At 35.4% G+C, this 71,299-nt stretch overlaps 9 protein-coding genes across 9 annotated transcripts; all 9 read left to right on the forward strand.

Moving 5' to 3' along the window:
• The first annotated feature begins 13,751 nt into the window (after positions 1-13,751).
• On the forward strand, positions 13,752-14,846 carry LOC129803255 (chymotrypsin-2-like). The gene is made up of 2 exons (XM_055849705.1): positions 13,752-13,979; positions 14,042-14,846. The coding sequence occupies exons 1-2, from the start codon at positions 13,922-13,924 to the stop codon at positions 14,770-14,772; spliced, it is 789 nt and encodes a 262-aa protein (XP_055705680.1). The 5' UTR covers positions 13,752-13,921; the 3' UTR covers positions 14,773-14,846.
• A 2,730-nt stretch (positions 14,847-17,576) lies between these two features.
• On the forward strand, positions 17,577-18,523 carry LOC129803254 (chymotrypsin-2-like). Its single transcript, XM_055849704.1, has 2 exons — positions 17,577-17,665; positions 17,725-18,523. The coding sequence occupies exons 1-2, from the start codon at positions 17,608-17,610 to the stop codon at positions 18,453-18,455; spliced, it is 789 nt and encodes a 262-aa protein (XP_055705679.1). The 5' UTR covers positions 17,577-17,607; the 3' UTR covers positions 18,456-18,523.
• Positions 18,524-21,428: 2,905 nt separating this feature from the next.
• LOC129803256 (chymotrypsin-2-like) lies at positions 21,429-22,370 on the forward strand. The gene is made up of 2 exons (XM_055849706.1): positions 21,429-21,502; positions 21,565-22,370. The coding sequence occupies exons 1-2, from the start codon at positions 21,445-21,447 to the stop codon at positions 22,293-22,295; spliced, it is 789 nt and encodes a 262-aa protein (XP_055705681.1). The 5' UTR covers positions 21,429-21,444; the 3' UTR covers positions 22,296-22,370.
• Positions 22,371-25,542: 3,172 nt separating this feature from the next.
• On the forward strand, positions 25,543-26,486 carry LOC129803252 (chymotrypsin-2-like). Its single transcript, XM_055849702.1, has 2 exons — positions 25,543-25,630; positions 25,690-26,486. Exons 1-2 carry the CDS (start codon positions 25,573-25,575, stop codon positions 26,427-26,429), a joined length of 798 nt encoding a protein of 265 aa, XP_055705677.1. The 5' UTR covers positions 25,543-25,572; the 3' UTR covers positions 26,430-26,486.
• Positions 26,487-31,915: 5,429 nt separating this feature from the next.
• On the forward strand, positions 31,916-32,813 carry LOC129803257 (chymotrypsin-2-like). The gene is made up of 2 exons (XM_055849707.1): positions 31,916-31,991; positions 32,059-32,813. The coding sequence occupies exons 1-2, from the start codon at positions 31,934-31,936 to the stop codon at positions 32,784-32,786; spliced, it is 786 nt and encodes a 261-aa protein (XP_055705682.1). The 5' UTR covers positions 31,916-31,933; the 3' UTR covers positions 32,787-32,813.
• A 3,253-nt stretch (positions 32,814-36,066) lies between these two features.
• On the forward strand, positions 36,067-36,840 carry LOC129800290 (chymotrypsin-1-like). Its single transcript, XM_055844569.1, has one exon. The coding sequence runs from the start codon at positions 36,067-36,069 to the stop codon at positions 36,838-36,840; it is 774 nt and encodes a 257-aa protein (XP_055700544.1).
• Positions 36,841-37,305: 465 nt separating this feature from the next.
• Positions 37,306-38,657, forward strand: LOC129800291 (chymotrypsin-2-like). Its single transcript, XM_055844570.1, has 3 exons — positions 37,306-37,354; positions 37,412-37,833; positions 38,183-38,657. Exons 1-3 carry the CDS (start codon positions 37,306-37,308, stop codon positions 38,519-38,521), a joined length of 810 nt encoding a protein of 269 aa, XP_055700545.1. The 3' UTR covers positions 38,522-38,657.
• Positions 38,658-39,095: 438 nt separating this feature from the next.
• Positions 39,096-40,141, forward strand: LOC129803253 (chymotrypsin-2-like). The gene is made up of 3 exons (XM_055849703.1): positions 39,096-39,174; positions 39,233-39,862; positions 39,922-40,141. Exons 1-3 carry the CDS (start codon positions 39,099-39,101, stop codon positions 40,005-40,007), a joined length of 792 nt encoding a protein of 263 aa, XP_055705678.1. The 5' UTR covers positions 39,096-39,098; the 3' UTR covers positions 40,008-40,141.
• Positions 40,142-41,356: 1,215 nt separating this feature from the next.
• On the forward strand, positions 41,357-42,485 carry LOC129803260 (chymotrypsin-2-like). The gene has a single exon (XM_055849709.1). The coding sequence runs from the start codon at positions 41,380-41,382 to the stop codon at positions 42,130-42,132; it is 753 nt and encodes a 250-aa protein (XP_055705684.1). The 5' UTR covers positions 41,357-41,379; the 3' UTR covers positions 42,133-42,485.
• The last annotated feature ends 28,814 nt before the right edge of the window (positions 42,486-71,299 follow it).

Genomic DNA, 71,299 nt, shown 5'->3' on the forward strand with positions numbered 1-71,299 from the left:
CTATAGGCCTGCATTTCGTCTATAAGAGAATATCGTTAAATTATTCAATTTGTTTACCTAACGAACATTTTACGAACATTTACAAACAAATGACAAAATTTTACGAATATGTTTTTGTGTGTTTACGAACATATACGAAAAAATGTTTGCAAAAGAACAAAAGATGCTCGTCAAGTGATCATGTTACGAACAATGTTTGTGAAAAAAGTACAAAATTTTACGAACATGTTTGTGGGTTATACGATTCACGAGCATTTCGTAAGTCCCCTATAGGAATTCACAAACATTTACGAACATTTTTACCAAATATTTTTTTCTCTGTAGAATATAAATTTCTTGTAATTCTCCAAACTGCACCTCGTCAGTACAAGATCTTCCTCCATAAGTTCGCTAAAGAACTTTATTCATTTGGAAACTAGTTTTAAGAACTTTATTCTAATTCTAAACCACGATTGGGGAATCGAGAGTCAGTTAAAACTTTTTTTCAAAACATAATTTGATACCTGTACTTAGCGTACACCACTGCCACTCAATCTGGCTATCCCTTGTCCTTAATTTGAAGTTTTCAGTGACTTGTTTTTTCTACGGAGTTCTGTATTGTGCCTTTACCCTTCTGAGAAAATCTACAAGACTTAATTTTTTGGAATGACAAAAGAAAAAGAAACATTGGAAGGAAAAGCTGTGGAAAATGTAGCATGTGCAAAAACAAACGCTTCGCTCAAGAGGCGATTTAAAGGAATAAGAAGATGGTGAAAAAAGCTCCACAAGAGCTTTGAGCACTTCCAAATCCTCTTCTCATTGACGAAGGATTTCATGTGCATAATATTTATTTAAAAAACACAGAACTGGTGATTTAATTAAAAACTTCTCGGGCCGGAGAAATGTGAAAAAAAATGGTATATTTTTTCTTTTACATCCTCAGCATCAGCATAATTTGAGTGGTAGAGCGTCAATATTGGAAAATATTTCGATGGTGGAATGTACACACACTCACCCCATCAAGTTTTCCAGGGGGATTTTCGGATGCGGAGAAAGTGGTGGGAAAATGTAGAGAGTGAATAAATTGGTGATGCCGTTTGTGTGAATATTTATGATTTTACATAAAAGTTAGTGGTGGAAAATTTATGAAAACTGTGGAGCTTTTAAGCTCCCTGCTATTGCGAATGTTGCATATCAATGAGGATTGGGACTAAGAGGAATTTGAGGGTGCAAAGCTCAAAGTGTAGGAGTGAAAATATGAAGGAAGATACCCTCTCTTTCACATTGACAAAGAACACATCTCTCCAGTTAACATTATTGAAAAATTTCATCTATTTGTTAACCCAGAGATCTACAAGTAAATGGGAATGGTTTCAATTTCCATTGCCCAGCTTTTTGAGGGGCACAGCTTCCACTCAACCAACCAGAGAGGATTTGTACAAAATTCCAAATGTGCCTCTTAATTCGTCCGATGGTAATGCATGAGAATTTGCACATCAAAGATCCAACCCCTATTTGTACAGCAATTTAAATTGCGGTCTTCCTCCACTCAACATCTTCATATAAAGCTCACTTTTTCCATGCCATATCCAAAAAACCACTTGTTTTATGCTTGTGTCTCATGAATTCATGGAGAGAGATTTGCTGTTGGTCCACTCAAACTGACTCCAAGGACTCCAAGGATGTACATGAAGAGCTCTTTAGTAAAAATAAAGCTTTTACCCACCTAAGCGATATTTTTCCACACTTAACTATTTATATTTGGCTTTTCTTCTTATTATTCTCTTTTTGCTGATGTACCCAGATAGAATGACAACAAGTTATTCCTCACGAAAAACAACATTGTGAATGTTCAAATTGATATTTTGATGTAAAAAGGCCCGTCTAGACAAGTCCCGTTCTACAGTTTTGAGTGACATTAATAACATAGCTGATAATTTATTTCATAAATTTCAGAGTCAAAAGTTTCTGATGAAAATAAAAGCATGTTATTGAAACTGAAATTTTTACGTTATAACGGAAACTTATTCAAAACTGCATTATAATTTTGAAAATAATAAAAATTATGGACAGGCTTTGAGGCTTCGAACTTGTCATATTTTTCCCATATTCTTTACTGACTCTTTTCATATATAAATACAAATAATATAAATAATACTCCCTCTGTCTAAAAAAAAAGTCGTACATTCTTTCATATAAAATGTACGTGTACAAGCAAACGTACGACTTTTTTTCGGGACGGAGGGTGTAAAGCTTGTGTGCAAGATATGATTGCACCCAAGAATAATGCTTTAAAAATGAACTCTACATAATATTAAAAAAAAAAAATTTGAAACTTTAATTCATTATAGATTTATTAGATATAGGGGAAAGGCTCATAATTTTGTCCAGTTTCTTATTTTGGACACTGAGGATAAAATTGGACACTAAAAATAAATTGATTAAAATTATGGATTTTTATTCCAATGTTTGATGAATAATGAATTCCATCTAAATATTTGTTCTTTTCGGAAGATTTTAACACTAAATACGTTAAATTTTGAATATGATTTGAGTTGAAATTGCTTTTTTGAAAATTCAGTGTGACCAATTGCTTACGAGAAATATAACAGAACTTCGTGTTTACTTCAGTCTTATTTAGCTGTGGTGAAGTACTAACAATGTATCTTCGCTTTTTTGAATGATATTATTGAATATTCATTGAACATTGTGTTGATTCACGTTAGTGGTGATTTGTACATTTGACCTGAAGTGAGATTTGCCTTGTGAATTAGATTTTTCGTGTGAAAAATGGGAAATTATCTAAGACATTCACCAGTGAGGTGGTACTCCTTATTTTAGACAAGTGTTTTTTCTCGAAATTTCGTGAAGTTTTAGCTTTTGTGATGACTAGGTAGTATAAATGCCTGGAGAAACAAAGGAGCATCATCTCTACGAAAGAGATGTAGCGAGAAATGCCCTGAAAGGCTCCCGGAAAGGCCAGGGAATGAGCGAATCCGCACGTACTTGGAGTACCGAAGTCAATTCACTTTAATGAATGATATGGACAGTTTCCGGGCTTCTTGTGACATTCTACGTTTCCCTTACATGAACAAGAAAAGGACTTAGTAAGATCGGTTCATAAAATGAAGAACAATAGGCATCCTGTTGAGGCGGAGTAGCTGTCCAAATTTACAGCCAAGTTGTCCAAATTAATTACCAAGTTGTCCAAAATAAGAGTCAAATTCACCTCTACACGACAATTCATTTTTAAACGTATTAAAACTAATTTTAGTAAAAATAAGACGATAAATAGCTTGACAAGTTTCTAAACTCTTCTGAAAAGAGAGTAACAAAAAAAGTCAATTAGTATTGAAAATATCGCACTTTAAACTTGGAACATCGATGCTTATAAGCAGACTGAACCAAATTATGAGCCCTTACCCTATTAAGAAAAATCCAAAACCAGAAAAGCCAGGGAGAGTCAGCCTAAACTTAGAAATACCCAAACAGAAATTAGAAAGTCGGAGCATATTGTCCAAGTTGTTTAGAAATAAAAATCATTCTTCGTTAATGCACATAATTTTGATAATTTTGGTTAGAGAATGACAAATAAAGAGACGGACAGAAATGCTGAATATATCTTGATTTTCACACTTTTAGTCTCTACATTTTAGGTATCGAATATGACAGAGAAAATCACGTGAATTGTATTGCACTTGGATTTTAATCACGACTTCTGTACTAATGCTCAGTATTCGTCAGATTTTTGCAAAAAGATTATATTTACCAATTTGACATTAGATGAAAAAACGTCTTTTTGGCAAACTTTTAAAAAGATCTAGTTGGCCGTCGATTTGGCAAACCTTTTCCTTATTTTGTATGGAAGAACATCCTTTTGACAAACTTTTTTTTCAGAGTACCTATTTTATGTTTTTTTTATAATCCTTTTGTGTTATGGTTTCAAAATAAAATTTCCGGTTTGTACACTGAGTGAGAGAAATCCGAGAAAGTTTAAATAACATTCCGGAAATATTAATTTTACCCTGCATTATTGATCCGAAATCGGTGTTAATATTATGCTTTTTAGGTATATTAGGTTTTAGGGGTTAAAGTTATCCTTTTTCATGTTAATTTTACACTTACAAAAGGTGTAAAATTAACATTAAAAAATGTTGATATATTTTTACATCTAAAAAGTATTAAAGTTACGAGGAAAAGAAGTTAATCGCACCCGTTTCTTTTTTTACACTGAGAAAAAAAAGAGGACGCGATTAACTTTTTTTCCTCATAACTTTAACACTTTTTAGGTGTAAAAATATATCAACATTTTTTAATGTTAATTTTACACCTTTTTAATGGTAAAATTAACATGAAAAAAGTAACTTTAGCCTCCAATAAACCTAAAAAGGGTAATATTTACACCGATTTTGGATCAATACTGCAGGGTAAAATTAACATTTCCGGAATGTTATTTTAACTTTTTCGGATTTCTCTCAGTGTAGTGTATAGATCTAAGAATCTAAGAATCTTTACTTATTTCTGTGGGGAAATGGAGTAGAATAAATTTATTAACAAACTTACCTGATAATTTTTATTTCCGTGGCGAAGAAACATTATAATTTGGTAAAATTATTGAAATTCCTACGCTTAATCTAGAAAAAGAATCTTGAAAGACATATTAAAGAGAAACTATATAAGTAATTTTGAAGTGCTGAAAACATCAAACAGGCACTGTAAATGCAGAAACGTCTAGCTTGCAAACCTTTGGCAAAGTGGCAACTAAAATATCATCAAAGTCCCCACATAAATGTCCAAGAGCAAACAAAAAACTTTTATTTCTTTGGGCTAAAAAGCTTTTTGGGTGCAGAGAGGATTGCAGTGTAATTTGGTAACAGCCCACATTGGGTATCCATCTCAGCAGAAGGTACCCTAACCTACACACACTCTTTAATTATAAATGCTGCCAGTGACACTCGTGCAAATGTGCTTTAATTTGTGACTGACTGCTGTCCATTCTACATAGAATGCCCATCCCCAAAAGTCCATCCCAATGAGACGCTATGCAAATTCCCTGAAAGGCCAGCAATGAGAAATTGGCATGGAAATAGCTAGAATTCAGGAATTTGTCGTTTTAGATGTAACTGAGTGAGAGCTAATGAGAGAGCTGGATTAGAGGTTGGAGTATCTTAGTTTAGAAAAGTTTACGATCCACCTCTGTAATGCATTCTATCTGCAGACTCTTTTGAAATTCGCAACTTTGCAATCGAAAAGGACTGTATAATTTCTTCAATTTTCGATCTTCAGCAAAGCCATATAAGAAATATGTTTATATTGATCATGTTTGGGCTGGTGGGAAAGACCTTGGCTTCCTGACAAGTCTAAAGCGATTCCGCAATACCGGATCATTACCGATAATGAACCAGTTAATAACCGATTACAAATTTTTATGCGAAATTCAATTTTATTACACTGAGTGAGACAAATCCGAAAAAGTTAAAATAACGTTCCGGAAATGTTAATTTTGCCCTGCAGTATTGATCCGAAATCGGTGTAAATATTACCCTTTTTAGGTGTATTAGGAGTTAAATTAACCCTTTTTCATGTTAATTTTACCCTTAAAAAGGTGTTAAATTAACATTAAAAAATATTGATATATTTTTACACCTAAAAAGTATTAAAGTTACGAGGAAAAAAAGTTAATCGCAGCCTGTTCTTTTTCCCAGTGTACTCTTAAGGTGTATTTTGGGTAATATTTTGAGTGATTTATAAATTGTTTCAAATCAGTTGTAAACCGGTTATGAACTGATTAGTAATTTTTGTCCGACAATCAATTTTATTACTCTTATAACTATTTTGTGGGATCTTTTGAATGATTTATTGGTTCAAATCGATTGATAACCGGCAAACAGTAAATGATACGATAGTGCTTTTGAAGTATAGCATCTAAATTACGAGTTCGAGGTGAAAAAAAAACATTTGAAGAATCTTCAAGAATCTTTTGCTTTTCTAAACAGCTTTTTTGTTAGCTTCAAATAATAATATTGCCTAAGTTTGACTTTTATGTCAAGCTGACACAGAGATTTCATCCTTTACATTAAGAGAGGTAATCCCGATGTTTTACATTGAGTGCGACTTTAACGCTTGTTTTAAACTAAGGAAATATTTTTTCTCCATTTCAAATCAATAGAATTATTCTTTGTTTCATTTAAAATTATGATAGAAAAAGAATTTTAGCAATAATATTGAAGAAAATAATAAAATTACGATAATATTAATATATGTGCAAGAACCTTACTGCGATACTTTTTTCTAACTCCGTTGAATTCGATCAAACTCGGATGCTCATTTTAAGGAAAAGTTTAATGCATAAAAAAGAGAAGATATTATTTCAAAAACATTTTTTAAGTTTTATTCCATCAATTCACATTGCTGACTGACACTCTTCTGCCGACGTTTTGGAATTTCTCCTGGCCAGAAATAGCACTGTTTTTGTGTGTCAAAAATCGGTTAAGTTTCAGGAGGATCGAGAGTCTCAGAAGTTGCAGAGAGTTGATTTCCAGGGGTGACTGAATCATTTGAAGGATCATTGCCAGGGGCCCGATCGTATTGGTTGTTGATAATGGATTCCTCTTCCGAATGTTGGAAAACAATTTCCGGGAAATAAAAACAGGTTCAATGACAATATTGTCCTGCAGTGAAATGTCAGTGTATGCCAAGGTATTTGGACCTTATCATTTCACACAACAAATCATAATATTGCTCTATCAGGTACGACTACGACGCATCGGGAATCGGGAGGGGAAGTGATTTTGTGACGTGGAATGGAACAATTGCTACACTGTAAATTCTCGATTCGCTCGGTTCACACTGACGTCACAAAATCACTTCCCCTCCCGATGCGTCGTACCTGATAGAGCAATGTTATGATTTGTTGTGTGAAATGATAAGGTCCAAATACCTTGAGTGTGTGTGGCATTTTCGTCGCAATTAAAAACACGGTCTGGTAAAATGGTCAGAAGATTGTGTTCTGTAAAATATCCAAGACAATTCTGACACCATTCCGTGAGGTCTTCAGCAGTAACAGTAGCTCTTTCCAATGAGAATGATTTTGGTTTGAGCTTGCTGAGCTCTGGATGACGCTGAAGAACATTCCTGAACCAAACGTTTCCGGGTCTTCCATCTGTAAAATGGTTTGAAATTTAGTAGATCTCACAGATGAGTTTGACGCTGTTCAGAACTTGTTCCTTCCCGATGGGATGCCAGCCATCTGCACATCCCAGGATCTATTTGATAAGTTCTTTTTCATGTTCTTTTGATAGCGTTGTTGGCCTGCCATCGGGGTACTCCTCTGGGTAATTGCCGGTCAATTTGTTGTGCAGTGTTTTTCTTGAGGCATTAAATGTTTTGGATGCATTTGCTATGGTAGAACCATCTCGTACACGCTGCAAGACATTCCTAAGACCTTCTTTAGAGTAGGGCTTGTCCTTATGGGTCTTTTCTTTTGTTCCCTTCGGCATCTGAAATAGATAAAGAGTCCTGAATAATGCAATTTCTGAACCATAACATTGATATTCACAGCATCCGACTTGGGTCGAAATGTAAACATTCACAAATTCACTTATTTCTGTATAAATTATTAATTATATCAATAATATACTCTTACTCACCTTGTAGATCAATAACTAAGCTTCACTTTTATTAATAATTTTGATTGAAAGTAATATTTCATAATAAAGAAAAACCACTAAACGTTTCCCAGCAACGAGCTGTTAACTGCAAAAATTTCTCGGAAATGAAGTTTTTAGTACACAACAAAGTTGACACGAGTTGAAAAATATTTGTTTCACCCACTTATTAAACCGATAAAAATATAATTTTTGGTTTTTCTTAAACTAGAATAGTTATATTATGTTACTGCAGTGATTAATTATGGAAATAAAAATATAAATTTTATTTTAAGTGGATTTATCGGAGTTGAATCGGTTGCGGCATCCGAGTTTTGCAATTGTCGCTGTTACATTGTCTGACTATAATTGTTTGAATTTGAATTAGTTAGGTAAAACAACTGTATTTGAAATTCTTATTAATTAAAATACTATCGAAATACGTCTAACAAAAAATTTTGCCAACAGAGTTTTTAACAAATAAAATTGAATATATTTTCATTTTGCATCCACTCTAAAAAGCAATCCTATTACGCCCAATAGTTGGTCATTTACCAGTATTTCTGCTCACTGACGATATTGTGGATTGTGGGAGTGTTGGGCGAAAAAGTTGAGAGTTTTCGTACTCGTGAGTTATTTTAAATGAATAGAAGAACACTCGTGAGTGATAATAGCCCAACAATGGTTTGTTGCACACATTGTATAGATACACAATGGTAAGCAGTGGCGAAAGCCCTGAAAATGCCAAGTTAAGAAAAAAAAAGGGTGACAATAATCCAATGGCAGAAAGAAAGTTTCTGGTATGAGATGAAATTTAAAAGCTTAACTTAAAGGCAACAGTACGAGAGAGTTTTACAACCAGTTCAAAATGAAACTTTTCTATTTTGTGGCACTTTATACAATGAATTTCAACCCCTTTTTTTCAACATCAATTCCATCCCTTTACACTCCCGCACGCCCCAATTCGTCTTGTATTCACAACATACCCACATTCATTTAATGGCAAATAAGAGGGAGAAACACTTTAAATTCCACTTGCACCTTCCTCGCGAGAATGTACTGAAATAATTGAAAGAAAGTTTCTTAGTATGGTGCTATGTCTCAAGCTTTTCAATTCATCCGTCGACACAAATGGCTAATAATTCTACTATGCGACAATTCACAACAATCCTTGGCACTCAACAAAACTTAATTGTACTTTATACCATAGAAATTCCAACAACACCCCATTCACAAGAAAATTGATGAATTGCGATATTCTAGTGTAGTGCATAAGATTCTAGACTGCAATAAAAATTCTGTTCTAAGAAATAGTCTATCGTAGATTTAAGAATTGCAGCTTGAAATTTTGGAAATTATTGATTCATTCTGACACGTTTTAAGACGTGTGCACGTTAAGATTGCACCCGAGAATAATGCTTTAAAAATGAACTCTTCATAATATTAAAAAAAAAATTGAAACTTTAATTCATTGTAGATTTATTAGATATATTATTAGTTTTTTAAATCAAGTATTTGATTGGCGAAATCTCGAATCTTCTTCTTGAGTCCTCCCATCAAGGTCTGTACAAGATCACAATCGCGGTTCCTGGTTGTTTCATTCCATTTTTTCTTGAAGTCCTCGATGTTCTCAACGCGTTTAGCCTTCTTCTTTAGATCGTATTTGATAACAGCCCAATAAGTTTAAACTGGACGGAGATTTGGAGTGTTTGGCGGATTCATCTCCTTGGGTACATAACGAATGTCGTCCTCGAGAGAATTTGATGAGAGTTTCACCAAAAGAAAAGTAAAAACACGTGTTACAATGTTTTTAATAATTTGATTCACTGATAAATATATGAAAATAGACCAGCTATTGTATATTCCACTAATATCTGGCTATATGAATTGACAAATATTCATATTTTTGATCAAATTCAACATGTTATGTCATTAAAATTAAATTAATTTTGTTAAGATTGTGGTCAAAATACGCACAGATGAAGTATAAAACGGTTAAAATTGTGCTAAAAACACGCATAGATTAAGGATAAAACAGTCAAGAGTGTGCATAAAAACACGCACAGCTCAAACTAAAAAACGGAGAGAATTACGATTAAAAACATGCACAGTTCAAACAAAAAGCGGATAAAATTGCGCTTACGCCCAGCTTAGTCATAAAACTGTTAAGATTGCGCTTAAAAACACGTACAACTTAACCATAAAACGGTTAACGGAATTAATGAGAAATGCACTCTCCCTATATTTAGGAAAATAACTTAGAATATTTTATCAATTGATTTTTTTGTTAAATAGGTGGAATTTGTTGAGGAAATTAATATAGTACGACAATATTGAGGAAACACCAGAGAAAAATAGGTCTAATTCAGAATTAATGCAAAATTTCTTTTACATAACATCATATTTTAGATTTTGAATGCAACCGTCGTTCAAATTAGAGAAACTCGACTGTATTATTTTAACGATTTTAACACAATATTCTTCTTTAAAATGTTTTACGGTTTTATTGTATTTAATTGGTTATAATGCCCAACGCACAATAATTTTTATTTGGTAAACATGTTTTTGACATTTCAATGAGAGTTAGTGAGATCTAGATTTAATCATTTTACTCATTCGTCAAATATCAAATTCAAAAACACTTGAAAATATTAAGTTTAGGACAAAGTGCCCATACTATTTACGATCCCAAGCTTTATAATGAATACATTTTTCCTATGATTCCGCATGAATCGTTTCCCGTCAAATAATATCTGCAGATATCTTTAAGATTTCTGTAGAGAAAATCTACACCTCTACAGAATATCTGCAGATAATTCTGTAGATATTCTTACGAATTTTATTTGGGCTTGGGACAAAATTCGTCAGAATATTTCGGCAGATTTTCTGACGAATCTCTGACGAATTTCTGTAGATATTCTGCCGATTTTCTGTAGATTTTTTCTACATTCCAGACTTTCCAGACAAGATGTGTCAGAAGAGATGGAAAAATTTTTCACTGAAGTTTGCAAAATTCAATAGAGTTATTTTTTGTGATATCACGGTGTTTATATAAAATAAAGAATTCTGCGACGCCGTGTTACAAGTAGAGAAAAGTGAAGTGAAAACTTTAAGCAGAGTATCGACCTAAATTTCGTGATTTTGTATCATTCCATGGGCGATTTTTAAAAAATTAGTATTTTTGCTCGCATCTTTTTACTTATTTAAAATGTCTAATCGGTAATGCTTGTTAAGCAGAGCATACCATTTTCTTTATAACTCCTACAGTTTCTACATAAATCAACAATATTTCTGCGAAGTAATGGACACTATGCCGATTTCCTCGGCAGAAATTCTACCGAAAATCTGTAGATTTTCTGCAGAAATTCTGCCGAAAATCTACAGATTTTCTAGCAGAAATTCAGCAGAAAATCTACAGATTTTCTCTGAATACACTGGAATATACCGTTAAAATTAAAAAAACCTCAGAGTAAAATCGGCAGGTAGAATAATGATTTGACGGGTTTCATCCCGCTTAACAGGAATGTTTTTAAACTTGTTTTTGAAGTTAAGTTGCTGTACCAAGTAAATAAGGTAAATGTAAGCTAAAAATTATTTATCAATCTTACAGAATTTAGTTCAAGCTTGTAAAATAAAATATATTATAAAAATAATAATTTCGAGATGATAAATTGCAAATGTACCGTTCTAAAATTAGTGTATGTCTGCTACTGTAAGATTAAAAAACAAACTTGGCAGATCAACCGCCGAAAAAACGAAAATTATATTCAAGAAGTTATCACACAACGAAACTTGTAATCAAATTATTAATAGTTCTTGATCACTTTAATTCAATTATACATTAATTCAAATGGCGTGCGAGGATTTTGATTGGGTTAATAATTTTCGGGTTACTATTGTTCGAGACGGGTAAATTTATACAATTCTTGCGGGTCGGGTCGGGTACGGGTCAAATCCATTGCGGATGCGGGTTGAAAAAAATCCAAAAACCCGACCCGTGCAGGGCTCTAGTTTAGAAACAGCATAGTATAGTCGCTGGGAGCCAAATCTGGAGAATACGGTGGATGAAAAAGCAATTCATACTTCAAATCCTTGAATTTTGACATGGTTAACACACTTGGTTAACTCTTTATGAAAACTAATTTTCTTTTTCATTCATTCGTTCATTCATTTTCAACCGCTTCCCTATTGGAGTCGCGGGCCCATGACATCCAAATTAGTAGCCCACGCTTGTCGATCCTGCGCCACTTCAGAAATATGTTCGACTTCGATTCCAAGGCGCTCCAAGGTAAGATTCTGAATTTGATTCAGCCACCTTGTCCTAGCTCTGCCCAGAGGTCGACGCCTCCTCACAATGACGTGTATAGCCTTCCTGGGGAATCTTTTTTATACATGCGCTAAACATGTCCATACCGTCGAAGTTGTGATCTCTCAACCCGAAGATGCAGATCTTCAACTCTTAGTTCCTCACGAACGGCTACATTCTTCACTCGATCTCTTCAACCCATATTTTTTTGTGAATTTTTGTATCCAATTTATCCAAAAGCGTACAATAATATTCCGAATTAATTGTTTTACCCTTTTTAAAACGGTTTGCGCAAACTTCGTATTTTACATTTCGTATTTTACATCTTCGTATTGCACATTTCGTATAGCGGAAACTTCGTATTCTAGATTTCTAGAACATTTCGTATTTTACCATTTCGTATTTCACATTTCGTCTGCCATACATTTCACTCAAGCATATTAATCAATAAAATAATAGAATTACAGTTTTATGGGGTCAAGGGCATTATGCGTTTCTGATCTGACTGAGTTTAAAGTCGTACTTCAAGCTCTAATTCAGTATTGCCTGTTTGGGGCTAATGGAAATTTTCTGTGCTTTGGAAAGTTTTAAGTAGCGCCTGTTCAATTTTTGTACAAAATTTATGAAAGACGAAATGTGAAATACGAAATGGTAAAATACGAAATGTACTAGAATACGAAGTTTCCGCAATACGAAATGTGTAATACGAACATGTAAAATACGAAGTTCCCATATCCCTTTTTAAAACAGTCAATGAAAAAAATTCCCTAAGCATCCCAAAAAACTGATGCTAAAACCTTTTTTGCAGATTTTCCATGTTTTACTTGCATTGGATCCGAACATCCTTCTTCAGTCTATTGGAATTGTTCTTCTTTCATCTTAACAACAAATCAATGCATAAAATTAATTTTGTTCTTCTTAAGACGTTCTAAATGACGCTGAGGAATTTCGTCAGTTAGATCAGCAATTGTCGTAACTTTCTAATCACCTCATCAGCAGTTCTTGTATAGTGTGTGTTTCCATGATGTTAGAAGAAGTGCTGATGAGGCGATGAGGAAGTTACGACAAATGCTGATCAACTGACGATTTGCTGACGAGCACACTTTTGTTGCATTGTCAGTATGTACGCCACCACTATTCATAGTCACACTTGGATCTGCATATAGAGGCCATAAGTCTTAGAAAGCTTGAAAAACAGCCATCAGAACGGACGAACAGCCTGAAAAATTGTTTATCCAACTATACCTTCGTGATTAAAAAACGGAGAAATGCATTTTGGTAAAGTTTGAGCGCGATCAGTGGACATGAGATTTTGTTAAGATAAGAGTAGGAATAGGGTTAGATTGTTAAAAATCTCACTAATGATATCAAAACACTAAATGTTATTAGTTTTTATATATATATTATAAAGTATTTTGTATTTATGTACATATTTAAATGAATATTCCCTTATTACTTTTCTAAACTTTAGCCACGTATACTTGATATTTTTGTATAAACCAATAAGAATTCCTTTGGGAAAGTCTTAATTTTCTAAAATTGTAAATGTAAACACGCACAGTTAGTGACAGACTGTCGGGCATCATTGCTGAATTCTGTTATTTTTCACAATATCAGAAGGCAATTAATCACCATAAACAATTCAAGATTCATTACCAAAAATTTTTGCAATTGGAAAACCCCAGTTAGTTGATAATAACAAGAAAATAGATGATATCATATTCAAAAACACTTGTGATCTGGTTAAACCCCCCATGTTTAATCTTTAATTGTTATTTATGGCCCAGGAAAAGTGATTTTAAATTAGAAAACTCCTCAATGGCGCACAAACATGGCGTATTCCGCACTAGAGATACTTTCATCCTTATCGATTCTGGTGAGATATGAGAACAAAGGGCACATGATAAGATATATTTTTGAAAGTGAAACTGGAATATAAAAGATGCGAAGTTGCTTCTAGCACTTAGTCAGTTTCACTAGGAACCCAAAGATGATTCGTCAGGTCTGCCTTGTTGTGTTGCTTTGCACCGTTGGTGTCTTCTCCAGGAGTAAGTTAAGCAAAGTGTGAAAATACGAAACATCAAGTGATTAAATTTTTCTTATACCTTAGCTCTTGAGTCCCCCGAGACAGACCCCGACTGGTATGCCAATTGGGAGGGCTTCATTGTTGGTGGTCAGAATGCTGCTGCTGGACAATTCCCTCACACTGTTTCTCTGAGATCCGTTGCTAACAGCCACTTCTGCGGTGCTTTCATCGTGAACAACAGATGGGTTGTCTCAGCTGCTCATTGCACCATCAACCGTACTCCTGGAAATACCAGGATTATCGTTGGTGCTCTTCAGCTCAGCTCAGGTGGAACCAATATGGCCACAGCCCGTATTGAGAATCATCCTAATTACAATGGAAATACTCTCGCCAACGACATCTGTGCTCTTCAGACCTCAGCCAACATTGGCTTCTCCAATACCGTACAACCTATGGCTATGGGATCTAATCATGTCGGCGGAGGAGTCGGAGCTACCGCTGCCGGTTGGGGACGCATTGGAACCAATCTGCCCCTTGCTAACACCCTTCAGTGGCTCAATGTCCAGACCCTTACCAATGCGGACTGCCGTGCTCGCCACAACATCATCAACCGTCAATTCGTCCACGACAACACCATCTGTACCTTCACACGCCAAGGTGAGGGTATGTGCAACGGAGACTCTGGATCTGCTCTCTTTGTTGGAAACACTGCCATTGGTGTCGTTTCCTGGGGTATTCCATGTGCTCAGGGCTTCCCTGATAACTTCGCTCGTGTGTCTTCTCACCGCAACTGGCTTATCGGCCATACCGGATAAACCTCTGGCTTGAATGTCTCACGCTTGTGAAAAGAACGTCTCAACAATAAATTAAAATGCATTCTACAAAGAAATATTTATTTATTGATGTTTTTCTGGACCTGGAAGCTTATTTTGCCTTCCTTTTGGTCGTGAGTCATTTGAGGGTAATTGCGAGGGAATGGCAGCTTCTACTCCACCTCCAACATATTATTGAATTTTATCTTTTCTTTTTGAAGGTAATGTCTGAATTTGTAAGAAAAAATCATTTAATATCTCTGAGTTCAGTTCTAAATAATGCAAAACCCAGATAATCTTGTGGTAGCTGAGATTCTATAGAGGCGAACACGAAATGTGTGCAACACTTAAAAATTGCGTCGATCAAACTGTTCTTGGAGGCAGAAACGAACAACATGGTGTCGACGTGATTCTTTACCCCCAAAATTCATCTCACAATCGAATTTTCACACATTCCGAGTTGCAAGCACCTAGAGTTGCACGCATTTTGAGGTCATCTGTAAAAAGACTCAGCTACCATAAGCTTTTTTGGGTTTCTCACTGGTCATTTTCCATTTTAAATAGTTTAAGTATAGAGGGCTAATAAAAGAGAAAAAGTTCATTAAAATCAATTAATAAAAACATTACAGATAGGATATGGTCAATTTCGTTATAGTAAATGTCGGGATACAGTTGCGTGGAGTGGGGGCGGATGCGACTCACCATTGGGATAGTCTTGATATCAGATAGAAGACACTTAAATTTCATCGAAATCGTCTCAGAAACACTGAAATCGCAGTCCGGTCAAGACATTTTTGATCGTAGCTCAGGTCAGAGAACATCGAGGGAGGAGTGCGATCCACCGTTGGAAAGGTCTTGACCTCAGCTGCAAACATACTAAGATTTGAAGAAAAAACATTGTCTGGTTTTCGAAATATTCAAATATTCGAGATGGAATTTCCGAAAATCGATTTTTCGATTAATCAGGCATTCGATTAAATTGGATGCAATTGGAATGTCAAAAAAGGTGGTAGCATTTCATGAGAGCTTCCAAAACAACAAATTTTTGAAATTCTGACTACTAGAATAGGAGATATGGCCATTGTAAATTTAATTTTTGACCCCTTAGAAAAGTTTAGACATCATCACTAATGAAAATTAGTTGGTCGGATGATTATTATTATCAAATCTATTTAAAATTGTTCTCATAATCTTATAAAACATTTTTCTTTTAATAATTTTATTAGTAGTGGCAACATAGGGCAATATTTACGTGGATAAGTTGCGGCAATTATTTCATAATGGTTTCATAAAATTATATTTGCTTGTGTTAATTAAATGAAACTTATATCCCGACTAATATTGGTCACTAATTGTTTTTAGTTCTCACAACTCATGCAAATAAATACGCCTATATTTTCATAAAGTTCTGACAACTCTTCAATAGTAAAGAGTGTTTTTTTTACTTATGTGTTGAAGCTTTTTCGTGCTATATAGTAGCCACAACAAATATGATATAAATATTACAGCCAATAAGATGGGTATCAACCACATTTATTTAGTTATTGGAACGAATATGTTATAGTACCCATTACTAATCTAATTTAGTTATGATAATTAAATGAAAAGATATTGTAACTAATATTGGTCAACTATTTCATTTTGTTAGTCTAGCTAAATATATGGATGGGTCTATGTTTACTATATTTTATAGCTTCCATAACTGTATATGAGGTAGTTGGGACTAAATTTTTCTAAGAGTGTAGCTCGAATCAGGAGTGTTGAAAGGTATAAGTTTTTTTAGTCGAGTGATATTAGGCTCAGGTATAACATTAAAATTTGAGATCGATAGATACCATAGGGGCTATGTTAAGAAAACAAAATATAAGAGTGTTCCAAATTGTGGAAGAAGGGTGGGGGTAGATCTGACATCACCTACTTTTAGCCAACCATCAATTTTTAACCTATGACGAAAACCTTTTCTCGATGTCTTTCTTCGTTCTCTCTGTAGAAGCGATTATATGACGAACGGGACGGCCACGATAATCGATTTTTCGCGCATGCGATATTCGTGATCTATGAGTGCCAAAAAGTGTAAATCCCAAATTTGCGTCCGATCTGATGAGGTTGGATTTCACCTCGGACCACAAAAGCAGAGATTTTTAATGAATCTCAGATAATAAAGTATTCAAAACAGCCCTACCCTTTCCTATGAATGTGAAATAAAATTTAACAGGGTGTCTTCGATTGTTCTCCCTGAAAGAAAGCATTCACTAAGAGAAATCCGAAAAAGTTAAAATAGCATTCCGGAAATGTTTATTTTATCCTGCAGTATTTATATGAAGTTGGTGTAAATATTACCCTTTTTATGTGTATTAGGGGTTAAATTAACCCTTTTCATGTTAATTTTACCCTTAAAAAGGTGTAAAAATAACACTAAAAAATGTTGATATATTTTCACACCTTAAAAGTGTTAAAGATATGAGGAAAAAAAGTTAATAGCACCCTCGTTTTCTCCTCAGTGTTTAAACGAGAACTCCAATAATCGTATATTTGTTTAAACAATTACCTACGTCTATTTTTAGATACCTATCAATTATAAATATAAGGGTAATAGTTTCTTCATATTGTTATCAAATTTTTGCTTCATAGAAAACACAGCCATTCATACATTAGAAAAACTCAAAGTTGATACACTGACTGATTTACAAACGCTATCAGTAAAAGGATTATTTTCTGGGAAAGTCTCAAAATATTGGAAAATACACAATGAAGTAGATAGTATTTCTTACATTTAAGTCCGGTATAAAAGCCGAGCGACCATACAAAAGAGTTTCAGTTCTCTTGAGACTTTTCAAAATGATCCGTCAAGTTTGCCTTATCGCACTTCTTTGTGTTGCTGGAGTCTTCTCCAGGAGTAAGTATTTTGACCGCGGTTTCTAAACTTCCTGAAACTAACATAAAATCTTTTTATAGCCATCGAAGACAATGTTGATGATTCTGACTGGTATGCCAATTGGGAAGGCTTCATTGTTGGTGGTCAGAATGCTGCAGCTGGACAGTTCCCCCACTCAGTTTCTTTGAGATCCACTGCCAACAGCCACTTCTGTGGAGCTTTCGTCGTGAATAACAGATGGGTTGTCTCAGCTGCTCACTGCACCATCAACCGTAGTCCTGGAAATACCAGGATTATCGTTGGTGCTCTTCAGCTCAGTTCTGGTGGAACCAATATGGCCACAGCCCGTATTGAGAACCATCCTAACTACCATGGACCTAGTCTGGCCAATGATGTCTGTGCCCTTCAGACTTCTGCTAACATCGCATTCTCCAATACTGTACAACCTCTTAGCATGGGATCTACGCACATTGGTGGAGGAGCCCAAGCTACCGCTGCCGGTTGGGGACGCATTGGACACAATCTGCCCCTTGCTAACACCCTTCAGTGGCTCAATGTCCAGACTCTTACCAATGCGGACTGCCGCAACCGTCATAGCGCTGGAAATGCTGCCCGTGTCCATGACAATACCATCTGTACATTCACTCGCCAAGGTGAAGGTATGTGCAACGGAGACTCTGGATCTGCTCTCTTCATTGGAAGCAGCGCTATTGGTATCGTTTCCTGGGGTATTCCATGTGCTCAAGGCTTCCCCGATAACTTCGCTCGTGTGTCTTCTCACCGCAACTGGCTTATCAGCCATACCGGATAAGCTGCTGGCTTGAATGGCTCATTTTTGTTAAACATCGTCTCTACAATAAATACTATATCTTCATTAAATTTGTAATCAATCATTTTACCGCTGCGGTGGCTCTACTTTATGATGGCAGATTTTATTATAAATTCCCCATAAAGTCTGCGGTAAAAAGGATCATGATACCAAATGTGATAGATTGTACTAAATTCGATAAGAATTTCGTGCCAATGAGTGACAGAATTCTCGATAAGTTTGTGTTAAAGCTATTGGAATGTCTTGGCAAATCTATGATGAATTCACCTAAACTGAGAGATAAGAAGCCGGGTTTGATCTTGAACTACGAAAGCTTTTTTTATGCAAAGAATCTGAACTTGAAAATATTTATGAACATACTACTCAATGAAAACAGAATAAAATGATTGTAAATAATTGGGAAAATATTTATTTTTATTAAACCAAATATTGATACGTCCATGTCAGTATATAAATTTAGTTTTCCTAAAATTGTGTGTATGCCTTAGACTATCCCCTAATATCTGATATATTGTAGATTCAGGAATGTCCTAATCTTTCAACTGCACCCTACCATGTCGCTTTGTGGGAGGATCCTAGTTTCTCCACTAGATTTTATATTAAGATAAACCGGGAAAATAATACCACAAAAGCATCATCATGTTCACATAAAATTTAAGTCTTCAAACGCTTCAAACCACCAATCATCATCGAGTGCACATTTTACTATCAGCGACTTTTGTGCCTGAATGTCTGAAAGCACCTGAAAGTAGATTATTTAAGGTGAGACACGAAAGCTTTCCTCGTGGCGAAAAAGCTCTCTGTTAGAATACATTTACAGAAATTCTTAATGCGTAAGCTTATGCCTCGACAATGTGAGTGAACTGCGTTTTCAGATTTATTTTCATCTCGAGATTTAGTTAAAAGAAAACATATTTATTGTCTATACAAATCAACGAAAAAATGTTCTCACTTGGCGCAATTATTTTAATCCTAAATGCTAAACATTAGGATCTAAAAGTGCGACTCATGAGCTCACGAGTTCTAACACTTAGCAAAGATTTTTATACTCTTATTGTCTTTTTATGTAAGATCTACAATTAATTGAAATCGTTTTATAGATCACTTCAAAATTGTCAAAATTTATCAGAAGTAGCGATGAATAACAAATAAATAGAAAAAAAAGTTCGGAATGATTCTACTAGGGAGTTTAAAATCAACTGAAACTTCTTCGGATTGTCAGGACTTAAAGTCGAGGAAGTTCAAAACAGGGAGGAGCATTCTCATACATTTTTCGTACAAAAATATAGTAACTATATTTTTTCTTAAGTGATTTTTTTTAGTTTTGGTATAAAACCAAATGCAATAATTTTAAAACTTTCACCAAATGAAAAAGTATCTAATGTTATGTTATTGACACAAATAACATACAATTTTTTGAATTTTTCTCACAAATTTTCTATCTGTAACATTAGTAAAATTTTAAATTAAAAAAAATATAGGTATTCTCTGAACATGTGGCTACCATTTCGTGTTATATTTATTTTTGTGGGATCTAAGTCTAATAAAATTATAAAGAATTTAAGAAGAATATATCATTTGTAAATTAAAATACTCCATCCGTTAGTTAATCACCCTAGGGTCAAAATGGTTCTAATCTCCTGAATAATACATCCTCTACGTAATTTTTCAACTTTTAAAACTTATTTTAAACGTATAAAATTTTTGAGTGTTTTACGGCCCTAATAGTCAAAAGCAGTTCAGTTGGCCTTTATGTAAAGTTATAGCAGCAAAATAATGAATTAAATGAATGAGTTTTTTGGTAATGACCGAAAGTGTAAGATCGTAAGTTAAAGCTTTAGAGATAAGGTACTTTTGGACGTTTAAGGGAATCAATTTACTAGATAAAATCAAATGAGGAACGATGTCGTTCATGAGGAATTAAAGGTATTTCCTCATGTTAAAAGATCACATCATCGTTAGTATTGTCATGTTCAGTGCATGAATGAAGAAAGGTTCCTTAGAAATTAATTGCAATCCATTGTGGAGGAAACTGGACCAGAACAGACATAGGACAAGATGGTTGAAGCAAATACAGAATATTGCCTTAGAGCACATTGGGATCGACCGCGATCTCGAACATTTTTTTGAAGTGGTAAAGGATCGGCAGGAGTGGATTGTTAACCTGGGGATGTCCTAGACCTGCGGCCCCGATAGGGATAAGCGGTTCAAAATAAATAAATTAAAAAAAAAGGTTTTTGATTTCCTCGCCTCTTTCTTTCTTTTATAAAGTGCCCTTAAAGTTCCGATTAAAGCAAAAAACATTCCATATTAGGTTTAAAAATAAAATATTTAATATTCTATTACCACTTTCGGAAATATCATTATAACATTTTCTAAACCTGCAACAGACCTGTAGGGGAATTCTGTAACGATATGACAATGTCATATGACAAATTTTCCTGGTAAATTCGAGAGCAGGACCATATTAAAGCCTATTGAGCATGGAATAACCATTTCAAGGGGCTCTATAAAGCTTTTAGTAACTGATATGATTCTGATTTAAGTTTAGTTTTTCCTAATTTACCATCCATTTTAAAATTTGTCATATGACATTGTCATATCGTTACAGAATTCCCCTACTGAATCCAATATTTCGATGTATTAAAATAAAACATGTCTAACTTTTGCGACAACCGATTGTATTTTGCTACTTGATAACTAGGGCTTGTCTCTGAAATGACCGTAGGATCCAAGTTTGTCGTCAATACGATAAGACCATTCGATGAATGGAAACACCCACCATTCATGGAGCGATTAATTTGATATTGATTTATGACGATCTTAGTGTTTCACTGGTCTTTTCAGTAAAATAAAAGTACTTGTGATGAAAAAGGCCCAAAACTATAGATAAATTTGTTTGCGCGTAACATTGAGTATAAAAGACATTCTCCTATCAACCCACACCTCAGTTCTCTCTAAGGTGCACAAAATGATCCGTGAAGTTTGTCTCATTGCTCTCCTCTGTGTTGCTGGAGTCTTCTCCAGGAGTAAGTTAAGCAAAGTGTGAAAATACGAAACATCAAATGATTAAATTTTTCTTATACATTAGCTCTTGAGTCCCCCGAGACAGACCCCGCCTGGGCAGCCAATTGGGAAGGCTTCATTGTTGGTGGTCAGAACGCTGTAGCTGGACAGTTTCCCCATGTGGTTTCCCTAAGATCCACTGCCAACAGCCACTTCTGCGGTGCTTTCATCGTGAACAACAGATGGGTTGTTTCAGCTGCTCACTGCACCATCAGTCGCAACCCTGGCAACACTTGGATCGTCGTTGGTGCTCTTCAGCTCAGTTCTGGTGGAACTAATGTCGGAACTTCCCGTATTGAAAACCACCCTGACTATTCTGGAATAACTTTAGCCAATGATGTCTGTGCCCTTCAGACACAGAACACGATCACCTTCTCCAATACTGTACAACCTCTTAGTATGGGATCCACGCACATTGGTGGAGGAGCCCAAGCTACCGCTGCCGGTTGGGGACGCATTGGACACAATCTGCCCCTTGCTAACACCCTTCAGTGGCTCAATGTCCAGACCATTACCAACGAAGATTGTCGCAACCGTCATAGCGCTATCAATGCTCTCCGTGTCCATGACAACACCATCTGTACCTTCACACGCCAAGGTGAGGGTATGTGCAACGGAGACTCTGGATCTGCTCTCTTCATTGGAAACAGCGCCATTGGTATCGTTTCCTGGGGTATTCCATGTGCTCAGGGCTTCCCTGATAACTTCGCTCGTGTGTCTTCTCACCGCAACTGGCTTATCGGCCATACCGGATAAACTGCTGGCTTGAATGTCTCACGCTTGTGAAAAAAACGTCTCAACAATAAATTAAAATGCATTCTGCAAAAAAAATTATTTATTGATGTTTTTCTTTACCTGGAAGCACATCTTGGCTTGGTCGTGAGTCATTTGAGGGTGATTGCGTGGGAATGGAAGCTTCTACTACATCCCCAGAATCGTTAATATTATTAAAACATTTCGTTGGACAACCAAATTGATAAATTTTACATGAAAAACATTACTATATTTCTAAAGAAAAGATAAAATTCTCAAGGAAGGTAATGTCTGAATTCTCTGATTAGAGATAGAGTCCGGTTCATATATAGTAAGGGTCAGGGTACAGTGGGTCGCTGTAGAGACGAATGGGACCTATCGTTAGAAAGATCTCGATCTCATAAACAGTATATACTAAAATTTCCTCAAAGTCGCTTCATAAACACTGAACAAATGGTCCGTTCAAGACATTTTTGATTATAGCTCGGGTCAGGGAACATCGAGAGGGGAGTGCGATCCACCGTTGGAAAGGTCTCGATCTCAGCTACAACGTATTAAAATTTAAATGAAAAGCATCATCTAGTTTTCGAAATATTCGAGATTGATTAATCGAAAATCGATTTTTCGATTAAACGGACCCTCCATTAAATCCTATGAAATTGGAATGTCATAAAGGTTATAGTACTTCATGACAGCTTTCCAAAACACTAAATTTTTTCAAGTTCTGACAATTAGAACCGGAGATAAGGGAAGAGTACCCCGGATCGGAATGTTAAGAGACATGCTCCATATTTAGTTGAAAATATAATGCACAAAACATTATTTGATATTTTTATGTTTGCTAATTGATACATTAGTGATCCCTTTAACTATATCTGTGCTTTTGAATTTTTAATTTTTACATTAAATTAATAAAAAATATGTGTAATTGCAAACTTGCGCTCTGTACCTCGGATCGTCAGAAATTTAATCAAGTGTCTCAGGGAAAATTGGTTTTGTAAATTAAATTTAAGTTAATGTACTGTATTCTTGTGAGAGTTAAATGGTAAAAAGTAGCTAATAATTTTTAAAAAATCATTTAATTTGGAGCAACAATGTGGTATTAACTTGACGATCCGAGGAACACTGCCGATCGCTGGTACACTTCCCTTATGTCCACTTGAAAATTGAATTTTTGACCTCAACTAGCTCGAGTCAGGGGGGTCGGGAGTCGGGATACCTTAAGTTTGGTATTGATCGAAAGCTCTTAGGCCCAGATATACTAAAATTCGAGATCTATTGATGCCATAGGGGCTAAGTTATTGAGAAAACAAATTTTGGGGGTGTTCCAAAATGGAGGAAGGAGGGGGGGTCTGACATCATCATCATCATCAACTTCTAGCCGCCTGTCGACATTTAACCTTTGCCGAAAACTGCTTGTCGATATCTCTCTCTTTGTTCTCTCTCCAGAAGTGGTTATACGACGGACGGACGGACGGACGAACGGACGGGACGTCCACGAAAATCGAATTTTAGCGCATATGATATTCATGATCTATGAGTGTCAAAACGTTTAAATCCGAAATTTGGGCCCGATCTGACGAGGTCAGATTTCACCTATGACCACAAAAGCTGAGATTGTAAAGAATCTCAGCTAAAAATGTACTATTTGTGTTTGTACTGTTTTTACAAACTGGCAAATGTAAAAATGGTCGACTCCTTCCTCGATTAACTTTAACCGAAATTTGTAGCCAGTTGTTTTAATTTACCTCACATCAAGTTGAAGACTGGCATTCTGCAATTAAAGACACTTTGAAAATCGGGCAGGAAATTACATCACCCACCTAGCGGAATTATCAATAAGTCAAGATTTCAAAATAAGAAACTTAAAAAATAATATGCGCCGTAGAATTTCGCTATATTATTACTTTTATGTTTGGGCTACTTCCTATAATTCGGGTGGCTGTTGCATTTCCAAAGAGTTTATTGACTTTTACTTTTGGTTCGAATTTGTGTATTGAAGCAAATACCTTCAACTTTTGGGCACTCAAATGTATCAAATGGTATAGTACAGTGTATAGTACAGATCTGTATAGTACAGATGACAGTGTCCCGGGTTCGATTCCCTTTAGGTCACCAGGAATTTTTCTGGCGTTAAAGGTGTTCGGATTGCATCCAATGAATAGAAAGATTTTGGAATTAAATATAATACTCTACCTTTTAAATTCAAGCAATAAAATCAATCACTTGGGGTTCTTATCAGTTTTTGAACTTCGAACTCTACATATATTAACTTTTTTGTAGTTTATCAGACATGAATCATTTGTTTTTTTCATTTTCGGATATGCTTTAAAAATTATTCACATTAATATTTCAGTCCTAATATGATTATGGCATTCTATATTTATTACATCTTCAAATGGTTTCTCATGAAGATATTCGTCTGAGATTTTTTATAGTGACAATATCGTACTCTAATTGTCAACAATATGTTTGATTCCTAAATGAACTCCATCGGCTAAGCAACTATCCTCTCCATTTAATAATTTTTGATCTATCTCAGGGATTGTACAAATAATGCTAGGACGGCGATGGAAGCAAAAATGTGAAACTATTAATATTTAAGGTGCTTGAGAGGTTTGAGGCCTGATCTTACTCAAACGACAGTTACTGTTGATAATCCATACTACTTGAGCACTGTGAATTTGTTCATTCAATCGATCATTTTTGCTGTTTATCATAATTGTTATCTTTGTTAAGTTATCAAGAAGACTTAACGTCTAAGCCTAACAAAAGATTTATTAGCTTTTTTTATTTCTTGCACCATTAGCTACCCCCAAACCAAGGTCTTACGACTTAAGGCTTATTTTCACCAATATACTATGTTGATAATTCTTTAAAAAATAATCAAATAATATATCCATAAAAACATAGAAATCTAAATCATCAATCTATCATTTTATTCAAATAGTGAGGAAAAACAATAAATAACAAAAAAATGGGACCTTACATATTAAAGATTTTTGTAAGTAAATTGTTCCTTTTTTGTTTTAAGAATTATTAAATTTTAATTTTATTGGAAGTCTTTCTTTTCTCCATAATATTATCGCCTTATTGATTTATTACTAAGTAATGTTCTAACAGAGATCTCTCGGCGCCTATTTCATGAAATTTTTATAAATGATTGTATCCCAAGACGCTTTGATAAGATAATATTCACAGTAGGGGGCTTGATTTTAGGTATAAAAACACGCTGATTGTCCTCCTAGACGATAGTCAGTGCTACTGAAATTGTGGGAAAATGATTCGCGAATCTTGTTTGATTGCTCTTCTCTGTGTTGCAGGAACTTTTTCCAGAAGTAATATCGAAAATTTTCAAAAGAAGTCTCAAAAATTAATAAATTTCATTTTATTGCAGCACTTGAAGATGCAAATGAACCACAGAAAGATTCTCTGCCATGGTCAGTAGGTTGGGAAGGTTTCATTGTTGGCGGTCAGAATGCTGCAGCTGGACAGTTCCCACATATGGCTTCCCTGAGGTCTACTGCCAACAACCACTTTTGCGGAGGTTTTATCGTAAACAACAGATGGGTTGTCTCAGCTGCTCACTGCACCATCAACCGTAGCGCTGGAAACACTTGGATCGTCGTTGGTGCTCTTCAGCTCAATTCTGGTGGAAGAAACGTCTTCACCAACAGTATTGTTAATCACCCTAACTACAATGGCAATAATTTCAACAATGATGTCTCCGTACTCCAGTCCCGTGACTCTATTGGAACTAGTAACACAGTTCGTCCAATGACTGTTGGTTCCAGTTTCGTCGGAGGTGGTCTACAGGCTACAGTTGCTGGATGGGGACGTACAGCGGCTAATGCTCCTTTGGCCAACACTCTTCAGTGGCTCAACACACAGACTCTTTCTATAGCTGAATGCCGCAGCAGGATACCCAACCATATTCAGGTCTTTGACACCACCATCTGCGGCTTCACTCGCTCCGGCCAAGGTACCTGTAACGGTGACTCTGGATCTGCTGTCTTCATCGGAAACACGGCTATCGGTATTGTATCTTGGGGTATTGTGCCATGCGCTTCAGGATGGCCAGACAATTTCGCCCGTGTGTCTTCTCACCGCAACTGGATCGTGTCTCACACTGGATAAGTTTGTTACATTTGACGAATACAATGCAGAAGATTGGAAAATAAAGCACTTCATACAAATTCACAGAACATTTTCCTTAACCTTGTTAGTAATGTTAGTTAACAGATGGACAGATGGATGTAACAGACAAAACTTGTTATGTTATGACATAATTAACGTAAGACCGTCTTCAGACTAGAGGCTTAGCTCAATTCCCGAGGGTTTCAAAACCTTAAACAGCAACCGATTTTATTGATTTTTCAACATGTAATAGGTCATTTGTCCTTAATAATCCAATTCTAAGTCAAAATTTTCCAAAAATCGACTGATAAGATATTAGAGAAGTTAAGCCATATGGCTAAGCCTTAGGTCTGAAGCCCGTATAAGATGGCTATGTCTTTCATAGTCGAGCCACACCCACTACAAAACCACACCCACTCGCTAAATTCATTGTCTAAGTCTAAACGCCAAACGTGACTTTTAAATGGTATCTTGAATGATCTCAGTTACATATCTGATATATATTGTTAAATGATGAACAATAGTGGTACGGGACCAGGCTTCCCAACCAGTATTGTATGTAAGCCATGAGATGAATAAATTAGTTTAGTCTACCCCGAAACCTCGTCTTGTATATTACAATATCAAAATTTGATAATGCCACGCCTTGCTGTTGCATGCCTTTTTTCTATTGCGGCCTTATGGGCCTATTTCAATTACAATTTTTTTGACGTAGAAGACCCATGGGAGTTTACAAAAAACTATGTGGAAAGGACTCCATCTCCATATATTTAAATTTGACCGTTTTTTTTATTAAGTATTTTATTTTTATTAAGATACTGCATAGTCTCCCCATATGTTAGGGGGAGTCCCCAACAAAAAATTATACACGTTCAAGGCAAGCTTAAAGGGGTAGTTATATTCGTGCCGGGGTCAAGACCTCAGTGGATCTGTGGATAGCGCAGTGGCTCTATGACTGTGAGGTCTCGGGTTCAAGACTGGGCAGCTGCAAACTTTTCACCTGTTGTATTGGTCTCGAATTCATCCAGTGAATGAATGGAAAAGTAATGCCAATGCATTGACAATGAACCGCCTAAAAAAGAGAGGTTGGTATTTGGTATAGGAAATAAGTTTTCGACATGCAGAGTTCAATCAAATACAAATACACATTCACTGCCCAGATCCACAAACCAAGGCTGGTCTACCGTGATATAAAAGCTGTACTAAGTGTATCAGAACGCACACAGAGCACTGTGATATAGAGCAGGTTTACCCGCCTTGGGAGTAAGATAGAACAGGAGAATGGGGAGTGCATTAGGGGCCCAAATAGGATCGGAGGAACGTCTGTTCGACAGGGAACCCCTATTGACACTTTTGCCAAAATGTTGAAAATTATTTAATGTATCTAGTAAAATATAAGTAATATAACATTTTTCTGTAATATACCTTTTACTATAAACAGAGATGTTCAAATTTCGTATCCCAAGTGGTACAGAGTAGGGTGTCAATAGGTGCTGACACGAATTCTTAAAGTGTCAATAGACGTTCTTTTCACCCTAAGTGACCTGGGTGCAGCGGTTCCGAAAGGAATATAACCGATCCACAGACAAATCTTAATCTTCCTGCCGGGGTCAGTTCTTCATCACCTATCGATAACATAACTTACTTTTTACCTCTTTTGTTTTATAAGGTAGGGGATATCTGAAGTCAAAGTTAAAGGTCAAAGGTCAATCATTTTGGTGAGCTTATTTTTTTTAATCGATTTGGTTGAATTTGATTTTTTTTGAAAGGTATTAAAATTTTGAATCCGGCTGCATAGGTTTTCATCGGTCTTTGTTTGTCTATGTCGAATATTTTTTGACACTGAGATTACTCTACCATCAGATTGATTTACAGCTTGCAAACTTAGCGTATCAGAATTAATTCTTGAAAATATCGCAATTGTTTTTTGAAAATTTCTTCGTGATAAGTATGAATTCCTACTGCTTTAATTTATAAATTTATGAAGTATATTTTCCAAGAAAAATGTCATTGATAAAATATTCTGGAATATAAGATTGTAATCCAAAATTCTTGTCAAATGGTGTAAAAGAACACTCTCGATGATATTGCAGTCATTGAGTAACAGGATAGCACCAAGTTGAAATGTTTCGTCAAAGTTTTCTTCTCCTGGTGTTTCTAGCAGTATGCTATTCGAAGTGTAAGATTTTTTTAGTAAATATACTATTTTGGAAAGATTAATATTACATTTTTAATATTCTTTTTGCAGTTTTGACGTATTCTCATGAAAAGACTCCGTCAGTTGGATGAGTAATTGTCGTAACTTTCTGATCGCTTAATCATCATTTCTTCTAACAACATGGAAATATACAGAGTGTACAAGAACTGCTGATGAGGTGATGAGAAAGTTACGACAATTTCTGATCCAACTGACGACTTTTGGTTTAGCAGTCGCTCCTATGAGCATGAGCAATTTCCCTTCGTACCTTCCATTCGGTCAGTGAGTAATGCTCACATTTGTTCTGGATTTATCGTTTCTGATCACTGGATTGCTACAGTGGTGTTCCATTGCACAATTGGTCGAACTCCTGAAAATACCAGAATTTTCGTAGGAGTCGATCAAAATGGCGGGATTAATGTTTTCAATTCTCAGATCATCAATCATCCTGACTACAGTACAAGAACACTGATAAATGATGTTTCCCTAATGAGGACCAGAGACACAATTATCTATAATGATTACGTGAGATCTGTTTCACTTTTCAAGTGATCTGGTTCCAGAAAATGTTCCTGCAGTATCAGCTCGATCGAGATCGGTCTCAGTTTCTTGTTTTTATTCAATAACTATTTCGAATGATTGTTATACAGTGGCGGCCATAAAAATAGAATCACTCCTGAAAACTTAAGTTTTTTTTACTTTTGTTACCTTCTTTCTAGTATGAATAAAAAATTTAACTTTTGAAATCTTAAAGTAATTGCCTTACGTCGAAAAAGCACAGTACTGGCCGCAAAAAGTCTATATTTTTACTCAGAATGCGTCAATAATGATGTTCTGCTTTGACAAAAAATAGAATCACTTTCATTTATAGTCAAAAACTGAAATTCATTTCCAGTATTTCAAAATAATAAAATTTCAGTGTAATATCACTAATTATTTAATGTCTTGACAATTAATTTTTCGAGTTTTGATAAAGAAAACTATGAGAAATTGGAGAAAATGTAGGACTTTCTTTTTAGAGGCTCTATTAGATTTTTGAGGCTACGAAAGCATGGAATGATAGCTGACCAGAGTAAATTTCGAAAATCAGTAATCCATAACACAATAAACTTTGGATAGTATGAATGATTATTTGATAGGTTTTGACTCTGAAATATTGGGTAAGAAAAATACCTGTTGTGAAAAAATTATCACAGATCATTAATTTATTTATGACATAGATTTCTAAACAATATAGGTATTGGCACAACTCACAACTGTTCAGTATCATATTTACTATATAGGGGAAGGTGGGGTAGTTTAACGACGGGGCAGTTTCAATTTTTGCATATTCTTCTTATACCTTTGAAAGAAATGAGATAAAACCTTTATGTTATTGAAGAGATAACCGAGACCCATGTTCATAAAAATAATTAATTTCGTGACGCTTCGCGTTTGAATTCTGTAATTGATTTTATAAAACTGCATCAAAATGAAACTTTTTGTAATGTTTTATTTTCAACAATTTCTCAACTATTGCACTTATCTATCGAAGTAACTTTATTGTATTAATTTACTAGTGGTTTTATGATTATTATAAGGCATTTAGCATTGAATGAAATCTAAGGCGCTTCTGACAATTTTCATTTGAGTTCCGAAAGTTCGCGAGGGGCAGTTTCATGCAAGCACACGGAGAAGTTTCCAGAGTCTAACAATTTACTTTTTTAATCAAAATTAACTTAAAATGATCATTGAAAACGTTTTGTAGCTGATTTTGTATATAAATTTCGAAATTATGGAAAATAGTATTTACTAAAAGTTCATAAATTTTTTTTTAAATAATCTTTTAGTGTTTTTTAAGTGCTTAAAAATGATGAATTTAATTGTTTTAATATATTTTCTGAATGTTTTCACCAAGATATTGTAATTTTTTTTAGTATTATAAAAATTCAAGTCTTTAAAATACTATTATAATACTGTTATACTAAAAAGGGCATGTTCTAAGGCGTTATAATGATCCAACAATGTACAGAATTGGCTTAGCATTACAAAAGACATTTCTTTCGTATAAAAATTCAAAGAAAATTGCTTAATTAATGAGAAATACACTTAGAAATCTTTGGCAATATTTTATTTTCTCTGTATGATAAATTAGTGCTCAAATTCTGTTATAAAGTTCTTGTTTGATTATATTTTTAGGTTTTAGAGTATTAGAAGACTTCAAAATAGTAATTTCAATCAATTCTAGTATCGCAAGTTTCCTATAAACACGTTTTATCTTTCTCAAAAATTGCCTCATATTTATCTTGAAATTACCCCGCAATGGGGGACTTTCACACATTCTGCCTCTCAAGTAAAATGAATTTCCCCACAATAGACTAATGAAATTAAGGGATTATTGTTATTATTTTTATTAACCCTAAACCCAATTGTAATTCACAGAATATACAAAGTTTTACTTCTGTTTATTATCTTTTTGCAAAATGGTCCCAAAATCCATTTTGCAATTTAGGGGTGAAACTGCCCCACCCTCCCCTACCAATAGCAAAAACCACTGTACATCAAGTAATTTCATTAACAACGAAATCATTTTCAATTCTACTCACAATCAAAGTTTTTGAGAAAAGGATGTACTTTATCAATTTACAAAATAACTACTACAGCATGATCTTATCCCTTAGATCGAGAAACGATGAGTTATAAAATTTTAGTTAGGGGAAATGGGGCACATTTGAATTAAGATATCTTAAAAATTGAGTTTTTCATATATTTTTAAATAAAACTGAGGCTTATCATAATGTAATCTAGCTTCACAAGTGGTTTGTAGAGATTCACGGTATTAGTTCGATTAAAAATTAGAGACAAAGCCCTATTTTACAGGTATCCCAATTCCCCCTAAATGAAAATTATGTTTGAACAATTTAAGAAAAGAAATGATTTTGGCAAAACAATTCTAAACTTCGCCACAAAATGCCCAAAAATCAAATTAGTTCATTATTTGTTTTATTCACTATGATTTTGAATCAGACAAACCCGCTGACATTCATTCTTCAATCGAATTTTTGGGACAAGACAACTTGGACATATTGTGCACTTTCAGAAAGTTTAAAAGCACAACAACAATCATTAATATCAAAATACTTCTTAACGCATTGACGTAATTTATCGCTTATCTTAAAACTGGCCAGTCATATTGGCATATATTGGGAAGCCCTGTTACTTGATAAGAAAATATCCCCTGCTTCCGATAAGATTTCGTCTCTAGGGACCCATAACATATAAGTTGTACAATCTAGTGCTCAGTACCATTTGTTTTTCGACAACCACAATGCTGCGTAAATTATTTGTATTCTTCGTGTTTGGAGTTATAGGGACTTTCTGCATGGGTAAACAGTATCCAATAAATATTTTCCAAAACATAAATATCAGCAATTAATATTATGTTTCTTACAGTTCCACAGAATCATCAAAAAGTAACGAGACATTCTGAAAATTTTATTGTTGGTGGTCAAAATGCTGTTCCTGGACAATTTCCTCATGCGGTTTCTTTGAGAAATACAAGCAATGCCCATTTTTGTGGTGGATCTATTATAACAGATCGATGGATTTTATCAGCTGCTCATTGCACAATGACGCGGACACCAGAAAACACATGGATAATTGTTGGAGCCCTACAACTTAGTACTGGTGGCACTAATGTTTATACAAATCGTATTATCAACCATCCGGATTTCTATCCCCTGGACGAAGCGGGAGATATATCACTCCTCGAGACCAGGGATACCCTTATCTTCTCATCCACGGTTTATCCTATTAACTTAAATCCACAATACATCGGACCTGGAGTTGTTACAACTGTTTCTGGATGGGGAAGAACCGGCACAAATGATCCCTTTCCTGACACTCTTCAATGGCTGAATAAAAACACAATTACTAACGAAGAGTGTTACGAGAGATTACCTGTGAATGATGCTCATATTCTTCAAGATAATATGATATGTGGATTAACACCACCAGGACAAGGCGTGTGCAGTGGGGATTCAGGGGGGGCTTTATTTATTGGAAATACGGCTATAGGTATAGCTTCCTGGGCAATATTTCCCTGTGGACAAGAATATCCTGATGTCTACACAAGAATTTCTACCTACTACAACTGGCTTCTTGTCCAAATGGAATCATAAGTAGAATAAATATATTTAAATCAAAAATATTTACAATTATTTTCTATCAGAATTTTCACTGAATTCTCTATAACCTAACGGTCTTCTTCACTGCACACTATACCAAAGAGAAAATCATTATTAGGGGAAACTGGGGCACCACCAAACACGGGGTACCACCAAACACTAATTTTTATTTCTAAACTACTTCGACTATCTCGACCATTCCTTCAGTATACAAGCATTCCTATAGTGCCTATAAATTCCTATCGGTCTTATCCTCTGAAGTCGAATATCCGATTAAAAAATCGCAGTGTTTGGGGGTACCCCGTGTTTGGTGGTGCCCCAGTTTCCCCTATTGTATTTGTCTTCAGTCAACAGCATGATTCAATCCTTGATTCGGAAACTGAGTCCTCATAAGTGCCTCGAGTTTGTTGAAAATAAAAAATTTATATATTCACAGCGAACAGACTGGGCTTTTCTACATGGTCATTGCTATTTTACGCCTTCATTGCTTTTTTGCACGTGGAAAAAATATTCAAAAAATTGCAGCACCAAAACAATTTTTCCACTAATTTGATGTTTCTTATGTTTTATAAGATAATATTCTTTGAAAAGAAAATGATATATTAGTAAAATTTCCCGATTACAAGTACCTTGAGAAAAGAGCAATTGACCGGTCAATTGCTTTTCGCTCTTGATTCGAGGTGTTTAGATTTGGAAAATTTTACTAATAAATAATTTTCTTTTCAAAGAATATTGTCTTATAAAACATAAGAAACATCACATTAGTGGAAATATTGTTTTGGTGCTGCAATTTTTTGAATATTTTTTCCACGTGTAAAAAAGCAATGAAGGCGTAAAAAAGCAATGGACATGTAGAAAAGCCCAGTCTGTTCGCTGTGATTATATCCAAATCCTAATTATGTCATCGCGGATTCTTAATTTACTGCAAAAAAATGAGAACTTTACTCATATGCTTATCGTTATTTAATTAATTTTATTTTATCAACGCAATTTTTAAAACTCTAATGCGATGACCTTATAAAAGGGTTAAAACAAAAATGGACCATAGTCAGTGGTTATTCACTTTTTGAGAATAAGGCACATTTACTCATGCTAATGTAAGACTTCAACTCTTGTCGCGATTACAACGATAGTCCTTTCCAATTTTAAAAATTGATTGGCTTTCCTCTAGTGGGGTATCGCAACCACAATTCATTACAATGTAAGGGTGAGACACGAGTAGGTTCACTTTTAGTGCTAAGGTGTTCAAGCACTGGTAGGGACATCTTATTGCCTTAGACATAGGCATTGATAGACGACTCCTTCAAAAAAGTTTAAGAAGAAGGTATCCAGAAATTTGTCGAAAAGGAAACATGATTAAGACTACATAAACTACATCACATGGAAATCTTGTAGAGACTTCCGGCGACTATGCTTCGTCAGAAACAACATGCAGAGTTTGGTTTGAACGCTTCAAAAATAATAACTTTGACGTCAATGACAAATCTCGTTCTGGATCAAACTGGAAGACTTTCTCGATGACGATGCGTGCCAGACGCAATAGGAACTTGAAAAATCATTGGGAGTGACTCAGCAAGCTATTTCAAAACGCCTAAAGGTCCTAGGAATGATTCAAAAGCAAGGAAGTAGGGTGACTTTCGAATTGAATCCAAGGGACGTCAAGTTCCGTTTTTTCACGTGTCGAGAACTGCTTTAACGACTCAAAAAGAAAGGTTTTTTTGTGTTGCATTGTAACTGGCGATGAAAAGTGGATACATTACGACAATCCGAAGCGCAAAAAAAAATCATGGAGCAAGCCCGGGCACAAAGCAGTATCGGTGGTAAAGCCGAATATTCACAATTCACGGTTCCAAGCACATGCTTTGTATTTGGTGGGATCGGGAGGGAGTAGTGTATCATGAGCTCCTAAAACCCAATGAAACCATTACAAGACAAGTCTATCGAAAAGAATTGGTGCATTTGAACCGAGCTCTGAAGCAGAAACGGCCCCAATATTATCAAGACATGAGAAAGTTATTCTGCAACATGATAACGCTCGGCCTCATGTTGCAGTCCCGGTGAAAAACTATTTGAAAACATTGAATTGGGAAATCCTACCCCACCCGCCATATTCACCGGACATTCCTCCATCTGGTTACTACTTATTCCGAACGATGACTTATGACCTGGCTGGTGTGCACTTCAAGTCCTACGAAGACACCCAGAAATGAGTTGACTCTGGGATAAAGGGAAAAGATACCTCATTCTTTCGATGAGGTAGGGTAAGTGTACCAAATTCCGGCCAGCTTGCAATTCCGGCCACATTTTTATTCCTCAAATTTCCATGAATTTTTAGTTTTTTCATATTATAGAGCTTATACTATGCAATAAAATAACAAAAATGTAACTTCGATAAACGAGAAGATGTTAAAAAGACTTTGGAAGGATTCCGGAAGGGAAAGGAACTATAAGAATGAAGGTGGCCGAAATAGGCCACCAAAGCTATATCTACATTTTTATTCATTTTAAAATGCATTAAGAATGATTTTAGAGTAAATAAAGACGGTAAACTCTTTACAAGGTTCCAAGCAACACTCTTTCAGAAGAAAGAATAAAAAAAATCAATTTGTATTTAAAATATTAACATTTCAAACTTAAGACTTTGACGCATGCATGCAACTGTGCCGAAATTTGGCACACTTACCCTATCTGTATTCTGCCTGAAAGATGGGAGAAAAGTAGCAAGCAAGGGACCATATTTTGAATGAAATAATATTTTCTAATTTACTTTAATAAAACTTGGATTTTTACAAAAAAAAAACAGCGGGAACTTTTTTGTGCCCCGAATATTTTTTTAAAGGTGTCACTATACAAGACAGTCATTGAAATAAATTTTGTATTCTGAATGATTATTCCCAATTTTGTTAAACCTATTTTTTTATACAATTTCATTTATATATAATTTTTAATTCTCTTTCAGATTTGAAAAAAAAGTCTTACTCCCCTGAAATTTTGACGCAAACTTTGCTTATCTTATAGTATTTGAATGAATTGGACAGTCATATTAATGAAATGCTTTGAAAGGCCCTGTTGCTTGATAAGAAAATGTCCCCTGCTTTCGATAAGATTTGGTGTCCAGAAACTCCTTCCATATAAATTGTAGAATCAAATTCTCAATGGTAGCATTTCTTTTTGAGTCATCACCATGTTCATTGGAATTTTTATATTCTCTGTGTTTAGCGTTTTAGGGAACTTCTGCACGGGTAAGCAATGTCTAACAAGTATAAATATTAGAATGGTACAGGTTGTAATTAATTTTGTCTTACTATCTTCTTCAGAAGCTCCAGATAATCACCAAAATATAAATAAAAATTCTGAAAATTTTATTGTTGGTGGTCAAAATGCTGCTCCTGGACAATTTCCTCATGCGGTTTCTTTGAGAAATACAAGCAATGTCCATTTCTGTGGTGGATCTATTATTACAGATCGATGGATTTTATCAGCTGCTCATTGCACAATGACGCGGACACCAGAAAACACATGGATAATTGTTGGAGCCCTACAACTTAGTACTGGTGGCACTAATGTTTATACAAATCGTATTATCAACCATCCGGATTTCTATCCCCTGGACGAAGCGGGAGATATATCACTCCTCCAGACCAGGGATACCCTTATCTTCTCATCCACGGTTTATCCGTTGGACTTAAGTCCTCAGTATATTGGACCTGACGTTGTTGCAACGGTTTGTGGATGGGGAAGAACCGGCCCAAATGATCCCTTTCCTGATACTCTTCAATGGCTCAGCAAGAGCACAATTACTAACGAAGAGTGTTACGAGAGATTACCTGGGATTGATGCAGAGATCCTTCAAGATAATATGATTTGCACATTGACACCACCAGGGCAAGGAATGTGCAGTGGAGATTCAGGAGGGGTTTTATTTATTGGAAATACGGCTATAGGAATAACTTCCTGGGGTATATGGCCCTGTGGACAGGAACACCCTGATGTCTTTACAAGAATTTCTACCTACTACAACTGGCTTCTTGTCCAAATGGAAACTTGAGTTCAATAAAAGCGCGCTTAATCTAAAAGTCTTTATACTTCACCGAGCTCCTGAAGTAGCTGCTAAGAAACAATTGAAGCTAAGTACTAATCTCTTACGATAAAGCGCGGTGTTATCGAATGAATAAGCGCTATTATTGTAAGATATAGCTTCACTTAATCTTTTATGTGAATACGAACTATTCCTTACAAAGCATAATAAGAGTTATTTTATCCTGAACACTCTTATACTGCATGGTTATAGAACTAGCAGAAGTATCATTCATTCTTTTTTCGGGAAGTTATAAGAAATTCTAGTGATTCAATAAATTTTTGCTATCTGAGGAAGTAGCCAATCTAAAGTTATAGATCTCTTAAGCAATTGACAAAAGAGATTAGATAGGCCAAAGTTCTCCTCTTATGCCTAGCACAGTAGGAATACCCATTCATTATTCGTTGTTCCCTTGTTAAGTTAATCACTAAAAGAATGTCTGTTCCCAAGTTTTTCCTGGTTTTTCTGCTTCCACTTATTGCAGGTAAGAAAAAATATATATTTTTATTTGCTAGACCTATGTATTGATTTGTAATTCCAGAATGCGCAGTTGTTCCTGAAGTTGATCCCGAGGGAAGAATCGTTGGGGGATACAGTGCAGCCCCTGGTCAATTTCCCTATCAAGTGTCTATTCAGACAGTCGATGAGATTCATAATTGTGGAGGTTCTATTGTTAGTTCTTCCTGGATTCTATCTTCGGCTTACTGTGCTCATGACAAGGAACCAGGAGTAACAACAGCTGTTGTTGGTAGTCACCTTGTAAGCCTTGGTGGCGTTCGCTATGGCCTACAAAATATTGTAGTCCATCCTGACTACAATTCTAGGCAGTTTCAGCATGATATTGGAATGATGAAAACTGATACCTTAATCATATTCACTGACTTTATCAAACCCATCAAGATTGCAACAACTGAGATTGTAACTGAAATCCCAGCAATTGCTTCTGGTTGGGGTACCTTAGCGGTCAGTACAGAGGAATAATTTTAGTCACGCGTCTGGCAAGTTGCCCTTTTCACATGGAGTTATTTGAAGCCAATTCCTAAATTGATCTCGGAATCAACTCACAGTGCTCCGAGGAAAAAATGTATTTAAACAAAAATTTAGTATATTTATCCCTTCATACGGTAAGGTATTTTTTAATACGGAAGAACTTCTCATCTTTTGGATATTTAGCGTAACGGTCGCGAGTGCAAAAAAATTCCCATATAAATTTAAATCTAAATATGAGAAAGTGGCTTCAAATTTCAGGCAACTTGCCAGGGGGTTGATTTTAGTGTTTTGAGAGTTATGCTAAATATTTATTGAATTTTAGTATCCAGGAGCTTACGCCAACAATCTTCAATACCTTCCCGTAACCATTATCGGAAATGAACTCTGCACAACTCTACACACAACTACTAACGCCGCTAAACTTCATCCTGGAGCCATGTGTGCCCAACCAATTAAGGGTACAGGAATGTGCGTAGGAGACACAGGTTCTCCACTTGTGGCTAATCTGGATAATGTGAGATATGTGCAAATTGGAGTGGTGTCTTGGGGAGTTCCCTGTGGCGCAAACTATCCCGATGTCTATACTCGTCTTTCAAGCTACATTCCATGGATTTCTGAAGTTTCTGATGCCTTTTTCATTGAAAGGGATGAACAAGTTTAGGCGTTCTGTCATCTCTTTCACAATTCTTCAAAATGTGACTTGTAAATGGCGATTGACTTTGAAAGGAAATCAGAAGAAAGCACCTTAAGAGCTTTTGTATTTAAACATTGAGCCTCTTAGAAGACAATAAAAAAATGTTGTACAAAGCATAAGCTGATTAGTCAAGGTAGAGTAATTCTTCTGTGTTCTTCTTGCTATGTGTTCTTCGAAATAAGATTCTCTGATATTATTAACTTTATGCTACATTTAAAATTGTGCAGTGAGTAAATTATATAAATTATCACTTTATTTGGATTGTACATGTACTTTTTAGTCATTGTACCTTGATAGACAAATCGACTATAATTTAGCCACCCAGAATCCGCTTCTGTTTAAGAAAAAAAACCCAGAAGAATGAAATTTATAGCCTCCCAACACATTGTTTTCGTGTCTTATCGTGCGATTCAAATGTGTTGAATTCGATTAGGTTTAAACGGCTAGATAAGCATGGAGTTTATCGTCTCAGCAAATTTATATCATTTGATTGGCCACATGTATATAAAAGCACTCTGGCTGTGGCGCGCTTTTCAGTGCTTTCATGAGAGTGATGAGAATGCGATATACGGGCTTTCTTGTGCTTTTCTTTGGCCTCTTGGCAACGTCTGTGGCACGAAGTATGAGTCGGAAGTTTTTACCAAAATAGAAATTAAAGTTCGGTTTTGTTTCTTATAGATGTACCCATAAACAAGTTGAACTACAAGGATGAATACATTGTAGGTGGTAGCAATGCATCCAGGGGACAGTTTCCCTATCAAGTGTCCCTAAGAACTCTTTCCAGTATACATTTCTGCGGAGGTGCCATTGTGGGTGATTTTTGGATACTTACAGCCGCCCATTGCATCTCAGGCCGAAGTGCAACATCTGTGAATGCTTTTGTGGGTTCTCACCTGCTTACAGACTCAATCAGATACGCCCTTGATGACCTGGTGCTCCATCCCCAATTCAATGATAATACCATGTTAAATGATGTTGGCCTTGCAAAAACTCGCGATCAAATTGTCTATTCGGCTCTGATACAGCCCATTTCTGTGGGTTCTGGCTACATCGGAGGAGCGGTTATTGCTATTGCATCGGGTTGGGGTCGTACTTCAGAAAACGGACCTACTCCTAATACACTGCAATGGGTTAATTTGGGTACATTGACCAACGATGAGTGCAAAGCCCGACTTCCACCGGCCAATGCTGATCTAATCTTTGATAGTACCATCTGCACCTTTACCCGTACTGATGAGGGTATCTGCTACGGAGATGCCGGTGGACCTCTAAACTTGGCAAATTCTGTTATTGGAATAGTTTCTTGGGGTAAATCTTACAATACTGAAAAATTATTTGAGCAATTTACAATGTCTCCTACATTTTAGGAGTCCGGTGTGCCATGTCCTACCCGGATGTCTACACTAGAGTCTCCTCCCATCGATCCTGGATCCTCCAGACCATGAGTAACTGAAAAAGGACTAGGCAGCAGAGCGTTTGATTTCAAAGTGACCTTAAAAATTTCTAAATTCGTTTAAATTTATAAATAATATTGAGTGAATAATTTTGTATTTTTCTACTGTATAAATAAATTGATTTGATACTCGATCGTAATGCGTTATTCATCTATCTCTGAGGGTATACCCATCTTCCAATGAAAAAAACTTTCATGCATAAGATTGAGGCATAGCCTGTCCGTGTGTAGACATGGCTAAAGTTAATTGTTTAAGAGGTATTTAAAGACATCATTTAACTTTGCTCGAAAAATAATATTAGGACGAATCGATTAGGATGATAACTATCTTAGATTTGTTGGCGATCCTCAGAATAAAACTGTGTAAAGGTTCTTCCGCGTCGTCAGTTCTATTTTTCGTGACCGTATAGGGTTGGAGCATTACTTATGGCCTGGTTCATACTTACGGTCTTCTCAATCAAGTTTTGTCGCCAGAAGTCCCTACTTATGGCTTCCTCGCGGAAATCATTTTGCAACAAAACTTGATTGGGAAGACCGTAAGTATGAACCAGGCCATAAGTAATGCCCCAACCCTATACGGTCACGAAAAATTGAACTGACGACACGGAAAAACCTTTACACAGTCTTATTCTGGAGATCGCCAAAAAAAACCAAGGATAGCTATCCTAATCGATTCGTCCTAATATTATTTTTCGAGCAAAGTTAATGATGTCTTTAAATACCTCTTGAACAATTAATTTTGGCCAGATTCTTCGACCTTTAAAGATTAAATTCCAATAAATATCTTTTAAGCACTTTTTCTGTGAAAGCATTTCAAATGGTTTAATTTTAGAAAATCATCACTCAAACCATAGGACATTCCCAGGGAAAACCAGAACAATGCGCAATTGACTGTAAAATTAAATATCAGATGAGAAAAGCTTGATAGAGTTGCATCACACGGACCATTGATGTTCACAGCCCCACTGGGTGTTAAATTTGTGGTATTATCAGATAAAATGCTGATAAAATTGTGGGAATTTGAGTTTGGATTTTCCTTGGGTCTTGTGCCACCATCGCACCGTTTTATTGCTGGGAATAATTTGATTTGAATAAATCTCAAAATTGATACCATGATACCTTATCGCAAAGGCCGTTATTGCTTTTCTGATTTTCTATTTCTGAATGGATGAATATTGTGGTTTCGCCAGGCTTTTTGGCGTCAGACAAATTAAATTTTCATGTTAGCAATTAATTGCAAAATCACGTTAGACATCTTTACTTCTTGTACAACTTTCTTGAAAGCCCCAGCTGATAAGGTTCCCACGCCAATGATAAAAGTGCTTTGGAATCACGCAATAAGCAGCAAAAGGGTTCTTTTTGTGCGTGAAAGATGTTCAAAGTAGCATTATTGTTGGCTGTTGTAGTTGCAGGAGTGTCGGCTCGAAACCTACAGAGAATTGTTGGTGGTCAGGATGCTAAAGCTGATGAGGGAAGATATCAGGTATCCCTGAGAACTCTAATGAATCAGCATTTCTGCGGAGGAGCAATTCTCACGGGAACTTGGATTGTCACTGCTGGACATTGCACACTTGGCAAGAAGCCCAAAGAATTTCAAGCCGCGGTGGGATCTCTCTCAGTCAATGGAGGACTTAGTCATCGGGTGGGCTATGTCTTTAGACATCCCAATTTTGATGCTCATACCTTGACAGATGACATAGCATTGCTGAAGACTGATACATCCATCATCTTCAATGACTTTGTCCAGCCAGCTCTACTCAGTGAGAGATTTATTCCAGAAGGTGTTGAGGCATTGCTGACTGGTTGGGGTCAGCAGGTGTACCCAGGCAGCGTGTCTCGTACACTCCAGGCACTCCCAATGGTCACAATGTCTAATGAGGAATGCATCGAGAGGCACAGCGAGGATATCTATTCTCCTCCCATCCGACAGGGCAATATCTGCGCTATCCGGGAGAATGCTGGAGCCTGCATGGGTGATTCTGGATCTCCGTTGATTCTGGGCAATGAACTCGTGGGCATTGTTAGCTGGGGAGTTCCATGTGCCAAAAACTTCGGAGATGTCTTCACAAGGATATCATCCTATCGAAGTTGGATAATTGAATCAATTAATGGAAGAGACGAATGAACAGTGAAAATATTAAATTTGAGTTTTCCATCGATATATACAATTAAATTTGTATCTCAATGATTCTATCGCCGACTTCCTTCCTGGCGGAATTCTTTGAAGTAAAGTGCGTCGTTCACTCAATATAAAACTAAGATTTTTATCACTATCCGCTGTATTACAGTAGATTTAATTAAAATGCAAGCAACTTAAAAGGGACAATATAAAAAATTCTCAAGAAGTTTTATCAACTTGAAGGTTTAAACATTTATTTTACTTTATAAAAGTGGTGTGAAGAGTGAAAGTGAAAATGATTAAGTGTTAGAATTTGTGTCAAATTACATAGTAAAAATTAAATTGAATTATTGCACAAATTTCAATCTCGTTCACTGTTTCTGTGGTCTATTAGTCAAACGGTAGGAAATGTGGACTTTGGGTTTTCAAATTCTTTCCATAAATCGATGTGAATTAAGCTGTCTATACTCTAGGAAAAATTTTCATCAATATTCGCAATCAATATCTAACATGGATGAAAATCGTCTACACATTAACAAAATATATGGACATAACTTTGGAATATTGAAGAAAATATTGAAGAAGAAGTGTGTAGGCAATTTCTTCAATATTCGTTTCAATATAGATGGTTTTTCATCCATATTGTATTTCAATATTGTTTACCCCTACACACTGAGACAAATTACTTCAATATAATTCTTCTATAATATTATTGAAGCGGAATATGGAAGAAAAGGAAGAAATATTGAAGAAAATCTTCCTTATCATAATTCCATAACTTCAGTTTTCACGTAAATTCGATAATTTTCTGCTGCAGAACATTTGATAATTATTTAGTGAAGTACATTGGGATGTATTCAGTGAATTTTGATGAAAGTTAAAAAAATAGGAGAAAAGGTATCCGATCCAGTTTTGAAGAAAGACACATCCCACTAAGGTTTTCACTCTTCTGGATTACAGGATTCTTCTGCTCCTGAACACTTTTCTAAAAACTATTTTTTTTGCACAAACATCAAAAATTGTTTATCAAAACAAAGTTTGAGGTTATGTTTCAATGTTTCGAAGTTCTGAAAAACTTCATTGTCGCCCGGATATGTGTCGGATCATTTTGAAAATTGGAATATGATATCACAGTATTAAACAACTCTTCAGTGATGCACAGGAGGGATTACTACCAATAATTTAAAAAAAAAATGAGAGAAAACTTCTAGTAAAATTTGGTTGAATATCACTATGAACAACGCGAACAACATCTCTAGAAAACACTCCTCCTTCGTACTTTTAGAATATTTTCCACTAATATTCACTAAACACTATCCCAATGAACTTCAATAAACACTTTCTATGCTTTTCCAACAGCTAAACTACTACAACTAGGATACTCGAGAAATGAAACAAAATGTCAACATTGAAATAAATTGGTTCCTGTATGTAGGCATTTTCTTCAATAATTCTCTTCAATAATTGAAGTTTTTTATCAATTATTATTGAAGGCCCACCTATCCATATTTTCCCTAGTGTATAAACAAAGCAGTATTTTTCTTTCCATTTCTCTGTAACTCCTCCAGAGATAACTTATTTCGGGGAATTCGAGCCAATCTGGACAGGAAAACCACGAGGAACTCAGTCAGAGAGCCCATACTTTTTTCAGGAAACTCTCGAGGAACCCTTACATTTTTAGGGAAACCTCCGGGAACTCGGGGAACCCTTACAATTTTCAGGAAGCTCACGAGAAACCCCTATAGATTTTCAGGAAGCCCGGGAAACCCATACAATTTTCACGGAACACATGAAGAACCCATATATTTTTTTCAGGGAACCCGAGGAATCCATTTTTTTTTTTTGGAAAACCAGAAACTCGCGCCATTCTAATATCTGCTTCATACCTAAGGCTCAGCCATATAGCTTAACTTCTCTAATTTCTTATCATTCAAATTTTTCATAAACTTTTGACTTCGAATTGCATAGTTAAAGGAAAATAATTTAATAGATTCTAAAGAACCAAGTCAATTTTTTGTTCTTTAACATTTTGAGACCTTTCGGAACTAGGCTAAACCTCTAGTCTGAAGACAGTCTAATTGCTTATGAATAACCCCCCAATCCTCAAAAATTACTCTTACTCAAATATGACTGGTTTTTGGTGTACAAGAAATGGTCAAAAAGATTACTCCTATTTGGAATCTTAAAAATTAGACGTATTCGCGTCGTATTTTGGTCACAGCATTACTCAAGATTGAATTAGTAGTATTATCGTTATTTTACGGTTCTAAAGTTTACTCTGCCATGCGGTAACAAAAGCGACTCCAAACGACGGTCTTTTTCCGTAGAAAAAATGACGCGCCAAAAATAATGCTTTTGGCGTCCTTCCCTACCGCATAGATACGAAATCGACGTACGCACTTTGAAAGAAGACATTAAGGATACTTCACAACTTTGTATTGCACTACCACCATAGACACTATTTTCTCAACAATTCAGCACATTTTCTGTCGTTTTCTATTACGTTCTACGTAAATTTTTCTATTTTTCCCCTAATTCACTACTCGCATTTGCGAAGATTTTTGACATTCGACTATTGCTGAATGAGGCATCCGACATGTTGAAAATTTTCCAACTGAATAGCAACAACACAAAAATTTTTTTTTTTAATTTTCACTAAATAGGTCTTTTCGACACTAAATTTTAATCGCAGGACACTACAGAAACTGGAGCAAACTTCTGAACCACAAAATTTCATTTTACAGAAAAATGTTTGTGTATTTATCATGAAAAAAATTGCCTAATTTTTACTTAATTCCTGTCGGCACTGTACTTTTTCGAATCACAACACACATCTCTACCGGGGGAGCTTTTCCTCCCAATGCACACTATAATATTGTTGAGAAAACACACGAAAATATCAATTACTTTGCGAATTTACAGAACTGAATAGTTCTATTTGCCATTTGATAAGTTAAATTACCCCTCAGATATACCCAGTGAGGGAAAGATTTTTTATAGGAACACTGGAAGTTACTGGAAATCGGCGTCATATTTTAGTCGTAGGCGGGTAATTTCAGAGTTATTCTAACGCCAAATGACTTCCGTAATTACCGTCATATTATTCCCCACTTACTGTTATTCGACTCTCTGACGACCGTTATAGAAACCGATTTTGGAATCCAGAATACATACATCCAACGGTAATCTTACTCCAAATTGCTATTTGGGCCATTGAACCTATCTATTTTTTTCTAATTTATAAGAGGGGCTTCAACAATATCTTGTAGCGTTTTCTTAGGGTTAAAAGTTAAAACCCTCTAAAATAATTATTTTCTCAACAAATAGTTTATAAAAGTGGTTTTATGTGAGAGGTCTCAGAGTTCTGAAGTGTAAATGGTTTTCAGTTGATAATAAATTTTTTAAATAAATGTAAAATTTAATTTTTAATTTGTAATTAAAAATCTGTTATGTAAAATTATTATAATAATAATAATGGCATAATGTTCCATAGAGGAGCTTAGGATTTGTCGCAAGGGGAGTTTGAAACATTCATTATTAAATTCTGTTCTCTGTCTCTTTAGGTAATTAATTTAATAGGTAATTCAGGTAAAAAAACGGTCTATTACAGTGTTTTTTTGACATTCATTATAATTATTGTCTTATACAGGGATAGGGTTGGCGGTTCCATGCCTCGTGGAATCAAGTGCAGTGAACCTCTCTGGGTGCAATTCGAACACATTTATCGGAAAAAATCCTGGTGATCTAAAGGGGATTCGAACCCGGGATACTTGCACCATAGACCTAGTGCTCTACCACCTGACCCATTAAGCCAAATGGTAGCCGATAAATACAATACAGTACAATACATTGAGTGCGCTGTTATATAAAATTGCTCCATTAAATATAATATATTGACGAAAAAAAATTGTGAAATGCTCGATTTTTTGAGTTTAATTTCACTGCGATTTATTTTATATTAGTAGTATAAGCTAGTAGATTATAAGCTAGTAGGGGAGACTGGGGAAAAATTAGTCAGTAATGGTATTACGTATTGGGGTTTTATAGTTTATCTTAGAAGAATATTGAGGAAACTATAATTTTATCAGAGTAAACAAATCACTTTCTATGCTTTCAAATATTTATTAACCTGATACAAACATTTTTTGTGAATTATACGTAACGAAAAATTTCATGTGCTAACTATTTTTTCCCCAATCTGCCTTAATAAAAAAAAAAGATTTGTAAGAATGTACTAGATTTTTCATTTGACCTTAAGAATTTTTTGAACCTCAATGGCCTGGGTCTGGAAAAATCAAATACATTTTAACACTAGTTTCAAACTGTATATTTAGATTAGTTCTCTAATATTCCTGAATCCTAAATTACAAAAAATAGAGCATCTTAAAATCCAATGGATCATTTGCTCTTAATGCTTGATGCCTAAATAAGCAAATAGAGAAATTTAGTAATATAACTATAAATCTAAGGTCAACTCTGAACAAGATTTAGCGACCTTCTAAATTAAAGGTATGGGTTGGACTGACCTTACCTTCACCAAAAAATACTATGATTGTGAAGAATCTCACATGTTAGCTGACTATTGAAATCAATTAAACAAAGGATCAAAGCTCTTCTTTATTTACAACAAATTCAATCGAATCATATCTAGGGTGGAAACTGCTCTATCATTTGCCACAAGAACACGATAAGTGTAGGCTTTGGCATCCATATTATGCTGTGCAATAATTAGACCAGCACCCCTTTGACCTTTTATGAAGACTGCCATGGATATCTCAGATACCCCCATGGAGGTCATAGGATTCCTGGAAATCAATAGACAAATCATATTATCCAGTGAGACAACAAAATCCCGAGTTCGATTCAAAAATAATATGGAAGAGAACTCCGAAAAAATTAATCGTTTTACCTTGAGTCGAAGAATTCAGGAAAAGTTCAGGGATTGGGATAGGACAGGTCAAGTGGACAAAGCTGTTGATGCTGTTAAAAATTCTCGAAGCCACCTCCCAAGGTACGGTGAATGCTGGAATGTCCTCGTAAATGGTCTGTATCAGCAAGGAAAATTTCCAGAAGCTGCCATTGAAGCAGCTACAGGGAATTTCAGAGATGCAACTTCCTGGACACGAACTATTGACCAAACTCTTCAGCAAAATGTAGGTAGGGAAGCCCACGAAAAAATCTCCAAAGCTTCAAGATATTTGCTTGAAGAGAATAAGACCAGTGGAAAAGTAAATGAAGGACCCTGTGAGACTTTCAACAAGCTCCATGATCCGAACAAAGAAGAGGAAGTGCTTAATCCTTTGGAGAGGAAAAGAATGCTTATTCTCAAGAGAGCTACTGACCAGAAATACTTGCAGCAAATTTCTCAAGATGTGGAGTTCATTGAGTACCTTCTGAAGGACAAAAAGCTGGATATTAAAGACAGGAGAAGTCCTCAACACACGAAAGAAGCCAATAAAAAGGTCCATTTAGTGCTAAAGGACACCCTCAAAAAGTGTGATTCGTGGAAATGGCAGATGCATCAAAGAACACCTCTCTATTATCACCAAGCACAGAGATTCCTCACAACCAATGCCAAAATGAGAGCCATTGACATTCTCCAGAAGCAATTGCAGGTGATAAATCGTGTAAAAGCAAAAAGAATAGCAGCAAAGATGGTAACAAAAGTGAATGAGACACCAAGGAAATTGCAGAAGTACATAGAAGATGTCGTTTATCCATTTTATTCGGGAATACCGGAGAAATCATTTCCGGGCATGGGAGAGTTTGTTGAGAATGTGCTAGAGGCAGCTGGTCAGGCATACATACGGAATTTGATTGAAGAGGAAATTGCAGGTGGGAAGAATGCAGACATGTACCATCTACTAAAAATCCCTACAAAGCCCTCAAAGGTGACAAACTTGCTGGATTTCACGTACAAAAGGAGAATCAAAAAGCTCGAGAATCTATTGCTCTTTGCACGACATCCTCTTGAGACAGCCATCATCACCTATCACATCTATAAAATTATGATCATGAGGCTTCCGGAATATCTTCCCCAAGCCAAAAAGCAAATTCATAATCTCACAGACGCCTCAAAGGAAGCGGGAAGTCCATCTTGGTGCTTTCTCAGCAGCATGGCTTCCGCTAATTTAGAGTACGTCCAGTTAAATTTTCAAGAAACGGAAGTTCAACTTCTCGAGGCATTGGAAATTATTGAAATGTTTCCAAAAAATTTCACAGAAAAATCCAAAAAAATTCTGAGACAATGCCACAGAAATCTTCTCAGAGAAATGATCTCCAAGTGTTCTGGAGTGTAGAGAGCATTCTAAACATCCTTAATTTATCGCTCCATAGAGAATGGGGATACAAGCATACAGAAGTTTGAGATTAAAATGCAGGGATCTAGAATTCTAATTAAGTGAGTACAATCATCTCACACCCAATTTTACACAGAAGACTAATAGGGATGCATGTTCTTGCAGATTGCTCTTGCGCTGCAACTCCTGACAACTTTCCATCGTGTCTCCAATAAATATTCGCAAATTACTTGTTCTAGGGAATTCACTTGATTGAGAAATTTTCCTTTTGATGTAAATTGAGAGAGAATGTATGACAAATTGTTGAAAATGCAATATATTTTTTAAATAGGAAATATGCTCACGTTTCCCAATTTCAAAAGAGTTCCCTTCATCTACCATTTTCTGTTATAACCAGAAATAATTAGTTTACAAAATAATTTTAATATTTACTTAAATTAATCATATTGATGCATTAATTTATTATCGATTTAACCTGTTTAAATTTCGCTTTTTTAAATTTACAGAAATCCAAATCACTTTAACCACTTATTCAGGAAACGGTCTATTGTCCAGTACAGTAATACTGACAAACACGATTAAAAAATATCAATACCAATTTTAAAAAATAAAAAACAGTGCTAATACATTTCGTTGCAATTTCATATTGCATACTTTGAGAAGGGAAGTGTCAAAATGCTCTATTCAAAATATCCTCTCTTCTCTATTCCTGTTTATAGTTTGGAGTTTGGATCGATTGGATCACTTGTACACAGCTTTCTCCGATATCCGGCACTTCGATATCCGGCTGACAGCTGCTAATCACTGACGGTTGATGAATTCAAACTTTTTTACGAAACATGCAGCTTTTTCAGTATAAATTAAAATGTTATTTTCACTTTATTAAAACCTTTGATACTTAATTGTGGTACAAAACGAAACATAAGTGCACCACAAAGAAAATTCTGTTGTTTTCCGACAGAAAATAAATTCACACAGCGTAAAATAAAAAAAAATACGTTGACCAGATTCAAAAAATCCAAATGTCATTTTGTCCCCACGTCAGCCGAATATCGGAGAGAGCTGTGTAGTAATAATTGCTATACAGGCCAACACTAAATATGCTGGAACACGCTGCTTCGCTAGCCCCCGGAACGGAGCCCCAATTACCATTCCATGCTGCCGCTCTTAAAGACTGACTAGGGAACCGGGGGAACCGATCGGAATCATCGGAATTCAAACCTTCCCTCTAGTGAGCATTTCAAGGTTATCGTGACTTCAAGGTTAGTCATCGCTATAACACCCTCAAAGCTCACCACCCGATACCGACCGATACCACAATATCTAAACCGTTATTGGTATAGTTTTCTTAAAAAATGCTTTCGTTAGGAGTGAAGACAGGCTAGCTCCCTGCAAATCTTCTAGCCCCAACGATCCTTAGGATCTGACTAGACCCAGCCTAATTCTCGAGAATATTTGGTTATTAAAATTTTGCCGTAATATATTAGAAAAGGAAATTTATGCAAATAACCACTAATCGTTGTTGCTAAGCCTTCAGTGTACGACTGTTTGGACTTCACTAAGAAATTTTACAGGCTAAATATTCTGAGGATCGGTTAAAGTCTATTTGGATCCTTATGCACTAGACTGGGATCTCAGTGGCGCAATAGGCAAGACCGTTGGGTTTTGGGCGGACGAGATCTTTGACTCGACTCTCAAAGTTGTGAGTTCGAGTCCCGCCCGGTGCAAACAACTGAATGTCAAAAAAGACATTTTCATTGTGATAAAACGTAACATAATGCACCGCTTCTGTCCACAAATAAGAAAACTCTGGGAGCATGGAAGAAGCATCCACACTACGGGGAAGCCCAAGAAGCAAAATAGCTGCCTTATAGAACCAAGTATTAAACAAGTCTTTTAGTGCACTTTTAAAAGACTTAAAGTGAGAATTTTCTGTTGAAATTCCTATAGAAGCTCTTAAGATGTTTAATAGTGCGCCACTTTACTTGTAGTAATCTCAGTGATGGGACCAGGAGCGTTATAAACAAATAAAAGGATTTTTGGTTCTATAATGCCTTACATGGGGAATTCTACAAGACTATATTGAGAAAATATTGCTTCTTGGGAGGCGCTCCTATGGGCGATCTACACATGGACTTAGTGGATTCTTCCACCACGGAATACAACAGAAATATAACATGATTATATTGTAACAAAGTATTCCGATACGATTAATAATAATACACTAGGCACCTAACCGCCACCTGGGACGTACTCGATAGCTATCTGAACCATCTCAATCACACAGGCTCATGGTCGATCCCAAATATCTTCGCTATTTCAAGGGAATATTTGCATTTGGATCTACCGCGAATATTTTTCTGGAGTGGCGGAAGATCGACAGGCGCAAAATTTGGCGGCCTTCTAAATTAAAGGTATGGGTTGGAGCCTAGACAATGAAATTATAAGCAATGTCTAGTCAGAAAATCAGTTTTTAGTAAATACTCACTATCTACAAATCCTAAAACGAATTCATAAAAAACTATAAGCCGATTGAGCGAGAATGACCTATACCTTCTCCAAAAAATACTTATTGTTATAAAGGGTCTCACATGTTAGATGACTCCTGCAAACAAGAGACTACTCTATCATTTGCCTCAAGAACACGTTAAGTGTAGGCCTTAGCTTTCACTATGTTGTAGAATAACATCCCCAGAATATCACCCCCACCTAGGACATACTCGACAGGCACCCCAACCACTCGGGTACATGGTAGATACTAAACATCATTCGCAACTTTAGGAAAATCTTTGGGATCTACAGCTAACATCTTCCTGAAACGTCAGAGCATCGGCAGGTGTTGACTGCCAACTTAGGTGTCATAGACAGACCCGAAAACTCAAAAGGGATAAACAGTAGAATGAACTTTCAAATATCTAGGCTCTCTTTATACGTTGGTATTAGGTCTTATAGCCTCTACTAGGAGCAATTTTTTTTATAAAATGCCGTTTTAAAGAAATTCTCCCCTATCCTTGTAAGCCGAAACATAAGATTTTTTTTAAAAAAGGCAATTTTTGACGAAAATTGCTTCTAGTGTGTAGACACCATTAGAGCCAAACGGTTAAACATGCTGCCTTAGGATTTTCGGATTGTAATGTCCTGGACAGACCTATGTCTTAATCCGAGAGACGGCTTAGTGGGAAACTGTTAAGAATGTGATTAAGCACAGCACATTACACTTCAAAAACCCTGAAACAACACATTTAACCGTTTGAATCCCAAAGCTCAAATAGACGGACAAACAACGCCTAAATAATTGGAAGTTCTTTCAACTTCTTATCCCTGTCGGAATCGCGAGCCTAGGACACCTAGGTTGGCAACCAACGCCGCGAATGATGTTTGGAATCGACCATATTCCGCTGTGGTTGGGGTACCTATCGAGTGCGTCCTAGATGGGGGTTAGGCAATGGCTGTAGTTGGTCCTAGAAGCTACTACAAATTATTTGGAAACAGTTACATGCACGTATCGGCGCCTAGCCCTCGGTGAAGTGTCTTTTTTATATGGAGCTGTTTGATCAATTTGACTCACAAATTGATGAGAAACTCAGCTTACACTTCTCACCTTCTTATACACAAGGCTCAACTCAATTTTGGCATATATCGTGTAACGGTCACGAGTGCAGAAAAATTCCCATACGCATTTGTATGTGAGAGTAAAAACTTGGCTTCAACTTTGAAGGCCACTCGCCTGGGACTAGATCGGCACCTTTGAGTCTACCAGAAGTTCTTATTATATACTAAACCGCGGACCATCCAAACCCCCATCTTTCCTGGGTAAGGAGGCCTTTGACTTTAGGTTTGCACCCTCTTTCACAGTATTCCATTCGCAAGAAAATACAACAGAAAGCCTCGGATGATAAGTGGAAGTTATTCTTGGTAAACCCTTAGAACTAAACAATTTTGGCGATCTCCACAAAGTTTTTCAAGAACAGCAGTCGAGAATGTTTCATTCACAGTCTTTACTTTATTAACTAAAATAAATTCATTTGCAAAAATATTACATTTGCTGTATTTGTACATAGATATCAGGTAGTTCTTCTGGGAGGCTCCTGATAGGGGGATATCGATGGGTTGTAACGTATATGATCCTTCCGTTGACTTCGAAGGGTTTGCAGTAAGACCGCTCGATCAAGATATACCTAGCTGGAACTCCTTGAGTTGCACTTGGTGGGGCATAGTGGTACAGAAATCTCGGGGTGTGGTTGACAAAAGGCACTGTGGGTGTTAGTAGAACTACCCCTCTTAAGGATCCACTTTCGTGATATGTCGTTAAGGCATGGGCTGTATTGCGCTCTATCTTATGAACATTGGGATGCCGAGTTGAGAGAGAAAGTGGGCCGATTCTAGGGCATCCAGCAGGAAGGGGCCCAAACTGCCTGACATATTCCTCATGAGTGATGGGGTACATTGTCCGGGGTGGTGGATCAGTAGGAAGTTGTCTTGTCCTAGCCCTCTGGGAGATTGGCCTATTCATACGACCTCGTAAATTGTTAACAGGAGGACGATCAGGATCCACAGGGTACTCATTACAAACAGGTTCAAAGTCCGGATGGCTGAACATCAGTTCCATTTTCCAACTCAGGAGGTCCTCGTAGTTATCAAAAGACTTTGCCATGGTCAACCAACTATTCAACTCAATGTACAGGAAAAAACTGATTGAATTTTCAATCTCCTTGGGTTTTTATACCAGGGCGACCTTCAGTATTCGAACCCTCATTAAATACTCCTAATGAGTTTCTTTAGAGGTTATTTAAAATTCATTTAGGACTTTAAACTTACGGATTTCATTTCGTTGAATCCATAACCGGTTCTAAATGAGTTTTTTCCATTAAAAGACTTTTTTTTTACTAATTTTTTTTATACGGAAAATTGTATTAAACATTTTAGAGAGTCATAAGTCCACAAAAAAGCCACAAAGTTGCTCTAAAACCTATGGATGCAAAAACTTTCACATTAACTTTTATACAAATAATACAGATGTCTTATGTTAGCTCAATTTCGAATTTTCATTTGAAAGCCATCAAATGCACTTCAACCCACATAACGTTTTCCCATCGCAATCTCAGGAAATCCACATTTGACCATTTAGCAGTCACCCCTTCACTTTCTTCTTGATGCAGCATTTCATTCAAAGATTTCCCATAGCAATTGGAAAGTTTTCAGACAAATACAAAAGTCAAACTAAGGATTGAAGAGATGAGAAATTTGCTGAAGGAACACACTTCAAAATTAAATTGATAGTTTAATTCTAAATTATTCTAATACATTCAGTCCCTATAGATCGATCTGGAAAGTAGTTTATATTGAAAATTTATCAGAAATGTGCCTTAAACATTACTACTGACTTTTGAAGCAATGAGCAATATGACCAAAAACATATTTATTTAAATTTTCTTCTTTTCATATCACACTTTTATTATTCAATTGAATAAATTTAATACATTTAAATTACAAATGTTATACATATTAATTAATTTAATGAAATAATTTTATTGAATTCAGTGAAAAATAATTTTAAACGCATACATTTTAATTTTTGCACGAATCACACCTAATGTTGAATTTAATTTAAATGATTTTTCTTTCTAAAAGTACGTAAATATGTTATATTAAAAATAAATACATGGATGTTGTTGTTGTGATTCTCTCCATGAATTTAAAATTAATTACATTTGAATGAAATAGATCCAAATTTAAAAACCAATTAAATTTAGACTTTTGAAACATTTAGTATAAAATACAAAATTTAAAGGGGATATTGAGAATGTTTGGAATATACTTTTTTGTGTTTAGATTTTGAGATATAAGGCCCACGCTATATCCACTAGTATTGATTTTTTAATAGAACTCTCAAGAATTTGTAAAATAAATGGTTTTTATTGGAGAAATGAAAATATTTAATACTCCCTCCGTTCCGAAATAAGTCGTACGTTTGGGGAAAAACTGGGGATTAATGAATGGTTTCAGAGAATATTTTTGTAATTTGCAAATATATTAAGTATGGACTATTCTCCATATTCAGGGATAATATGGGGATCTTACCACGATGGTAAGTTGAGAATTCGATATGTTGGAGTTATCCATTTTTCGGGTATTGTTTTTCAAAGAGCTCCGGTAGAATTACTAAAAAATGGATTGTGATTAAAATTACAGGCTAGAATTTGTTTTAAATTTTTAATATGCATAAGAAGAACTCATCAGTTATTACCGATATGACATTTTTTATTGCTCAAATTTTGCAGAATGAGCAATAAAAAACACATCATTTTTTATGTTTTCGAATATCTGGGTGCTAAATGGTTAGAGATGGGGACTTGGGACCTTCGGCGGACCCCCCATAAGTTGACCCTGGGATCATTAATACGTGCCTCATTTTACACCCAACCCTCCCCTTACTATCTAAAATCATATTTCTTGGTATTGGTCGAAAACATGTTGTGTGATTTTTTCAGTGGTAGGGGAGGGGCGGGGAAAAAGTAGGGACATATTAATGACCACAGGGTTAACTTATGGGGGGGGGGTCCTCCGAAGGTCCCAAGTCTCTATCGCTCACCACTTTGCATTTCATTTAAATTGGAAATAAAACGCAAAAAATAACACATTTTTAAGACATTTGTTCGTCAACTTACCGTCGTTGCGGGTGACTTTGCACTCGGGGGGTGACTTTGCACTTTGCTGTTCGTGAGACTTTGAACAATTCTAGCACTTATTGATAGTCTTCGCCGATCCGGTCTACCATGTCAAAGTATATAGGGATATGTTAAGTACCAAGTAAGGTACAATGATCCTCAAAAGGATTCTTGTAGTTTCAGTAATAGTCAATGAAATCCTAGTATAGGTATTTTGTCAAAAAACAACTCCGCGAAAAAGTTATCTGAAGATGCAATTCCAAAATCGATTTCAGAGAAGTAAATTGCCCAAATCTATTCAAAATTTATCTGGCTAGAATAATTCACTTCGATTTTGATCATTATTTTTAGTAAATTCCTTTTTTTCACTATAGTCTTCCTAAGAACGCATGATTTATATTAAAAAATTGCATATAATGGACTTTCTAAAGCTTTATTATAGAAGTATTTGGCTAAAAATTATACAATTTTTTTATAACTTAAGATAAAATGACCGAGATCTACAAGATGGTGTGGTCGCCATCTTGATTTGACGATTCTGTCCGCCATTTTGAATAACTGTCAAAACAAAAATCTCATCCGATTGAGCTGAAATTTTAGTATGTTCTGGCTGATGTCAAGACCTTTTCAGAATATATATAAAATCCGACCTAGGTCAAGCGATTGTCTGGATACTGGGGCTCCGAGTTCAAAATTTTGACATTTTCATTAATACAGAACTACGGAGAGCTTCTTTTATCGAAACCATCACAAAAAAGGCAGTATTATCGTTAGGTGATGAGATCTAAATAACAAACAAAAAGAAAAGTAATGTTTTTCTTTATAACAGCATATTATTTGAAGATTTGAAAAACTTTTGCAAATATGAAAAAATAAAAAAATAAATAAATGCACTTTTCATTTTTTAAATTATATAATAGTAAATAAATATATAAAATAAAAGCCTCAACCATTTCTAATGGTTACAGAGGCATTTCGTTTATGTTTTAAAATTCAGGATTAGAAAATAAAGATCGCCAAAATATGAATATTTCAAATTTTTAAACTTTGAGCCTCTGTATCAAGGTAAATACTTGACGTAGACCGGAACATAGATATGTTCTGAAAAGGTCTTGATATCAGCTATAACATACTAAAATTTCAACCCAATCGGACCAGTTTTAGATTTTGACAGTTATTCAAAATGGCGGACAGAAACGTCAAATCAAGATGGCGATCATGTCATCTTGTAGATCTCGTGCATCTTACCCTTAGATGTGAAGATCTTCATTGTCGTTTATTATCAGAAATTGTTGATTTTTTAGTATTTATTAAAAAGTGCAAAGTCACCCGCACCTTATCCCCAGTGCAAGCCTTTTTTCTTGATTTTTTTAAACATAGTAAAATTTTATAAAATTAATGCTATTGGCACAAAATCCATTCATTAACAACTGAATACAAATAATTTTACTCAAAAACCCCCCTCCCTTCACTTTAACTATCCACTTTTAGAGGGCAAAGTTGAAAAACAGCGAAAAAACGTGCAAAGTCACCCGCAACGACTGTACCATGAAGATTGGACCCCAATTTTAGTTCTGAACATTAACAATAGTTCTTTAGAAGAGATAATTGTGGTACACAAAATTTTTACCAACAAGCTTTCGATTAATCCCATTTTTTTCCCAAACGTATGACTTATTTCGGAACGGAGAAAGTATGTAGTTTTGCCCCTATCATCTCGAATATGGAGTATATCTGAAACGGTGGCAGACAAAATCCCGAAAGCCAAAATTCCGAATGTTCAAAATCCTGAAAGGGATGAAATTATATGCGGGAAAATGTTCAGAATAATTTTCCAAGACACAGAAGATTTCCCTTTGCCTCCAGCAAGTGCGGGTGCAATCGTGGGAGTAGCTGTGACACTTTTAAGAATTCTGGATTTTGATTTTCAGGATTTTGGCGTTCGAGATTTTGGCGTTCGGGATTTTGGCTTTCGGGATTTTAACTTTCGGGATTTTGACCCAGATCCTTAGTAACATCTAGAAGAACTAGAATCAGAAAACGACTACGATCAATAGCTGAAGAAATTTCACGATTTACTTTCAGGAGGGCGGAGGTAGTACTGTGACCCTTATATGGTCTTCAGACTAGAGCTTCAGCCCAGTTCCCGAATGGCTCAAAATCCTAAATAGCGAGCATTTTTATTGCTTTTCAAGAGACTAATAGGTTAATCATGTTTAGTAATCTAATCCTAAGATAAATGTATCCAAAAAATCGTGATTGATAAGGAATTAGAACAGTTAAGCCATATGGCTAAGCCTTAGGTCTGAAGCCCGTATTACGGTAACCCGGCTGAAAGTCACAAAGTAGGCCATTGTCAGTCAGATGTTGTGAGTTTTGTTCATGCAGGACAAATTCAAAAGCTTTTGCCACGACAGAAAGACGGCGATGGCAAATAGGTCTAAAGTCAGAAGGAGTTTTGGGATTAGAAATTTTGGGAATTGGAACCACAAGAGCCCGTTTCCAAGTATCCGGGTAAGTTGAACTTGTAAGTATGTAATTAAATATATTAATTAGCACTGGACTGATTACCAGAAGAGGAATTTTCAAGAAGTCAAGGGAAATGGCACGGGAGATAGCATGAACGACGTCTGCTTCCGAGACGCAGTTAAAAAGACTCTTTCTGTGACGTGTTTGGCGCTTTAACGGTTAAAGCACCAAATAGAAAGTCTTTGCAGAGAGAAAAGTTTTAGAAATTATAAAATTGTAAATATTTATATCCCATACAAACCTTCCCAAACTGATTTTCCTGCTAGTGATGTTTTTCCCTATTTCCCACAAAAAAAACGAATCCTCAAGAAAGCACAAAACATTGTCTTAGTCGACCATTGAATAAAGTCCATGTCCAGACCGAAAGCTCTGGGCAAGATTAAAAAGGTGTTTTAATCTTGAGGTGAAGAAAAATCTCACTGGTGATCACCGAAATCTTTCAAATTAATTCATTACACCAGTTCCTAACACACAGAAAAATGGAAAATTCTTAAACAGAAACACCCAGGAATTTAATTTCAAATCCCATCCAATGAATGCCAATGCCCTAATTCTAAATCCTTGAACATTTAGTTTTAGTTGCAATTTGGAACTCCGTAGACATTTTGCATTTTACAGCTAATGCTGAACTTAAGTTCCCGATCTCTTAGCTTGAAAGAGCTAGGGATTCTAGCTCATTTCTTTCGCTCAGAGCTTCTAAACTTAAACGCCTCAGGGATTCACGTCCAATTTAAGTTCCCAGGATCTTATATATTCTTAAATTTAGAGTCAAAATTTTTCTGTGTGAACCCATAACTATCTCATTGGTTTGTTATTTAAAGCATATGGGTGCAAGATATCAACATTAAACAAGTCTAGATGAAATCTGTTACTTCAAAGACTTAATATTTAAATCGTTGAAATTTGAGCCATACATAAAAGTAAGGGAGACACGGACCAACCCAATTTTGAAAAATTATTTTTTATTTAATTGTATTAATTCTAAAGATACCAAATAAAAAATTTATTTTCTATTTTTTCTCACAATTTTCACAGCAGAAAGCTGTATTCGAAAGCTGTAAATTCGAAATAATGATTAAACAACATTTCCATAATTTTCCACTAAGTCGTTTCTCGGCTTAAGTCGTAAGTGTGTCTAGGACATAAGGCCGGCTTCAGACCTAAGGTTTAGCCCAGTTTCCGATGGTCTCGAAATTCAAAATAGCAAACAATTTTATTGGTTTTTCAAAATTTAATTGATCACTTTCCCATGTTGTCGAATCTTAAGTGGTAATTTTCCAAAAATTATAGATTGATAAGAAATTAGAGAAGTTAAGCCATATGGCTAAGCTTTAGGTCTGAAGTCCGTATAAGTCAGGAGTTTTAATTGGACATTAGAATGTTGGAAGGTATAAACAGATCAAACTTTATGGCAAAACATGCATAGGGTATGAGCAAGGGGTGAAATGGTCTATTTCTCCCGGGCTCCCACCTGTTCTGGAATAACTAGATATAAGAGCATGAATGGATAAATAAATAAGTTAATTGTAAAATTCTTCAAAGCAGTTCCATAGTAAAATAATAATAAAAGTAATCTAAAATTGTTTGGTGTAATCCCTTGGGTTTCAGACTAGTCATATTTCCAAGACACGTTAGGAAGTGTTAAAAAATGGAAGATATTAAATTGAGTTGATGAAACAACAAGCAACATTTATGATCCCTCTCATGGGAAAATCAACAGAAGTCATGAAATGAGAAAATGTTGTCGAGGAAGCATTTCAACCATCCCATCAAAAAAAAAACATATCACGTGAAAATTGTGATGACATGTGAAAATGGTGAGAGGTGAGAGGTTGAAATGGGTGAAATGTGCAAGATTTCCTCTAGTCACGTCAAATTTTTCCTTCTCATTCGAGGCACCTTGAAAGTCCGTGAAAATGAATTTTCTCACTTAGGAAGAAAAATAAAAAGAACTGAAAAACATTGTAGAATTTCTGGTTATTTTAGACCATTTCACTATACTTCACTCTTCAAACCACTTCTTGCCATAACATCTCTTCCTGTAGAAGTTGGTGACATTTTTTGGCCATGAGATAAACCTCAAACGACTGGGTGTTCAGATGGTAGGACAGAGAGAGAGAGAGAGAGGAATTCCCATGTTGTCGGATGGTCATTCTCTGTTGGAGCAACTTTGCTAAAATCCCCATTTAATGATGCAAAGCTTTATGGGAGCAGGAGCAGGAGTGTTATTGTTAATGCGATGCTAAAGTCTTGCAGCTCTTTGAGGGGACCAATGGAGATGGTATGGGGAAAATCAAGTGGCACATTGTCCAGCGCCCCAAATGTTCTTAATTGACCCTGTGGATAAATTAAATAGTGTACCCAGCTTTTACCTTTTCTCCCCTTTAAGGCAGTTAACACAAATACTAAAAAAAATCATTTACGGATGTCAGAACACGAGCTAAAAATCTCACTCTTTAATTTGTTATTAAACTCATTTGCAAGAAAAAATCACCTCTCTAGGCTTAGCCAACTTAATACCCTTGATGACTTGCCTAGGTAAATGAGACAACTTTAAAATGAGTTTCTCAAGTCTGCATTAATTCTGATGGATATTTAATAACCTTAATAATTCTCTGACAAATTCACACCTGCCTAACCGTAGAGGGATGAGTATGATATTATGAACAATGTCATTAGAAACTTTTTGTTGAACGTATTTTAAGCATGGATTTCTTTTAAATATAAAATAATGATAGGGTTTAAAGGATCTGACCTTAACCGTAGTTAAAAATTATTTTAATCCAATTCTTATCTAAAAACTATTAATATAGTGTTAGAGTCCAGATTTACCTAATGCCCCTTGGGTCTCTCAAAAAGGTATAAATACTGGTCTGAAACGTATTTAGCATCAGTCTATTCTGAGAGTTCGAGTTGCAAGTACTTTCCAAAATGACGTATTCTAAAAATCGTCAGAAGAAAAGGCAGCAACGAAGTGATTACAAAATCAATTGTCAAACTAAACGTCTTACGGAAAGTGTTCTAGAGTTTGTTCTTGGTGAAAAGTGTAAAATTACTCCAGATTATCAAAATCGTTGGAAGGATGATTTTCCTACAGAATCTCTGCCATTCAATACTGATCCTAGTGTCTGGACAATAACAGAGGCTGACAAAGAGTTCCTGAATTTGACATCAAAACCGAAAGCAATTCCAAAACCGAAACAAATGGTTCCCTTCTTCTCAATCGAGGGGTCCTTTCAACCCACTACGATATCTGACGAGGAGTATACAAAGTTCCATGCCAAATGGTCGACTTTACTGAATGAATCTGGAATAGATCCGAGTTTGTTGAATGTGATTCAACCCAAGGAAGTTCAGAGAAGGATTTCAGAATCTGAAAGTAACTACGTAGCTCCACCTGATTCAAGAAGAATGTCTCTTCCGGTCCACCATCAATATCAATCAAACTTCTTGCACCCAGGACCACAGGAAATGAATGTACGAAGGATGCCTCTTCCTGTGAACCATCAACTTAACCCGAACCTTCTTCCAACTCAGTCAAATGATGAAACTGCAAGGACGCCTCTGCAGGAGCCATTTTCAGAATCCGATACTGACTCTGGATGGATGTCGCTGCCAATGCAATCACCACCACCAGGATTTGACAACAACCCTAGAAGAATGTCACTACCGATGGTACCTCCAGGATTTGACGGTGATTCTAGACGGATGTCTCTTCCGGCAAAACCTCCGGGATTTCATAATGATCCTAGAAAATCATCTCTTCCGATGCAACATCAACTCGATTCGACGACATCCCCAACGATGGATCCCGAAAGTGATTCCACAAGTGACCCTGATTGCTATCAACATGAGTCTAGAAGGAGGATTATGCGACCAAAACCTCCTGTAAAACAGAGAGGACGATCCTGGAGAAAGGTTGAGTATCCTCAACCAGGAATAGAGCCATTTCGTAGACCTATGCCTCTGCCACCTCCTGTACAGCACATTCCTATGATTCCTGTCACCACTCCGGATGTCGTGAGGTCATTTTTACAACAGCCAAAGGCTCAACAGCAGTATCTATATCCCTTACTGACCGTTCCATCTTCAAACTCAAACTTTACCTCCAATGTCATCCCCGTTGGCTTGGTCAGTGGATTTGCTCCTTTCTACCCCTTTCCAAAATCCGTTTTCGAAACTCCTGAAGATGCTCATAATTATTTTAATGCTTGTAAAAATTCAGAAATGGAAATTTAATAAAATTTTTGATTGCCTATCATGAATATTGTGTTTTTCTTAGGGTCACGAAGTCGTTTCATACAACAATAGGGAAAATCGGAAGTCGTCGGGAAGAGATAATCACTCAGGGAAACACATCAATTATTTTCAGAGCTTTCGGCTTGGTCTTCAAGCCTTAATCAAGTCTTGCAATCTTTCTCTGAGACTATTATGCCGGCTTCAGACTGGAGGTTTAGCCCAGTTTCCGACGGTCTCAAAAATCGAAATAACAAGCAATTTTATTGATTTTTCAAAATCTATTGGAACATTTGCTCCTAATATCCAATTCGAAACAACAATTTCCTACAAAATCGTGCCTAATTAGGAATTAGAGGAGTTAAGCCAGTTGGCTCAGCCTTAGGTCTGAAGCCCGTATTACAGGGTTTTGGTCAGGATTACACCAGGGCATAAGTGGGAACGGGGGCACTATTCTTACACTGTCTTTTAAAATTTTTGTATTACTTGGCACAATTTTCGGATCTTCTTCGTCTTGGGTCTTGCTGGGAATTTCTCTTTGTTAGCACTCTGAGTGAGTGATTATCTCTAAAACCCTGAACGAGTCTCAGAGAAAGATTGCAAGACTTGACCACTGATGAAGACTTGGAGACCGAGCCGAAAGCTCTGACAATAGTTGATGTGTTTCCCTTAGTTATTATCTTTTCCCGACGACTTCCGATTTTCCCTATTGTTGATTGCAATTAACGTCGGCTTATTCCCACAATCGTCTCATACAGTCCAGTAAATTGATCGCCTTTGGTGGACAACGTGATTCTATCCCAGCACATAAAGTAAGTGAAACTTAATGTTAATTTTTATACCTTTTAATTTACATAAAAGTGTGCTCTTCCGCATCATATTGTTAATAATTTTATAAGATTTTCTCTTATGAAGAATGAATTAAGAAATTAAGTTTCATCAATTTCCCATGATTAGTCTTAATTGAATTTGTCTTTAAGATGAATTTGTCAAACCCTAAGCATCATATGGCATGGATGGATGCTTTGAAGGATGTCTCGAGTGTTTTCACCACATAAATATCCTCTACTACAAGATTGTTGATATCATCTTGAATCTCAATTCACCTGGAATTTGCCTTGGAGATAGTCGTCAAGAAACCTTCTGAGGAATATTGAATGTAGTACTATCCCTACATCAATTTAGCAACTTTTCACCACTTTCCGCCAAATTGATTTCTATTCAAATGCAAAACTATTGCTAATAGAATTTTGCTCGAAGAATAGGTTCTTTGACCTGCAAATATATCTGAAATTAATTTAGTTAAGAACCACAGACCACAAATTAATATGTGTTGTAAGTGAAATGCCAAAGCAGAAGAGCTTTTCATGGTAATCTATGCATTTATGGATTTCTATCGAACGTAGTATTTGAGGTATTTCAAATGAATTCACAATCAATCTACCTCATAAGAAGAGAAGATTCTTGTGTGGTACTAATTCCGACTATTTCGCATTAGCACTGTGAATATTATTTAGATATAATAGTGTTTTGGGAACTTTATGTACTTGGCCTAATCTGGGTGTATTTTAAGAGGTTAGTTCTGAAGATTTTCTGTGATTTTAGGATTTTTAAACATATTTACTGTACAAAAGACTTTTTCAAGATTTGTAGTAAAATAGTGATGATAGGACAAACGGAACACTTTGTATTCGGACACCTTTAATATAGGGCTTCTTTCTTCTATTTTGAATGAAACTGAGCGAACTGAGCCGTATCGTAATGCAATTTACTTTTACAATTGGTAAAGAGAAAATGAGAAAAAGGGTGTTAGAATGTCAGATGCATCCAGATCACTGAAACAGTAAATTTGATATTTTGTGACCGTTTTGACATGGAAAAGACGTCAAGTTTTGTAGGTGTACTACATGGCACTTTAACAACTTCATTCACATTAACTAAAGCTCCAAACGAGAATTGAGAGCAAGGCCCCAATTGTGCATCCGCAATCCTTTCACACCAATCAGATATGCCTTGTGGCAATGGGATAGTGCCTTTCAGATTTTCATGTCAAACACATTGGTTTGGAAACGCAATGAACCGTACAACAATATTGCACGAGCAAATTCACTACTTGCTCTCACCAAGATATAATGTATTATGCGAATTATGTGGAACATAAATTATCTGTTATATAGATACAATATATCTAAATTGCTTCAAATTGCAAATTTGCAAATTATAAACATTCATAGCATTATATTGGGTTAATGTTTCCATAATTTATACATTTTGCTTTAACACAGAATAATTTTTTGAGATATATTCAGCAATTTCAGTATCAGTGGTACAAGCTGATGGTAAACTCGAGCTACACTGAGGGAAATGAATCTGGGAGCCGGGGTTAGAAAAAGGTGTTGAATATGCACCATGGCAATCGGGGTTTAGATTCACACTAAAAATATGAGAAAAAAGTAGGATTCACACCAATTTCGCTTTACAAAATTTAACTCTTCCGAGTGTTAAATTTACACTTTTCAGACAACCTTTAAAAAACCACCTAAAATGTAGTTTTCGCCATATAGACAATCAAAAGTACGACGTGTATGAATTGTATTACACTTTTGTTTCATTATTAGTTTGAAAAAAGTATGAAAGTGTATTATTTAGAGAAATAATTCGTTACAGAAGATTTAAACCTCGTGAGGTGTGAAATTTACACCTCTAGCAACAAATATGAGGAAATTCCAAAGTAAGTGTGAAAAGTTCACTTAAATAGTGTTATTTTAACACCTCCTTAGTGTTACGGAACAAAAAGACGCAACTAATTTTTCGCATTCATCATTTGGTCATCATTGTGCGCGTCCAACAGGAAAGAGTGTCCTCGTGAGTTTTTTATTATGTTAATGTGAGAAAAAGTGATTTTAAGGACTAAAGCTGCGTGAATAAAACAGTAAGTATGCAAATTTCTTTACAATATCAAGAATATCGGAGAGAAAGTGAAATATTTGGCAGGAAAAGACAAAAATTCTGGTATTTTTTGAAAATGTTGTATCAGATGCTGTGGCGCTTGCAACTTCTTTTCTACGTGTGAAAAATAATACTTAGTCCAGTTCTAGAAATAAAGTGATAAATTTCAAATATCATCGCGTCCTATCATGACACAATATCAGCATTAATATCAAATGGATATTGCATCATTGGGAGGGGGTGTAAAATTATCAGATTAAAAAGAATAGCGAAGGCATAACTTACAATAAATAACAATTGACAATAAATTTCATTGTAAAAAGCAAGCCATCGCAATGTTACAACACTTCCTTTTTTGGTACTTTTTATTTCTTTACAAATTTTACGATTTTATTTACAGAGTTGGTGAAACAAAACCCTGATTCAAAGGATGTTTTATCTTGACGGTGTCAAGACATGCTCTATAAATCTGAGGCATATTTAAATCAGAAAGAGACTGATTTAAAATAGTCTCAAAACGTCACAAGATGCCAAAAAGAGGGTTAGTTGGGTTATCGACTGCATTGTTGGCGAATTTTTGGAATGTGTGAACGTGTACAAAGGTGAGTTATATATAGCACACTTATGCAAAATATCAGTAAATTATAAATTAAAACATAAATTACAGTATCTTAGAAAACAGATAGTGAAAAAAATGAAAAAAAAACAGAATTTTATCACTCCAAATATCAAGGAGTTAATCATTTTAGTTTTTTTGTATATTTTAGTCAGAAAAATATAGTTTAATAGTTTTTTATACGGTCTAGATTAATAATTTGATTCAATATTTTATTCTGTGCCAACAGAGTTAGATTTTATTAGTTCAAATATTTAATGTTTTATGAAGCTTTTAGTAATCCGTATTTAATTAAAAATTAAAGATACTATACAAAACGGAACATTTTAATTACAAGTTTTTGAATTTCACTTTTATTAGATTTTTGTATATTTTTAATCATTGAAGAAATGAAGGTAGTGTACATGGAAATGTATTTTCTGTATATTTAAATTAGCAATTCATGAGTTGCATTTCAAAGCGTTATATAATAATTTGTTTTCAATTTTTTTCTACACTTCACTAACTGAACATTTAAAATTTTAGTCCTTACTGGGAATATAAAATTTTAGCACATTAAGCGTTCAAGTTTATGAAAAATTGCGATTTTTGAATATAATATTCTCAATTTTGATGTTAGGCTTAATAATTTATTTTAGTTAAATAAATTATTTGATTCACAAAAATAATAAAAGACACAGAATTCATTAATAAATTAACAAAACTCGGAGTGATATTATCAAAAACTTCAAAATGTAATATTAATACTTTATATTTCATTTAGAAATTTTTTGTTTTAAAAAATAATATAATATTATGTAATATTATGTTTTTTGTCTTTTATAGGTTTAAAGAATATTCTACGTTGTGTGCAACGTTGATCAGCAAAAGAATTTGATTATCGTGCTCTTCGTTCGTGACTAAACAGAATTTAAGGAAAAAGGAAAATATTCGAGGCTTCTTGGACAAAGAGGAACTCGTTTGAAAAATAAACCGCCGCACCGGACGTACAAAATAAGCTCGAAGGCTCGAAAGACTTCTTGATATCCTATGAAATACAAGTAGGTACACAAATTTCCAAAAGAAAACGGTTTTTGAAATATGCTTTCAAAATTAAAAAAAAACATCAGAATGTTCTCGAAAATATTCAATTTTAAATTTAAAAAAATTCAAATATTCGTATCTATGAAATACATGGTGGAGTAAACAAAAGGAATTTGTAAATACTTAACTGTTTCTAATATTCGTTTCTTTAATATGCAATTTTAATAGAATAATTCTTCAGTGAAACATACATACATAGATCACTCTGAATTATATTTTAAAAAAAAACTCCGGTTTCTAATTGAAAAATTATTTAACAAAAATACTCATTATAGTAAAGATTGTTTGTTACTTAATATGATAATAATAATAGAAGTATATTAGATTATTAAAAAAAAATATCTTATTGGTTAAAAATGTGCATAAATAATTAAAAAGATTTGACAAAAATATGTATGTGTAAAAAATAAGCGCACATAGCACTGTTCGGAAAATAAAGTAACTAGAAATCATGTAGCTATTTATTAATAATTTTCTTAGATTTTTAATTTTAAATATGATATTCCAAATTCAAGAGTTCTTGTAAAGCTGACATAGTTTTAGAAAAATAGTAAAAAGGGACAGATAATCCTAACCGGCTTATGTAGGTGAGATTCTTAACGTGAGCTAACTCGGAATGCATGCAAATTCGATTTAGAGCTGAAGTTGGGAGACGCCATTCAGTTATCTTGAATCAAATTCGTGAAATTATACAAATTTTGTATTTAAACCAAAATATCAAGGATTTGGATGAACTGACAGAAAAGTGTTATATGGGTGAAATGTAGACCAGAATGTTCTCTATAATTTTCCCATAGAACATGATCTCATCGATTACTCAGAAGCCAAGATAATCGAGGTTTTTTGTTTCTTAACTCGTTTTTTCATCCAGAGTTCCCCAAGTGTTCGTTTGTTGAACTTCAACTATATCAAAGAATTGTTGTATTTTGCGGGACTTTCCATTTAAACCCCTATTTTAAGTGTCTTGGTGGAGTAGAGGCAGTCAAATTGGCATCTGAGTGAATTCAAAGCGTTATTATGGGAAAAATCAATTTTTTCACACTTAAACGGCAAAATCGGAGTGATAGCGTGGTCTGAGTGGAAAATGATGTATGGACGAAATGTAGAGACAAATGTGCTCTACAATTATGTCGAAGTAATCATCAAAATCGGTTCAGCGACAGTCGAGATAATTGAGGTTATGTGATATTGAAATTGGTTTTTCGACTGTGGCGCCCCTGGTGTTGGTCCCACGAAGTTCAAATATTCTAGAAAGTTGTAGCATTTGGTGAGATCTTTCGTTTAAGCCCTCATTCATCAAAATCGGTCACATAGAACCGGAGATATGATTTTTTGAATTTCGTGAAATTTGACCCCTCATATCTCCGGTTCTATTGAAACCACAGCGCGCATACGCACCATTTTGGAAACGTCCTAGACTGGACTACAACATACTAAAATTTCATTAACTTGCACAATGCCGTTTTTGAGAAAAATGTCTTTGAATTTCGATGAATTTTGACGCTATCACAGCGCCACCTGTGGTGACTTTTTGAACTTCCATCTGAAAGTGCTCATCGAGACGAAACTAAAAAGGTAAAATTTATGTCGCTATGTTAATTAGAACCGGAGATAGAGGCCGGTCAATGTTCGAACTTTGACCCCTTATAGCTCGGGTCAGGGGTTATGGATCGACTTAAGGTTTTTTTTGTTTGATAGGTATAATCAACGGCTATAACATACTAAAATTTCAGCCCGATTGCATAAGGAATTTTTGAGTTATTTAAATTATAAGATTTAAAAATTTTCTTTTTAATAATAGCGCCCCTAGCGGTGGTTTTATGAACTTGCGATGTTAGAAGGAGAAGTGGCATTTCATGAGAGCTTTCCAAAAAGCCCTCATTTTTTAAATTCTGACAATTAGAACCGGAGTTATGGCCATTTTAAGAAATTTTTTTTGGACCCTTATAGCTCGGGTCAGGGGGGTCGGGGGACCTTAAGTTTGGTACTGATGGAAAGCTCTAAGGCCCAGCTATAACATACTAAAATTTGAGCCCGCTCGATGCCATAGGGGCGGAGCTATTGAGAAAACAAAAAAAGGGGGGTCTTCAAAATGGCGGAAGGAGGGGTGGGGGGTGGGGGGTCAATGCACCATGTTGCAATTTTCATACGATATTTAACCTTTGCCGAAAACCGCAAGTCGATATCTTTTTTAGTTTAGGAGCTATTAAGCTCCAAAGAGCGGCCGGACGGCCGGCCGGCCGGCCGGGAACGTAACTTAGCCCCCCATATATTCGTGATCAGGAAGTGGCGAAACACATTTTGGCCAAGTTTGAGCGCGATCGGACGACATGAAATTTTGTTAGGATTATAGTAGGTGAGATTGTTAAGAATCTCACCTAATATGTTGAGACTAAAAATATTAAAAACTGAAAATCTGTTATGTTAGGAAAAAACTGATAGAAATATAAATAAAATTATTTAAACCGAATTATGTTATTTTTATTTAATGGGAAGGGTGGAAAATGTACACCTCAAAAAAGGGGTGAATAGTACACTCAATGGGGGTAATAACAATAACACTACAACAGGTGTTAAAATTTCACTTGACGAGGTTTGAATATTTCAAATAACATTGGTGTGAAAATAACCCTCGATGGGAGTTTCTAATTTATTGCATGGCGTTGGTGTAAAATTCACACTCGATAGGGTTTGATTTTTCTACTCAATATTTTTAACCCCCGCCTATTACCAAATTTACTACCGGAGAGGTTTGGTTGATTCGGGGTTAGAATTTGGTGTGAAAAATAACCCCCGATTTGTGCATTTTTCACACCCGTATTTCTCTCAGTGTACTGTTACCGCTTTTGAAGGAAAAACGGCTAATTAAATTGAATTTGTGACTTTCTGCATAGCATTCATATTGCTTTAACCCTTTAAGGACGAATGGGACATCGGTATCCCAAGATTAAAAATAATTTTTCGGACTATTTAGAGGAGAAAATAACTTCTTATAGACAAAAAATATATAGTTTTTATTTTTGGAACACCGGTGTCCCACACGTCCTTAAAAGGTTAACATCGGGAAATGGAGATGTCATACTATTCCTGTAATCACCTTTTAAATTTGGATTTTCATCTCATTTTGATTTTCATATACTGCTGTTAATCTGGAATAGTAGATCGAACTAAAAGAGAATCCAGTTTTGGATTACTCTGGAACACAACCTCTGTCATCCGATAGGTAAGGGAGACCGGTACAGAATTAGCCACGTATAGTATTAGATAGTGGTATCTTATAGTTCGCTTTCGAAGGAATATTGAGGAAACCACCCTTTATTCAAAATATATATAATAAGAGAACCGGTAAGCATCGGGGGATGGGTTAGCTTAGAAAAAGACGATTCTTCCCAAAGCTTTCGGCTCAGACTCCAAGCCTTCCTCAGTGGTCAAATCTAGAATTTTCTGGCTTTGACAATTCTAGATTTGACCACTGAGGAAGGCTTGCAGTCCGAGGCGAAAGTTTTGGGAAGAATCGGCTTTTTCTAAGCTACCCCATCACCCGACGCTCACCGGTTCTCTATTATTTAAATTATTCGTCGGAAAATACTCTAAATATATACTTCCCTTACTATTCATCGAAATATTTATCAGCCTCACACAAACATTTTTTATACAAATTACGCAATCAACAATTTCATTTGGTCACAATTTATGTTCTGGGACCAAGATTCTAAACTCTAAACTATAGGGGAAAAGTCATGGAGCATAAAAATCAAACATTAGGGTTAAACGTAATCATTGAGGTTCAAAGACAAAATTTTAAATTCTCATATCTTTGAGATGTATTAACTGATTTTCATCAAAGGATATTGAATCGAAAGGTTTTGATAAACTTTACAAAACTGAAGTATAAGTAAGCTCATTAGCTGACCACGAGAGGAACTCCAGATCATTTTGCAGTTTTCAAGCAGACCAACCGATTTAAATGAAATTTTAATATTTTATTTATTAGGTTTCATAAGATCTTTCAAATCTTTAAAAGGTTTCAAATCTTGTTATTTAGGGGCAGAAATACAGAAAAATTATAATGTTTCGTTCTTAGCTAAATACTAATTATGTGTTATCTATTCCAATTCCAATCTCGTCTAAGAATTCTCTATTTTGAAGGTTTAAAAGGTTCTAATAAACCATATTTAAAATCAAAGAAAAGTTTAGGACATTTATCCTTTCCTTTTTAGCTTGGTTATTGTGGACTTTGTTATATTTCAACATAGGCTTAAAGAAATTTGACGATATAGGGTTATCGCCACTTTTTAGAAAAAAGTGAAATTAACTGTATTATAACTTTTGACTCCTTATTATCAGATAACTCAAATTTGACACAAAGTTACTCAGATATATTGGCTCTAAATTCTTCAAAACAATAGTCCTATAATTTTACTCGGGAGTACATAAAAAAACTGTTTTTTATTAACAATGCAAAAATAACCACTTCGTCGCCACTTTTTACCACTTTTCGCCAGTTCTGTAACCACTTCTCGCCACTCACTTGAAAGGTCCAAGATCGATTATTTTCGTCAATATTATGCAAAGAATAGATTCAGTATTTCTTTTTCCTCATGATCACTTTATTATTACACACATTAAATGATTTTTCTTCACTTTTATTTGAGAAATTAAATTATTAAACTCTTGCAGAAAGTAAACAAAGCAGATTTGACAACTGAGTATCTATGAAGTGAAGTTAGCGTCGCCTATTGAAAAGTGATGGCGACAGGTGGTGAATCAATTTTAGAATATTACCACTTTCC

This window comes from Phlebotomus papatasi, chromosome 2 (genome assembly GCF_024763615.1).
Source record: "Phlebotomus papatasi isolate M1 chromosome 2, Ppap_2.1, whole genome shotgun sequence".
NCBI classification, from domain to species: Eukaryota; Metazoa; Arthropoda; class Insecta; order Diptera; family Psychodidae; genus Phlebotomus; species Phlebotomus papatasi.

Excerpts from the sequence above, each read along its gene's own strand:
- LOC129803253 (XM_055849703.1), top strand. The coding sequence starts at position 39,099 with ATGAGAGTGATGAGAATGCGATATACGGGCTTTCTTGTGCTTTTCTTT. Across the intron at positions 39,175-39,232 it reads GGCAACGTCTGTGGCACGAA|ATGTACCCATAAACAAGTTG; the intron begins GTATGAGTCGGA and ends TGTTTCTTATAG. Across the intron at positions 39,863-39,921 it reads TATTGGAATAGTTTCTTGGG|GAGTCCGGTGTGCCATGTCC; the intron begins GTAAATCTTACA and ends CCTACATTTTAG.
- LOC129803257 (XM_055849707.1), top strand. The coding sequence starts at position 31,934 with ATGCTGCGTAAATTATTTGTATTCTTCGTGTTTGGAGTTATAGGGACT. Across the intron at positions 31,992-32,058 it reads TATAGGGACTTTCTGCATGG|TTCCACAGAATCATCAAAAA; the intron begins GTAAACAGTATC and ends TGTTTCTTACAG.
- LOC129803252 (XM_055849702.1), top strand. The coding sequence starts at position 25,573 with ATGATTCGCGAATCTTGTTTGATTGCTCTTCTCTGTGTTGCAGGAACT. Across the intron at positions 25,631-25,689 it reads TGCAGGAACTTTTTCCAGAA|CACTTGAAGATGCAAATGAA; the intron begins GTAATATCGAAA and ends ATTTTATTGCAG.
- LOC129803256 (XM_055849706.1), top strand. The coding sequence starts at position 21,445 with ATGATCCGTGAAGTTTGTCTCATTGCTCTCCTCTGTGTTGCTGGAGTC. Across the intron at positions 21,503-21,564 it reads TGCTGGAGTCTTCTCCAGGA|CTCTTGAGTCCCCCGAGACA; the intron begins GTAAGTTAAGCA and ends CTTATACATTAG.
- LOC129803254 (XM_055849704.1), top strand. The coding sequence starts at position 17,608 with ATGATCCGTCAAGTTTGCCTTATCGCACTTCTTTGTGTTGCTGGAGTC. Across the intron at positions 17,666-17,724 it reads TGCTGGAGTCTTCTCCAGGA|CCATCGAAGACAATGTTGAT; the intron begins GTAAGTATTTTG and ends ATCTTTTTATAG.
- LOC129803255 (XM_055849705.1), top strand. The coding sequence starts at position 13,922 with ATGATTCGTCAGGTCTGCCTTGTTGTGTTGCTTTGCACCGTTGGTGTC. Across the intron at positions 13,980-14,041 it reads CGTTGGTGTCTTCTCCAGGA|CTCTTGAGTCCCCCGAGACA; the intron begins GTAAGTTAAGCA and ends CTTATACCTTAG.
- LOC129800291 (XM_055844570.1), top strand. The coding sequence starts at position 37,306 with ATGTCTGTTCCCAAGTTTTTCCTGGTTTTTCTGCTTCCACTTATTGCA. Across the intron at positions 37,355-37,411 it reads TCTGCTTCCACTTATTGCAG|AATGCGCAGTTGTTCCTGAA; the intron begins GTAAGAAAAAAT and ends TTGTAATTCCAG. Across the intron at positions 37,834-38,182 it reads CTGGTTGGGGTACCTTAGCG|TATCCAGGAGCTTACGCCAA; the intron begins GTCAGTACAGAG and ends ATTGAATTTTAG.
- LOC129803260 (XM_055849709.1), top strand. The coding sequence starts at position 41,380 with ATGTTCAAAGTAGCATTATTGTTGGCTGTTGTAGTTGCAGGAGTGTCG.
- LOC129800290 (XM_055844569.1), top strand. The coding sequence starts at position 36,067 with ATGGTACAGGTTGTAATTAATTTTGTCTTACTATCTTCTTCAGAAGCT.